Raw genomic sequence first — 72,089 nt, 5'->3', positions numbered from 1 at the left:
ATATCTTATGACAAAGATATAAAATTAACATTTTTTTTGAGACATGCTTTCATTATGTGTCCCTGGCTGGTCTTACATTCACTGTGCAGACCAGAGTGGTCTGAGACCCATAGAGATATTCTAGCCTCTGCTTCCTGAGTGCTAGGGATAAAGACATCCACTACCACAACTGGAAAATTAAAAAATAATATATTTAATATTCAAAATATTTGTGTAGCATAATAGTAAAAGGTAAGCAATCCCCATTAAAGCACTGTTTGTGGATATACATCAACGTTATTAAGAAAACCATGAGAATAATTAGATAAAAATGTATCATATCTAAGAGACAATTGGAGAAGCCATTGGTCAAGGGACACATAGAGGGCTCCAATATATTGGAAAGAAGCTTTTCCTTTAGTTGATTGACATAAATATGTATTGCACTGTCAGTGTTTCATAGGCAATTATATAATCTGAACTTTGTGTATTACATTGTACACATATGCACATATTTAGGATTAATCAGGTATGACAACAAACTGATAAAACTCAAGGTGACAAATTATTATAATGAAGTAGCCACGGGAAAAGAATAAGGCCAGAGCAATGTGTACAGTGAGAGGGTGGGCAGAAGTCAGACTTGCTGTGGATATTGCTCTGTGTAAATAAAGTTCTGATTGGCCAGTGGCTAGGCAGGAAGTATAGGCGGGACAAGAGAGAAGAGAATTCTGGGAAGTAGAACGCTGGAGAGAGACACTGCCAGCTGCCGCCATGAAAAGCAACATGTAAAGACACTGGTAAGCCACAAGCCATGTGGCAAAGTATAGACTAACAGAAATGTGTTAATTTAAGATAGAAAAGGTAGATAACAAGCAGCCTGCCACGGCCATGCAGTTTATAAGCTATATAAGTTTCTGTGTGCTTTCTTGGTTGGGTCTGAGCGACTGTGGGACTGGCAGGTGAGAGAGATTTGTCCTGACTGGCCCAGGCAGGAAAACTCTAACTACACAGACTGACAAGTACCTCATGTCCATTTGGATTTTGTCCTGGAGATAATGCCTCTTCTATGACTTCCTTTAATACCATCTCTATCTCAGTTGCCTCAACTTCTGTACCAGCAAAGGTCTCATGTAGTTAGAGTTTTCCTACCTGGCCCAGTCAGGACAAATCTCTCTTACCCGCCAGTCCCACAGTCGCTCAGACCCAACCAAGAAAGCACACAGAAACTTACATTGTTTACAAACTGTATGGCCACGGCAGGCTTCTTGTTATCTACCTCTTCTATCTTAAATTAACCAATTTCTGTTAGTCTATACTTTGCCACATGGCTTGTGGCTTACCAGTGTCTTTACATGTTGCTTTTCATGGCTGCGGTTGGCGGTGTCCCTCCCCAGCCTTCTACTTCCCAGAATTCTCTTCTCTCTTGTCCTGCCTATACTTCCTGCCTGGCCACTGGCCAATCAGAACTTTATTTACACAGAGCGATATCCACAGCAGTCTCAGATGAACAGCTAATAAAATGAAGGACCATAAAAGCATTATAACACTGGAGAATGAAGAGCTAAGTCATAGTTTACAAATGTAGTGAAAACATTACTCTTTCTGGCTGTGAGAACAAGCTATTGGTCTGGGGAGATGGACTTGGGTTACTAAGGCTGCTCTGGTTGGTAATGAGCCCTAGAGCTTTTAACCCTGCTGCAACCCTGAGGTCATACCAGGTTGGTAGCACCTCTATGGCTCTACCAGCTCTTCCAACCCCTGTTCATGGATGCAATGCTGTCACCTTTCAGGGCTGCACTCAGAAATCTGGTTTTTCTCTTCCTGATTGCCTATTAATTGCTAGTATTTCCCAGAAGCAGCTCCTTCACATTTGGAGACTGCAGGTTGTAAATTTTGTGAAAATACATTACAGAACCCAGAAGAATAAGATTTGAAGTCAAACCAAATAATACACAATTCTCAAAGCTTTTTAAAGCATAGTTATAGTCAGCTCTACACTACCACCCAAACCTTCCTCTCTTGCCATTAAGACACTATTTTTATGGTTCTCTCTCTGTCTGTCTGTCTGTCTGTCTCTCTCTCTCTTTGTGTGTGTGTGTGGGGGGTGGTGTGTGTGTGTGTGTGTGTGTGTGTGTGTGTGTGTGTGTGTCCTTAGCCTTCTTTTGGTGCATACATAGTTTGTTCTACCTTTCGAATCTCCATTTACTCTGAGGATATAGCTCAGTGGTACAGAGTTTGCCCAAAGTCTTCAGTCCAATCCATAGAGCCACAAAAACAAACAAAACAAAAATCTTGGTTTTGTTTTGTTTTCTTGAGACAGGGTTTCTCTGTGTAGCCCTAGCTGTTCTGGAACTCACTCTGTAGACCAGGCTGGCCTCAAACTCACAGAGATCCGCCTGCCTCTACCTTCCTAGTGCTGGGTTTAAAGCCGTGCACCACCACTGCCTAGCCAGACAGAACTCTTCATTTGGTTAATATTTTGGTCACAACAAGATCTTCCCAATCTAGAAGCTCATCTTTCCTGCCCCATTTACCACTCTTTTTTCATGGTACACTCCTGAACATGAGGATTTAATCTAGAAAGTGAAAAAGAAGACTATGTCTTATTACTTTAAGGGGATTAAGGTCTATATATATGGAGAATTAAAAAGTTGAGTAAGAAGTCACAACAAATGGGTTAACTTACCACTGAATAATTGGTCTTGAAACAGTTGGACTGCATTTATGAGAAAATCCATCATAGCTTTAGAAGATAAATTTATTTGTCTCATTTCAAATTCTGTAACAGTGATACAAAATTAAATCTGACGATCCATTTCTACTAAGTTTACAGTCTTCAAACTCATGTTACTGCTTTGCTATTGTTAACTCATTGCTCCCAATGTCAAAGTCATCAATCATGAGATCCAGGATAGTGCTTTGATAGCTCCCATCACATCTGCCCACTGAATTGTCTCATGGAGGGCTGTGCAAGGGTTAAAAAGAGAAGTAGAGTGGAGGGGGGGCTTATAGAGTAAAATCACTTACTTCATTTTGGTTACAAGTGAATCACGTTTTATGGTTTGAAACTAAAATGTTCCTACATCCTGATGTCTGGGGGTTTGTTCCCTGACTGTTGGCAATATTGTGGGACACGATGAACCCATAGGAAGTTAGGCCCAGCTGGCAGAGCTCTCTCCCTATTAGTGAGCATTTGAAAGCTGCTTTGGAAGACTTGGCCAGGCCCCTTTTACCCCCAATTATCTCCAATCCTTGGTAAACCTGTGTACAAGTGGCTTCCACTATCTATTCCTTCTCTCCTAAGTGAGCTGCTTACTGGGGTGGACTCTTTTACTATTTTTAAGGGGTAATCAGGTTGGCCTCCATCTTCTCATACTCTTGCCTGCCTCCACCCTCCTCAGCACATCCTACTGTTGTGTGCCACCAGAACTAGCCCACAGATAACTCTCCTAGTTGATTCCATCAGGCATTTTGTCACAGGCACAGTAAAGTAACGATACATATGGTAATACTTAGTTACAAAGGAGAATGTGTGGGAGGTATTATCATATTATGTGTAACTCTAGTGCATATCCAATTAGAATTTGGTTATTAGGAAAGGGAGACTGGAAATTAGTTAGTAATGGACATTCTTGGCTACATTAGCATGTTGTGGGTATCCAGATGAGGGATCATAAACACACCTTTGGGAAGCCACAGCAGGATGGCATGAGGAAATGATATCAGAGGCACATACATATATGTTTGTCTTCCCTACAAGACTATGAAGCCTCAGACAGTCTGTGCTCTTCATGATCTATAACTCTTCAAGGGGGAGTATCAAAGCAGAATTTTGACACATTTTCAGTGGTCTGAGATGAAAGTAATAGTTTTTTTTTAATTGGATGACAGGAAAATGTGTCATCTTTGTGAACATTTTCGCTGTCTTGGGACTTGGGAAAAAATTGCCTCAAGATTTTATCATAATGGCAGCCTACACAAATACCTCTTTGAGGCATCTGTCACCTTGTAACCTTTAAAATTCTTCTTGTTAATGGCTGATATACTTTTTACTCATCTCACCTAGTGGCACTTTCCCTGTGCCTATTCCTAGTCTAACCTCTATCCTAGACATCTTTGCACAGTCTAGAATCTTAAGCCAAACCATCTTCCAGTCATAGATCAGAGCTAGATCACAGGCATTATGTAGGTAAGAAACAATGACTCAGGGATGCAGAGACCATGACTTTCCATCCTTTCTTTTTAATTCTAAAATCAAGTGACTATAAAAACCAACATTTAGACATAGGTCATTGCAATAGCTGATTCTCAGATGAATCATATTAACCATTTCCGGATTTATGGGGTTAACTAAAGTTGAACATGTATATGGCTTCTTAAGTGAATGTAAAACCTGAGACAAATCCCCACAACCAGAGGAAACTTAAAAGCAGCTCTTACCATACCTCCTCTTGTTTCATCCTATTTGTTTGAGCTGCTATGAGATTACTTGTCTTACTCGGAAATGAAAGCCAAGCCTCCACGGTTATTTACCTTCCTGTTGGGTTTCATTTTAAATTACTTAGAAATGGCTCTCTATATACGTATTAATTGTGCCAAAGCTGATGGAAACTTACTTGGCTGTTCCAAGTAAATAGTGAGCATGAGCATGAATATTGCTGGGACTTGATCCAGTATGAACCTAGATTCTATCTCCCCCTCCCCCCCTGCCCCCCCCTCCCGCCAAGTGTCTCTTCCTGTATTCCAGCTTAGAGACAAAGAGACAAGCATACTATCAGTCACTTCACCTCAGTGTTTCTGAGTTGTCTGTTGAGTGTGGATGAGAGAAAACAGGCTTCAAGTTCTGCCTGGTCCAAATGGAGAGGCATGTTCATGAGTGTAGATTTCCGAGGAGCCCTACAGTGTGCTTTCAAGTGCTTCACAATGAATGAGACTCCTAGGACAGTTCCTTATCTCTTAAGAAAGAGATAAGTGTCTCTGTTCTGCTTCTGGGTTCCACATGTGATGATTTGTGAGGAAGTAACAGAGTCAGGAAGTCAATCTCACTATTTGGGACAGTGGAATTACCTAAAAGGGCATGTTGATAAACTCATGAAGCTAGGTTGCCTAGAGCTACTAGGAGTGCGGTGTTTCTTTCTATCAACAGGGACAACCTGAACACTGAAACTCAGGAAGGAGAAAGAAACAAGAGACGCTCATTTCTTGATAAAGACTTCCAGAAATTATCAATACAGAATGTAAAACCCAATACACTCTCTGATAGAGGGGTGTCAGCCCTGGGAGGCATAGAAACTGGCACCTAATACCCCATCTATAACAGAACTGAAAAGACTCCAGATTTTGAATCCAACAATATTGTTACAGATATGAGACCAAGACAGAAGGAAGTAAAGTCAGGGGTTTCAGACCAGCCCTAGATACACCATAACACATTTGTAATGTGTTCAAAAGTGGAGATATTGGGTAGAGATCTGACACCGACTTCACTATCTCCATAAAACTGGTAGTTTATTGCCAGACTTGGCAGAAACAAACCTATATGCTAACACAGACAAAAGTTTGGATTTTTTTCTTTACTTGGAATGACATCAGCACCGCAGGTCCCATTAGTTTCCCACGATAAAAAGTAACCAGTCAAAATATACAAATGATTTAGTAAACAGAATGAGTTTAAATCAGCTCTCTGAGCCCCAGCTTTATCATAAACAAAATAAAAGACAGGGGGCAGGGAGCAAGATCGCTCAGCAGATAAAGGTGCTTGCTACCAAGTCCATTGCTGACCTCAATCTGTAGTACATGTGGTAGAAGAAAAGTATGAACTATCTAGGGCTGTCTTCTGATTTCCACTCATGTCCTATGTCACACACACACACACACACACACACACACACACACACACACACACACACACACACATACACACACACACACACACACACCACACACACACACCCATACACACCACACACACACACAGCACACACACAAACACACACACACACACACACCACACACACACACACACCCCATACACACCACACACACACACACACACACACACACCACACACAAACACATACCACACACACACACCACACACACACATACACACACAAACACATACCACACACACACACCACACACACACCACACACACACCACACACACACCACACACACACACCACACACACACATACACACACACATACCACACACCACACACACACACACACACACACACCACAAAATTAATGAATAAATATATTAAAATATTTTTAAGCATCTTGCTGTCGATAAAACAATTCTAGATGATACATACTGAGAAACAATTGCTGTTTAGCTCTGTTTATATACAATAATAGTATTTATCAATGCTCTCAGTGAATATTACTAGCAAGACAAATTGATAGCTTTAAATTGAGAGCAAAACCCATTTCTGCCTGGACCACAGACTTCCCAGTAACACCTCTTTTCTGTTTTCAAATAAATCAGCATTTTGTCAAGCTATGGATTTACATTCAAGTCTCAATTTAGCTCTTGACTCCCGTAAGGAAATGTTTTCCCATACATTCTTGTCCTGAGTCACACGCTTTTCTTAGATATCCTTGCATCCCATATATATTTGTTATGTGCTGAGTGTTTCTAGGTTGCCATGGTTTCTAATACTTCTAATCTGTAGATGACCGCTTGAACTGAGAGGTTACCCATTAAAGGGAGGGAGGAGACATAGCCATGCCAGACTTCATCTAATATTACCACAAACTACTAGTCAAATTCATATTTCCCTTCCTCATAAAATGGGACCATTGCCGGGCAGTGGTGACGCATGCCTTTAATCCCAGCACTCGGGAGGCAGAGCCAGACAGATCTTTGTGAGTTCGAGGTCAGCCTGGTCTACAGAGCAAGATCCAGGAAAGGCGCAAAGCTACACAGAAAAACCCTGTCTTGGAAAAAAAAAATGGGACCATTATAGCTACTTGACTAGTTTGCTGTGAGAATTACATGGACCCATACATGCTAAAACAGGTAGTTCACAATGCATCAGATGTTTTAATACCTACCTTTTCTTATCTTCAATGTTTGTTCTTCCTCTAGCATCCCTTAAATAATGCAACCCCTCCAGTCTAGTTGGCGCTCTCTTTCTTTGACATTCGGACATCCTTATCACTTCTGCCCTTTCTAGGCTGTTCTCTTTTCTTTTCTGTTGGATCACTGAATTACACATAGTTGTAGCAAACCGTAAGAGACTGTGTTTTCCTCACCGGCTCTAGTACTTTCCCTGTTTCTCAACATAAACTGCTGAAATCTTGTGATGAGCAAGATTTTCCAAAGAGAATGGGCTGAGTCACTCTTAGTCATAATTGAAACCAAAGTGCTGAGCAGGATATAAAATCAATATGTATCAGGACTTAAGTATATGGCTTTTGAACCTCAATTCTCTCCTACCTTTGAATTTATGCTACTTAACCTTTTTTAAGCTCTGTTTTCTTACCTTGAAAAATGGAAGTGAATCCTCTATGTGTGTTGAACTTTGTTAAAAATAAACTTTATGGCTGGCTATAGTTGGAGACCTTCTCTCCTGGTCCCACTAAGCCCCAGTAGTTTAGTAGCCCATTTACAAAATAAACATACAGACATTTATATTATTTAAACTGTTTGGCCATTAGCTCAGGTCTATCATTGTCTAGCTATTACTCTTATATTTAGCCCATTTCTATTAATTTATATTTTGCCACGTGGCTTGTGGCTTACCAGTACCTTTATAAGTGAGTTTAAACTGGATGGTCATGTTGGTTGATGAACTATTACCTCCTCTAATTAAGAGGTCTCTCTTGTTCAAATCTAACCTTTGGACGTCATTTGTAGTGGAGAGCTTCTCTCCAGGTTCTACCAAGCCCCGCGGTCCCACAACCCATGTACAAAATAAACATACACACATTTATATTATTTAAACTGTTTGGCCATTAGCTCAGGCCTATCATTGTCTAGCTCTTACTCTTATATTTAGCCCATTTCTGTTAGTCTACATTTTGCCATGTGGCTCATGGCTTACCAGTACCTTACATCTTTCTTGTCATGGCGGCTGGCGGGGTCTCCTCCCAGCCTTCCTGTTCCCAGCCTTCTCCTCTTCCTTGTCCTTCCTACCCTATCCGTCCTGCCTGGCTACTGGCCAATCAATACTTTATTTATTTTAACCAATCAGAGCAACACATTTGACATACAGAACATCCCACAACAGCTGGCCATTGTTATGGACTGAGCTTTTACACTGGTCTCTAGCAGAATGGTGTAAAGCAAAATGGAGTCCTTGGTGCCAAGTTTGCACATCAGTAAGTAAAAGCAAAGTGGATAAACTAACTTGAGTAATGAGAAGAGAGATGTCATTGAATTCCCAAAGCAATACTATAGCTAGCATGAACAATGCAGCTCCCACCTTTCTAGCATGGGGAAGGTAAACTGAAGTAGACCAGTGGCAATCACTCTCCTCTCTATTGTGCAATTTCCTCTCTTCTGCTCATCTCCCTCAGAAGAATTGACTGCTCTATCATGCCCATCAGAAGACCTCATCTAAGTCCTAATGGGAAACTCTGTCCCACTCCTGAGTAATAATAACAAAAGAAAGTGATTATTAACTGTGGAAATTACATTTGTTGAAATTATGCTTTGCAGAATAAAATTCAAATGCTTAGCCTATCATAAAGGGTTAGTAACTTTTCATACTTATTGACAATTGCAACCAGAAAGTGCAGGAGAAATGATTGACAGAATGGGCACTGGAAATTAGATACCATTTATCTTGTAATGACATGAGCAGCTGTCTCAGGGCACTCCAGCCCAATGTCACTTGTCAGTCTCAAACATGTCATATCCTGAATGCTGATGTTGCTTTCTTTGTGTGCACACTTATTACAACCTTTAGAAACCCTACCCTCCTTTCAGACACAAAGTCATTACAGTACACGTGCTGCTGCCTACCTGGATGTTCCATCCACATGACGCCAACAACGTGCCTTCCCTGTTCCAAGCACAAGAGGTCAAGGGTCTCCTCTCTCACTACTCCACAAGGACCTGTTCACACTTTCCTGGCTTAATTGGCCTCCATGGCTTATCTCTGCTGGATTAGGAACATCCTGCCTCACAGCCACTTCCTTCTTTATCTCCTGTGTAGGGAAGACTGCAGGAGTCTGGCCTGGTCTTTGAATCCCATTGTGTAAATTCACTTGGAACTCAGGGTAGTTTATGAAATCATTTGACTTTTACCACCACTCCTTCACAATCCTTGCTGATACAGCTACTCACTCTCTTTACCTCTTATTGGAAGTGTATGTTCATTTTCATTTCTTGATGTGCACAATGACATGGCAAACAGGCTCCAGAGGGGTGAAGTTGCCTTCTGTGTGATTACAAGGAGTTTGGCAAAGCAGCATTATGGCCACATGTAAATCAGTAGCATGGATACTCAACACGAGAGTCTCAGAGTTCTCAAATATCTTTATTCTTTCTTTCCTAAGAACCATCCTGAAAAAGGGTCTCTCTCCAAAGTCCGGTCTGACCTTGAACTCAAGAGCCTCCTGCCTCAGGCTTCCAAGGGCTAGCACTGCAGGTGTTCTCAGGTTGAAATTACATTCTCTTGCTTTCTCTTTTTCTTTCTCTCTCTGTTTAGGTCTCCCTGCCTCTGTTTCTGTCTCTCTTCCTTTATTTTTTAGGAAAGTCTCACTAGGTAGCACAGGTTGGTCTCAAACTAAGGACCCTCATGTCTCAGCCTTCTGAGAGTTCCAATTACAGGCTTCTACCACCATATATTGGACTCAAACCTTTATTTTTATTGTTAAAATGGGGGGGTGCTGCACACATTTGCATGCATATGAATGCATGTGTAAACATTTCTCTGCTCTTGTTCTATTTTATTTTGTAACATACACATACATGTGTAGTATATTCTGACTTATTTTATGTAGAAGGAATGAAGGAAGTGGAAAGTGTTCAATGTATATTTTAAGTATTGACAGGATATTTGTGACCAAAAGAAAATATAGATTGTTTGACACTACATCTAAAGCCTACACTAATTTTGGCAGCTGAAGGCTAGAGAGTCTAACCTCCTAAGGCAATCCTTTACACTAATCCTGGGAAAGTCCAGAGTGAATTTCAAGTGTCTGCAATCTGTCACTAAGACATATGTCTGAGTCTGTTGGCCCGCATTAGTGTTTCAAGAAGTGTCTGTCGCTGATCCATTGACTCTATGCCTGAAAAGTAACTTCCATTTATCCTTGAGGAGACAGTTCAGATGAACTGCTGTGTGTTTTTTCTTTTCTATCTGAGGAAGTATCCTGTATATCCGTATATTCTGAGGAGTTAATCCTGTCCTCAGTATTTCCATTGTTGTCTGTTATATTGTTTTCTATCACCTTCTTCTATCTACTCTAAATTCTCCACAATGTACCTACTCCTATCTCTACCTACTCTTATATCACTTGTAGTTCAAACTACCACATCCTTTTGATCATTGTTTGTTTGTTTGTTTTTTGAAACAGAGTTTCTCTGCATAGCTTTGCAACTTTCCTGGAACTTGTTTTGGAGACCATGCTGGCCTGGAACTCACAGAGATCCACCTGCCTCTGCCTCCTGAGTGCTGGGATTAAAGGCGTGCACCATCACTGCCTGGCACTACCAAATCATTATAGGTATGGTGTGTCCCCATACTAACATGTGTGTCCTCATTAGATGATATTTTTGATATTTAAACAAGATTTTTTTGAGTATCCACCACTGTGCTCTCTCTCTCTCTCTCTCTCTCTCTCTCTCTCTCTCTCTCTCTCTCTCTCTCTCTGTGTGTGTGTGTGAAACTTCCACCGTACTTTTTTTTTGACAGAGTTGTTCACTGAATCTAGAACTCACAAATTAACTAGCCATTAGCCCCAGAGAGTCTCCTGTCTCTCCCTCCCCAGCACTGGAATTATAGCCACACACTGCCATGCCTAATCTTTGATGCTCCTTCCTTTTCATGTGTCTGCCATTTTATTATATGAGGTGCTGGAAATCTAGAAATCAGGTTTTCATGCTAGCTTGGTAAGCATCTTATCAGCAAGCTACATTCCTAGTCATCTAGTGCTTATCTGTGTGGTGTCACATGACTACACTGCAGCTTTGGTTCTGAACACGTGAGAATGCTGCACTGTACTTTGTTACCCTCTGAACTGTCAATGAATGCTGCTAAAACATTCTAACTTATATTCTGTGCTACTGTGGACTAGTAATTGATGTGTTTTTACTATATTTATTTACTATATTTACTATATTTACTATAATATATAATATTATAAAGGATCATCCTTCATGATATTCTTCCAAGGGACAGAAGAGAAGCTACAAATGGCGAGAATTATTTTGGGGAAAAGAATCTAGATACACCAAGCTCTTTTGTCCACTTACTTTATCCTTTGGGGATAAAATTCTATCTACATAGCTTCCAAACTGTTCTCATGCCTTGCTCCTCTCTTGCCTGATTTCTCTCTACATTTATCTGGTGTCCCCTCTAAGTTCTATCTTAATTCGCTCATCTTAGTTCTGCCCCATCTCATCTCATTCTTCCGTATCTGGCTCTTCCTCATCTTCCATCTCATCCTCAAGTACTCTAGTCAAAATCCTCCTCTAAGTCTCCTTACACTTCTCAGTTCTCTCCAAGTCTCTGAGGCATTCAGTTATAAACCCAAGCAATAGCAATTCTCTGGCAGAGCAAGGTCACCAGGCTTGAATTCTTCCAGGGTCATAAAGGCAGATAAGAGTTTTTCCACAGATATTGACCATCAGGCTTTCTTTTACAACCCAAAAGGGGAGTGGTAAAGGAGGAGGTCAACTCAGAGCTAATGATTGGTTGGTATACCAAAAAAGGGGAATTATGTGCTCAAACTACATTCCTAGAAGTGGTTAGGTAAAATGTTAGGAGTCTATAATGTTAGTATAAATACTACTAAGGCTGTGTAAGAAAGGAGGGTCTCAGCTTAAATTGCACAAGAAATAAAGCTATCTGCCTGACCTGGGAGACTGGCGTTGTTTCTATACCGGTGTTACCTTAGTTCAGGAGACCATTTGGCCTTGGATACTTGATAGATACTTTAGATAAATACACTGTTAGAAGTTCTTGGAAGCACACATAGCATACAAGAATATCATTGCAGGAACCAGCTAATATATCTACAAAAGCTAAAATACCACCAAGACTTCTTAAGCCATGGCTTGACCTTCGGAAAAGTCCTTGATCTTTCCAAGTCGTAGCTTTTGAGATAGTCACTGAATTCCATTCCATTTTCCTGTGGCCTGAAGCACATATACTAAGTTCTCTGATCTTATAAATACACTGGTTTTATCATGGAAAACAAAGAATTAATAGCTTCCTGCCATCATCCCTCATTTTGTACCTTAGTTTCATCTTTATAGCTGTCATTAAAAACAAAAACAAAATAATAAAACAAAACAAGACCTGACAAAGTAACTTTAAGGGAGAAAAAAGGGAACTTAATTGGCCACAATTCCATGATATAGTTCCTCATTTGGGGGAAGTCAAGGCTACAGCATTATGGGACAGTCAAGGCTACAGCATTGTGAGTATGGAGGGCCCCCAAACAGCTTGACCACACAGCAGCCATGACAGGCTTCAGGGCCTAGACACAGCTTCTGTGAAAGGTTTACTGGCAAGCAACACCCAGATCCAGAAAAATCCTTAAGCTGATACCACCCAGGGATCCATCCAGGGGTGAGGAAGTACCTGACATCCCAAACATTCCAACCATTAGATAAGATGGCCAGATGTCCCTAAGACACCTATTTTTGTTTTACAGATACCTCTACACAATTGTCAGCCAATCAGGGTCCTGGACCCAGGAAATCTCTTCACCCCAACCTCTGGTATGATAAAAACACTGCCACACCTGAGCTCAAGGTTCCCTGCTCTCACTGCTGCATTGGACAGAGAGAGGGACCAAGCCCCAGAGCTTGAAATAAAGGCTCTTTGCTTTAACATTTGGGATTTGGTCTCCCTGGTGGTGTTTTGGGAGTCCCCAGGATCTGGGCATAACCAGTGGGGAAGTCAAGCCTAAAGCACTGTGGGGGAGTCAAGGCTATAGCATTGTCGGGGAGTCAAGGCTATAGGAGCATGAAGCAGCCATTTACATCTATATCAAGAGAGGAGAAAGAAATGATGTGGGCATGTTTACAGAAAGCTTTCTGGCTTCTGCTCCGTGTACAGTTCTTCCTGGGACTAAAGTAGGGAATGGTACCACCCACTTTTAGGCCATAATATTTTCCCACATCAACTATGAAATCAAGATAATCCCCCCACAGACACGCTTTCTGACCAAACAAATCTAGATAGTCTCTCACATTTCAGAAGATTCCAGATTGTGCTAAATTGACAATTAAAACTAACCATCTCAATATATTATCATCAAATTTATATACCTTTGCCTTGTATTATGTTGATTTTTAAACTTTCTGATTTGAGTTATATTTTAAAATTTAAAATTTAAATTAGTTTTGGCTTGGGATTAGGAGGTAATTTCTAATAATTTCTGAAATAGTTCTGAACATCCTTCCATCATTTGTACAATATATTTATGTGCAACAACATTCCCAGTTGATCAACTCTGAAAAATGATTCCTAATGATACTCTGCTATACTCATAGACCAGAGTCTAGCATAATTGTCATTAGAGACTTCATTTAGCAACTGATGGGAGCAGATAAAGAGATCCACAGCCAAATGTTAGGCAGAGCTCAGGAAGTCTTGCTGAAAAAGAAGAGGAAGAATTTCAAGAGCCAGAGGGATTGAAGGACACCAGGAGAGCATAGCCCCACAGAATCAACTAAGCAGGGCTCATATGAACTCATAGAGACTGAAGTAGCAAGCACAGGGCCTGCATTGGTCTCTGTTAGGTCCTCCACATACATGCTATGGTTGTTTAGCATGGTTTTTTTGTGGGAGTAGGGGGTGTCTCTAACTCTTTTGCCTGCTTTTGGGCCCTTTTTCCTCCTACTGGGTTGCCTTGTCCAGTCTTGACATGAAGGTATGTGCCTAGTCTTATTTGTTATGCCTTTTTGGTTGATGTCCCTGGGAAGCCTGCTCTTTTATGAAGGGAAATGGAAGGAAAATGGAAGAGGAGTGGATCTGGTGAAGAGGAGAAGTGAGCAGAAGGGACTGTGAAGGGAGGCGAAACTGTGATTAGGATGTAATACATGTGAGAATAATAAATAAATATTAAAAAAGAGAAAAATATTGACAATTTCTACATATTGTTATATCAACTATTCAGCCAAGATTTAATCAATTATGTAAAAAAAGTGTACCATTACCTCATTATTATGCACATTTATTTTAGCCTTTAATAAATGATAATATATGTATACCAAAGAATTAGTTTAAAGAAATTTCTTTATGGCTTATCATCAGAAAAGGTTTGATTTATATACCTAGGGTTGAGAAGATTTTCATGGTTAAAAGGGACCATGATTAGAAAAAGCTTAAAAATCCCTGATCTATACAGTGGAAGTAATAATTCCCATCTGCATCATATGTTTGACACAAACGTTAAACTAATGAACATGAACAAAATGTTAGAAGCAGTGCTTGATACTCAGGTGTCTTAACTCTCAGCTCCTTTTCACAATATATCATGCCCGTTAACAGCCAGGGGGTCTGGAACCAAGTCTCCTTATTACATAGAGGGAGCTTTATAAACTCTACCACAAGCACTAAAATCTAGCACCCTACACACTCATGGACAGATTAAGTCTTTTTTTTTTTATTAAGGGATTTTTTAAATTCATTTTACATACTCCTCTCTTCCCTCCTCCTGCCCCCCCAGCCTCCCCCTCCAAACCCACCCCCATTCCCTCTTCCAACAATGTAAGGCCTCCCATGGGAGTCACCAGAGCCTAGTACACTCAGTAGAACAAGGTCCAAGCCCCACCCCGCTCCATCAAGGCTGTGCAAGGTGTCCCACCATAGGTAGTGGGTTCCAAAATGCCAGCTCATGCATCATGGATGGATCCTGACCCTACTGCCAGGGGCCCCTTAAGCAGATCAAGCTATACAACTGCAAGTGGATACTAGATGCAAAGCAAAGGATAACCAGACGACAACCCAGAGCCTCAGAGAAGCTGGCTACCAAGGATTCTAAGAGGGCTGCATGGACTGCCCTGGGAAGGGGAAATAGATGAGCTCTTCATGAGTAAACTGGGAATGAGCAGGGGCGATGGAGGATAGGGGTTAGGGGATGAGAACATAAGGGAACATATGGTTGAGCTGGAACAAGGGCAGAGCTGGAGAACAATGAAAGAGATACCACAGTAGAGGGAGACATCAAGGGAACAGGGTGATTGCTGACCCCAGTAATCAGATCAGTGAATACCCTGTCATCATAGAGCCTTCATCCAATAACTGATGGAAGCAGATGCAGAGATCCACAGCCAAGCACCAGGCTGAGCTCCAGGAGTCCAAAGAGAGTGGAGGGATTCTATGAGCAAGTGGCATCACGATCATGATGGGGAAACCTACAGAGACAACCAAACCAAACTAGGCCAACAGCTATGGAGCCTCCATAGGACTAGACTAGATTAAGTCTTCTTGTACCTATACTCTGGTAAGCACCTTCTTCTTGAACTTGACTATTTCAGATCAGCACTTTCTCTGCAATTTTAAAACTGAACCTGAAAGTATTTATTCAGTCAATGGGTGTATTGATATATAAGATTTTTCAGAGGTGAACTTTGGTTTGATTTGAAACAGTCAATTCATTTATAGACTTTATCTATTTAAAATTAACGTTTATCTGACTCACTATAGACATTGTAATAAGTTTCATATTGGAATTGTCTCAAATCCTCTAAAAATGTTAATATATTTCTTTGGATTATTAAATGACATTCAGTGTTTGTAATGCATTGCTTTCTAAGCATTTGGAACTCCTGATCCCTTTTCAGGATGATAGAAATTATTTATGTATGTCTGCCAATTTACAAAATATTAATGAGTTAGACACTAAACCTGGATGATCGCTGTGTTCTAAAAATCGTAACTTAATAAAGATAGTTTCAGATGACTTAAAAATATAGTCATAGTTCTTAGGAACATTAATTATAAGATACATTTGCAACCTTTCGAGTTTAACAGCACCAATTGATGTTCTGTTTGTTGATTAGTCTGAATCAGGGCTTAGCTGCTCTTTGAAGATCACTCACATGGGTTTAAATTTGTGATGATATACAGATAACACTCCTAAATTCTTCACTAAAGAGAGAGATGGCAATAGAGACATAGAAGAAACAAAATTAATAAAGACAATTTGTGAAAAATATTAACACCAAAGAACAAGTCCACATGTTATTTCCCTTATAAGTGTTTCCTGATTATAAGTGGTTTACTCACTCTAGCAGATGAATTTTTGCCTCTGAGTGTCTGCAGAATTTTATAATTCTACAATAATACTTAACTCACAATCGTCATCTGTATTGCACAGGTGTAATCTTCCTGATAATGAGGACAGCCAGTATCCTTTTTTGCACTATTTAGGGTACACGAAAATACTTAAATGGTTTAATACATATCCAAATTACATTAAGTAATTTCCTCAATAAAAGTTTATATGTAAAATGCTTCACTTTTCTATAATACAAAATGCATCTGCTCTCTGAAATTTTGATTAAAAAATTAGCAGTCCTTATCATAACATCATGTAGCAGAAATGAAAAGCATAAGTTGAAGAGCGACTGTTGAAAGTGAAAGAGCTGCCAGTGAAGAGGGCATTCCAATCCGTGTTTGGCAGACTTAGAACCCAAAGCTTTATGTTTTTCACTTGAAGACATAGCAGCTGCAGACCAGTACGAGCAAGTAGGTGGTCTTGTCTTAGAGAAAACATTTCTAACATACTTGGAAACACTATTTTTCTTTGTGTGTATGTTAAAATGTTAAACTCTGATTTGTTCTCTCCAGAAGTTCCCTGGAATACTCTAAACTATTGCTGCCTCATCCCTTTGCTTGATTATTCTCTTTCAATTATACAACATTAGTTAAACTCAATAGTAAGGATTAGCTGAGCTAGTGAAGACCAGAAAAAAAATCACAGATTACAGAAATGTGTATTGCCAATTAGTTTTCCATTCTTGCACAACTCTTTAACAAATGATGTACCCAAAACACATCTTCTTTTGCCACCTCATGAGCCCACGGGATGAATTATCAGATTTGAGAATCAATGTACACAGTTCAGTCTATTTTTCTGGGAAAAAAAATCAAAAGTTTTGAGTTTGACCTCCTCTTTATCCCTAAAGCCATCTCAGAAGGAAAAGACTGGTGAGATTCTCTTTGGTCTTTTTCCATAGATTATTTTGTTAGGATTCTTTTTACACCAGACTTTGAAAGGTTGTTATTCACCCTTGAAACTCAGAAAGTAGTAGGTGTCTTGTCTTTGATGTTTTAGACAGTATCTGTTCTGCTGTCTAAAGAGAACAGAGTGTCTCTATTACATGGTTTTCCCCGTCGAGCTTTTGCCACCCAAAAGTATATGTGCAAAGACATAACTGGCTTGGCTTTATGATGCATATTCACATGGTTTACAATGCATATTAAAGGTAATTTGAAAAAAAAAACAATATTAAACAAAAAATCAAAATTCAGGTAGAATGAATGTTCTTAGTTGTCTAACAAAACTGCTTAGAGTTCATTCAGTAATGATTTAGGTCTTACTGTGGGAAAATCAAAACTTCTGAAGCAACAGAAGAACTTTTCTGGATTAATTAATTCTAAGTGAAGAATAAAATTCTTGCAGCATGGGATACTGCCTTTCCTTCTTTCCTTCTAACCAATATTTAAAAGTATCATAAAAATGCAGAGAAACATCATGTTTTAACTTCACACACACACACACACACACACACACACACACACACACATCTGTTAGTGGATTGCTACACAACTAAGGCACTGGTAGGGAGAAGAACATGATCAAAAGTGTGCTGATTAGTGACATTTTTTTTTTCTTTTAAAAAGCCATGCCATTAGAAAACCACTTATTCTGTGCCTTGTTTGGGCTTCTTTAAAACATGAGAACCTAGAAAATCTTTAAATTCCATCCCAGTGTAGAAGCTTTCAAAATTGGATGAATGTTTCTTGTCCCAATTGCTCAGTCCCAAAAATACAACTCAGAGGATGAATATGAATTACAAATACTCAGCCAATTTAATATAATAAGCCAGTCTAAGCTCAGGTTTATTACTAACTAGCTCTGATAACTTAAATTAACCCATTACTACTAATCTACATATTGCCACATGGCTCATGGCTTTACCTTTCCTGTAGCACGTCTTGATTCCTGGGTGGCTGGCTGGCATCTCTCCAAGCTCCTCTCTTCTTCCCATCATTCTCAGTTTGGCTTTACCACCTAACTTCCTGTTCAGATACTGGCCTGTCAGCTTTTAATTAACCAATGAGAGTAATACATATTCATAGTGTAAAAAAGGATTATTCCACGGAAATCCCCCCTTTTTGTCTAATTAAAAAGGAAGGTTTTAAACTTAACATAGTAAAACTATGTACAACAGAAACAGTTATAAGTAAGAATTACAGTATCAATATCCAATCCATTTGCATTTGGCAAATTTAGAGAAAATACTTATCATATCTTGCTGAGTCTAAAGTTTTGTATCTAAATTACTTTCTATTATAACTATGGAAAACTGTAATTATAACTATTTAGTCTTCAAGTCCATCCAAGACCCCAGAAGGATAAAATATCACCTAATGACAGGGACATCAGACTGTCTGAAAAGTCACCCAAAGTTTCCCTGCAATGTTGGCGCATCCAATCCTGGCCTACTAGTCCAGCATATCTGACAGACTTTCCTATGAAGCAGGGAGTTTTGAAAGACTGTGTTACCTTGTCTTGGTAAAGTTTAGCAGTCATGTTTCTTGCGTCCTGCTGGTCCAGTTTGGACAGTATCTCTGAGCAACTGAGGCAAGGTTAGTTTCTTTGCCCAAATGGGTAGCTTTTGCCATAAAGAAAACAAACTTCATGTGGAGTTTCTTCAATGCCCATCATTCTCTTTGAAGTAATTGGTGCTGCCAGGAGCAGATGTGTTTCATTATTGAGAAAAGTCTACATTACTGAAATATTTTAAATGCCCTATTCTGTAGGTCTTTGAAGTGTTTGAAGATTACCTATCCATTTGAAATATTTCTCTGTATGACCTTGAAAATATACCTAACATGACTAAAAGTTTGCTAGTACAGATGATTATTAATCTGTATTTCTTAATTATATATTATATTTTAATGAGCTGTAAAAACAAGAATTGAAATATACATACAGTATAAGAAAATTAACTTTAAATTTGTATCACTAAACCAAAATTCATACCAATGAAAAACATGCAAGATTAATAGTTTTTTTTTGTTAAAGTAGATTAAATAATTTACCCTTTAATGCTGTGGATATCGCTCTGTGTAAATAAAGTTCTGATTGGCCAGTGGCCAGGCAGGAAGTATAGGTGGGACAAGAGAGAAAAGAATTCTGGGAAGTAGAAGACTGGAGAGAGACACCGCCAGCCGCCGCCATGAAAAGCAACATGTAAAGACACTGGTAAGCCACAAGCCATGTGGCAAAGTATAGACTAACAGAAATGGGTTAATTTAAGATAGAAAAGGTAGATAACAAGCAGCCTGCCATGGCCATACAGTTTGTAAACAATGTAAGTTTCTGTGTGCTTTCTTGGTTGGGTCTGAGCGACTATGGGACTGGAGGGTAAGAGAGATTTGTCCTGACTGGGCCAGGCAGGAAAACTCTAACTACACTTTAATTCTATCATTTCTATATCCCATTTTTTTTCTTTTCAGAATAAGATCCCTGAATCTAATCTTCTTTGTTGAATAGTTTTCTGACCATTACCAAGAACAACTTGTGACCAACCACCCTAAATGATGACAGACATTCATAATTCATATTTGGAAATGTGAGCATAGTTCTCAAGACTACTCCCTATTGATTGAGAGTGCTGGTAATTTTGGGGGGACCCTGAGAAAATTTATGGTTATCATCAAGTCCTGACTGGAGTATTCTGTGAGGCTGAATCATCTCAGCCAGCAGCCTTGAAGCTGTTCTGGATGTAGAACTCAAAGGAGGCTGCAACAGAGTGCTATTCGAAGTTGGATTATCTGGGCTATCCATTCCCTGCAGAGATGTTTCAGGGGTCTTCCTCAATCAAACCTGATGTTTCTTAACCTGGAATGTATCACAGCCTCTCATTCCTGTGAAAATAAAAGCAGAAATTCTTTCCCAAAGTAACATATCATTTGACTTAAATTTTGAAGTTATGATATTTTTAAAATATATAGGTTGGTTTAATCTGGTAGTTTTCATAATCAAATGTTTCCTAGAAGTCATCATTTGTTTATTAGTAGTCAAAATTTTAAAGACAACACAATAACATACAGTATCTAGACTCTCTGTGTATTTTCCATCTTTTTGTGGCTTTTCATATATCTTTATTACTCTATTCCTTTTTTAAGGACTTCATTTTAGAACTATATTTTTTGTTTGTTTGTTTGTTTTTCAAGTCAAGGTTTCTCTGTGTAGCTTTGCGCCCTTTTCCTGTATTTTTTAATTTAAGACTATTCTTTTTCTTCTCTCTCCCAAGCCTATGCATATTTCTAAAATACACTGTGACCCATTTAGAGGCTCTTTTTCTGTCTGAATCTTTTGTTTACTGCATATCTCTATCTTTTTCTGACCACCTGGGCCTTTAAACTGCAGTGTGGCTAGGACCAAAGATGTGGCTTTGGTGACTGACTATGCCCCACTTGGTTCACTATGAGGCTAGTCTCCTGGCAGAAGTGCATTTAGCACCAGCTCTGGGAGTCATGTTATCACCCCAACTTTAGGAAGTTTCTAGGGTCATGGTGCCACTGAGTAGCATGCCATTGGCTGCTCATAGACACCATTTAAGTGTTTGTCAGTAGAGACTATTAAAAGAGCCACCTGTTTTTGCCGCTAGCACCAAGCCAGGAAGCCATCTCTTTTTTAAAGGTTCTGTGTCTCTGCTCACCACCAGCAAACATAGCCCACCTGAGAAAAGACGGTACCAACAAACTGTTCTTGACTCTGTTTTTGTATGTTTAGAATCTTTTTTAAGCTTTGTCAGGTTTTATGTGGAAATTTTGGCCATAGTACATGTTGGAATGCTATATGTAAACAGACATTTCTTGTCCCACAGTTACTCTCAAACAGACATACTGAGGTTTATATTAATTACAAATGCTTGGCCTATAGTTCAGACTTATTACTAGCTATCTCTTACAACTTAAATTAACCCATTTCTATTACATAGGTATTGCCAAGTGGTTCATGGCTTTACCTGTCCTCTAGCATGTCTTGTGTCCTGGGTGGCTGGCTGGCATCTTGCTGACTCTGCCTTGCCTCTTCCCATCATTCTCAGTTTGGTTTTCTTGCTTAACTTCCTGCCCAGCTACCAGCCTGTCAGTTTTTTTTATTAACCAATAAGAGTAATACATATTAATAGTGTAGAAAAGGATTGCTCCACAGCACAAAATGTTGTTTCTCATTCTAATTGTATAGTAATTATTTCAAGAACCTTAGTTTGTATCCATTTATTCCCCTTCACATCAATTTTGTTGATTTATGTAAAATTTTATAAATGTGTTAATTATAATATCTCAAAAGTGGAACAAACCAGAACTGGAGAGATGGCTCAGTAATCAAGAGCACTGCCAGTCTTCCAGAAGACCCAGTTTCAATTCTTAGTATCCCCACGGTGACTCATAATCATCTATCAATCTAGTTCCAGAGGACTTGATGACCACTTCTGACCTCTGAGGGTACCAGGCAAGACATACTGGCAAGCAAAACATTCACACACAAGATAGTAAATAAATCTCAAAAAAATTTTAGAACATAGAACAAACCTCTGCTTCTGGAGAAAGTAAAATGTATATTACATTTGTCTTTATAGTTTTCCCTGTGCTCAGCTAGAAACCTTGAGAATTGTATAAGGCAAATGTCAGAAAAGCTTGAGAAGTGGAGAAAAGAAGGATGACTAACTAGGCATCCTGGGTTCTAAAGAATGACACATGAGTGACTTTCTGTGAGTTTCCTAGGAATAAACACACACACATACACACACACACACACACACACACACACACACACACACATCATATCATATACACACATGTAAATGATATCATATACATGCACATATGTGTATGTTATCATACATATACCCATATATATGTACACACAAGTACATGATATCACACACATATATATGCACATATGTATATATCTATATACGTACCTATATATAATGTGCATACAGGCACATATACACACATATATACATGTGATATCATACACACACACATATATATACATATATGATATTATACATACACATATATTTTGCAAATCACACTGTAGCAAAGTTGGCCACTTAGAAAGATCAATTTAGAAAACAGCATCAAAACCCTACCAAAGCTTCCTCTCTTTAGCCAGTATATCAAGAAAAGAGCAGCTAGCAAGACAGAAATCATTCAATAGAACTTCCAGACATACTGAGATAACTGTGGCATCTCTCCATTTGTGTAGGTAAAAGCCCAGTGGGAAGCCAGGTTTACCCCTTCAACAGGCTAGTCCAGAAGATGTCGCAACTCCAACATCCTCTGCCAGTTTGCTGCCAAAGACTTAGCAGGGAACCAGTAGTGCCTGCCTTGTGGTAATGAACCCTCATTGTCTGAGCTACCACAGGAGGTGGATTAGGGACCTGGAAGCCTCACCTCTACCTGGCAGTAACAATACCCTACCCCAGCTCTGTGTTGGGACAATATCTGTGAGAATGAACATAGTGCAGGACTTTGCCATTGTCTCTGAGTCAGAGGCTATACCATTCTCCTGTCCACTGTGTCAGTGAGGACATACCACGAGCCATAGCACACTACCCCTTCCCAGATAGGATCCCATGGCTGGGGGCCTGCTCCAAATCCCAGGTGTATCAAGTAATAATAAAGAAAGCCTTCCTAAAATGTCAAGTGGAAAACCCAAACTCCTACCCTGCCTAAGATGGACTGATAAACCTCTTTCCCCACAGTGATGTTAAAAAAAAAAAAAAAAAAATGACTGTAACAGGATTTAAATGAAATCCATAATCTCTTGACATAATACCCCAAATACCCAAGTTTCTATTTAAAATAACTCATCAGACCACAAACTAGGAAGATCTCAAACTAAATGAAAATTAAAACATGGCTATTGACACCAAGAGGGCGAATACGTTAAATTCTCTGAAAAGTGATTTTAAAGTAGCATTATAAAGTTGTTTCTAGTATTTTAAGATGATATACAAATGAGTAATTATGAACATGCACAAGGGAAAAACTAGAAAGCATAAGCAAAGAGATGGAACATTTGTATTACTACTAAGAAATTAAAATACTCTACACTCAATAATAATTTCCACTGAAGGTCAGTTAAAAATATCAGAGCATGGAGAGTGTTGGCCTACACCTATAAGTCCAGCACTAGAGAGGCTTAGGGAGGAAGGTCATGTGGTCTATGCCAGGGTAGCCTACTTAGTGAGATGCTCCCAAAAGTGGACAAGAGGGAGGGAGAGAAGGAGAAAACAAGGAGGGGATGTAAGACTAGATGATTTGAATAAAATTGTAGACCAAAGACCTAACACAGATACACACCGAACATTCCACCTAGTTTCTCACATTCTCATAAATCTTTTTCCAGGACATAGTATGTGGTATATTATGTGTTAAGTCATACAATGAATATCACTAAATATAAGACAAGAATAATGCCGGATTTTGTGTGTGATCACAGTGGAATGAACCTGAAAAGTTCATATGTATATGTATGAATTACAGCACATGTTTGAACAATGATTGTGTTAAAGTAGGCTACTTCCATGGGAACTTCCATCTTTTTAAATTTATAAAACCTAACTACACCTCAAGGAAATAATCCATACAATTAATTCCTCTGATTAGCAGAAAGACTTTACAAGGATCACTAGAACAGAAAATGCAAAATACAAAAATTTAGAAATCACTGAAACTAAGAGATGGCTTTCTGAAAAGATAACAAAGCTGGCCTTTAGTTAGACTAAGAAAATCAAACTCAGAAATGAAAAAAGATAATTTATTACTACTGCTATGGAAATAAAAAAAGTTATCAGTAAACAATCTAAAAGTGGATTCATTATCAGAAACATACAAACTACCTAGTGAACCCTGAAGAAATGCAAAATCTTAATAAAATTATAATTAGCATGCAGTTGAATCAATAAATTCAACTTTAAGAAAAGCAACCATCTAGATGTGAAACAAGTGAATTTCAACAAGAGGTAAGAGGCAATGCCAGCCCTTCTCAAATTCTCCCAATACACAGAAAAAAAGGGAGTAATTTCAGATGCATTTCTCTGATATTACAGCTAGTCAAAATGAAGGAAAACTATAGAGCAGGGTCCCTGGTGAAAGTAAACAAAAATCCTTCGCCAAATCAATAAACTAAAAGTAACTACAAGTTAAATGAAACATATACCATCACCAAATAAATTTCATCCTTGAAATTTGAAGATAGCTTAATACATAAAAATCAAAAAATATGGTGTATTACCTCAGCAAATTAAGAGTTAAAGGTCACATGATCATCTCACTAGAAGGACAGACTATGCTTAATGAAACTAAACACTCATTCACAACAATTTTTTTTTTTTTTTATCAATTGAGGGTAGAAGAAGTATAGTAAACAATATGGCCAAAGACCATGATCAGGCACGCACCCACACATACACACACACACACACACACACACACACACACACACACACATACCTCTACTCTCTCGACTTCCATCCAGCAGAATCATCCAGAGTATTCAGGGATAAGTAACTGGACAATCAGAAAGGAAAAAGTAAAATTAGCTATGCACAACGAACATAATGGACAGAAAGCCCCAGATTCCCTAAAATAACTAAAGTTAATTTGGTAAAGTTATAAAGTTACTAATCCAAGCAAAAACAGGAGTAAATCCATAGACTCAAAGGGACTTAGGGAAATAACTGTGTTTGAAATAGCACCCAAAAGAATAAACTACCTAGCAATCAACTTGAAAAGCTGAAAGATGGAAAGTTACAAAACACTAAAGAAAGTAATTGAATGTGACAACCATCAAGGACATAACCTGGTTCTTGAACTGAAGAGTTAATGCATAGTGTGAATTCTAATTGGTCTTAGTAATAAAAACCTGTAGTCAGAAATCAGGGTAAATGCTGAAAGATCAGAGAAGTAAAGGAGCCAGCCACTAGAGACTTCTTACCTCTATGGAATCCCCAAACAAAGGAGGGGTTGAGCTCCTGTTTCCTCCCACCTTGTATTATTGTCTCCATCTCCCCAGTGCTCAGATTAAAGGTGTGAGCCTCTACAGCCTGGCTCTGTTTCTCTTTTAGACTGGATCAATCTCCATAGCCCACGGTGCCCTTGAATTCCTGATCTTCCTACTTCCTTCTCCCAAATTCTGGGATTAAAAGTATGTGCCACCATTGCCTGGCCTCTAAGGTTAACTAGTGGTTAGCTCCACACTCTGACTTCCATGCAAGCTTTATTTGTTAGAGCACAAACAAATATCACCACATCACTACATGTAAGGTGTCTATACTACCTGAAGTGATCCACAGACCAAATATGTTCCCCATCAAAATCTAAATGACATTATTTTCAGGAAAAAAGAATTCTCTAACACACCTTTTCCCCCTCTGTTGCCTCTGATTGAATGCAGAGTTTTGGGCATGCTACAAATGTACTCTACCACAATGCTGCACCCCTACCTACTCACTCCCCGTATTTCCTGTTAAGGAATATTAATACTCACATGGAATGAAAACAGCAAGTTTTCAAGTTTTGATTGGTAGCATCAATATCTGATTGCAAAATGTATTATGAAGCTGCACTGACCCTCCCATTAAGACAGGCGTATAGTCAACAAAACAAGAATATACGGCCCAGGAATAAATCTTCATGTATATGCGTGACTGACTTTTGACAAGGCTACCAAGAATTCACAATGAGGAGAAGACAGTATTTCCAACAAACATTCTTGGGAAAACTTGATATTTGTACGCAATGAATGAAATTAGACTCACATGATACATAAAAATCAAGTGAAAAATTGATTAAAGATTTAAATGTAAGACATGACACAGTGCAATTAAAAGAAAATATGACAGAAAATCTTCATAGTGATGGCTCTTTTACACTGATTTCATCGATCCTACTACAGATGCAAGCCATAACAACCCAAAATAAACATGTAAGATTATCTCCAATTAAAAAGTTTCCTGCCAGGCGGTGGTGGCGCACACCTTTAATCCCAGCACTCGGGAGCCAGAGCCAGGAGGATCTCTGTGAATTTGAGGCCTGCCTGGTCTACCAAGTGAGTTTGAGGAAAAGGCGCAAAGCTACACAGAGAAACCCTGTCTCGAAAGACCAAAAAAAAAAAAGTTTCTTGACAGCAAAGGAAACACTTCTCAAATGGAAAGTACGTTTGCAGAGTGAGAAAAATGTTGGAAAAATTTATACATAAGGGATGAATCATCAAAATATATAAAGAACTACAACCCAATAGCTAAAAATAAAATTTTCATTGTAAAAATTAGCCAAAGATGTTTCTCCAATGACAATACACACTATGTTGACAATATATGAAAAATGCTTATATCACAAATCATGAGATAAATATAAAGCAATATGATAAAATACTGAATTGTATATGTATTACTATACATGTATACTACAGAATCCCATTTCTATGATCTGCCTGGAAGAATAAAATCTCCCTCAAGAGTGGAATGGAGAGGCAAGTTTCATTTCTAGAATCTATGTAAAGGAGGAAAGAGAGAACTAACTCCTTAAAGCAGTCCTCTGATCTCCACATGCACCATATACACAAACATATTAATCACTTAAACACATAACAACCAAAAGAAGCATGTAATAATAAACTTTCCATTTAAAAAAGTGGTTATTTTAGTATCACCTCCTGCAGAAAAATGAATATTATTAAATACTGAGAAGTAAATCTTGTAGTGATGATGTAATTATCTATCTAGCACATTCCATAGCCCAAAATATATTTGCAGTAAAAATTCACAGAACTGTAGTCTTTGAAGACAATTCTTAAACTGGAAAACAGAGAAAGGACAATTTAAAGCTGCAACTACAAGCTCTAAGACTAATTTTTAAACCACACTGAGGGCAACTTGAAAGTCAACAAAATAATAGGACAGAATCATTAGCAATAAAATTGAATATTACTCTCCTAGGACTCATATAACACACTGTAGAGAGTATCATGGACCATAAAGTAAAACCCTCCAAATTTAATGAATTAAAATGACATAGACTTTATTCTCTGGCCATACTACTACCTACCTAGAAATCTATATCAGAAAAGTGGAGACAAGAATAAAACATGTCTAAATAAATTATGGTCAGTAAGAAACACACACACACACACACACACACACACACACACACACACACACACACATATATATACACACCTTAAACTGAATGAAAAAAAACACAGGATTTAAAATGTGTGGATGGTTTCTATAACAGTGTTGTAGGGAGTTCACAGTGCTATGTGTTTTTATTAGAATTGAGGAAACATCTAAAGAAGAAAACAACAATTTTAAATACCTACATATTTTCAAATTATTTATTTGTCTCTCATACTTTACATCCTGACCACAGTCTCCCCTGCCTCCCTCCACCCCTCCTAATCTCACCACTACCTTCCCTCTCCCCCAGATCTACTCCTCCTCTGTTGCTCTTCAGAAAAGAGCATGCCTCTCATGGATATCAACCAAACATGGCATAAGAAGTTACAATAAAACTAGACATATGCCCTCCTATCAAAACTGGACAAAGCGACCCAGTAGAAAGAAAATGATCCCAAAAGATTAATTCAGATTTACTGAAATATTCTTACTATGCTATTGCAATTTGAAGGACTCCTTAGCTCAAAGTCAAGACTCAGTTGAGTCTACAGCTACCTCCTGTGCCGTCTTAAACTCTGGGTCAAATATCTGCTTAACTACTCACATCTTACTCATTCATCTCAGGACTGGCTCTCTGACATCTGGGAATACTGGTTAGTGTGCCTGAAATCCTCTGTGCTGTCTCACTTCCCCAGGCTGAAGACAAGCATGATATGTTTTGTTTTGTCTTTTCAAGTCTTCCAAAACAGCCCATCTTTGAGGCCTATGAAACTGTGATGAGAAGTCAGGATGTCCTTGCCCCAGCAGGAGTCATTACAACATGGCAAGTCCCCACAAGGCAGCAATCATCTTGTGATGAGTAGCAAATTGCCCCCTTAAGCAATCAAACTTTCTCTGGAGTCAGCTAGTCCTCCTACTGACTGATCTGAGACAATGATAGGAAACCACAACTCCATCAAGACTGTTGCAGGATGAAGTTATGCAAACCCCTTGCCTTCATCCTTAATTCTTCCGTACACGTTCCTAAAGGTCACCTTGGTGTTCAAAGGACAGGGTTTAGGATGCTCGTCCCTTGTTTCTTCCCTGATGATCACACTGAATAAATAAATCCCTCCTTAGGGAAATGGAGGAGCAGTGGATCTAGGGAAGAGGGGAGGTGGGGGTGGCTGGGAGGAGAGGAGTGAGAGGGGGCTGTGGTCTGGATGTTTGTATGAGAAAAGAATACAGACAAAAATTCTTCCTTGCTTCATAATCACTCCATGTTTCTAATTGGCACAGACTGGCCTACTAACATTCCTGAAAGGTCAGATCCCTGCACCACGACTCTGGTGACACTATAAATTGTTAACAACTTTCACATGTATATTGACTATGAGAAGGAAAAGATTATGGCTCACTTGAAAACTGTGAAACAAATGAAAATATATACCACACAAATAAGTTCCTCCAATGCCACAGTAGCAGAACTGGGGCAAGGGGAACAGCCCAGTTTAAATTGTTTGCTAACTTTCATCCCCAGCCTGCAATGGCGTCCCAGCCTAAAAATTGGGCATGCCCTCTGTGTGCCCTCTCTTTCCGCACTCTTTTCTTCTGTGTTCTCCCCACTCCGTGCAGTCTCTCTCTCTCTCTCTCTCTCTCTCTCTCTCTCTCTCTCTCTCTCTCTCTCTCTCCCTTTCTCTCCCAATAAATCTCTAGAAAGGCAACCATGGCTCATGACTCCTCCAGCACTCTCATCTGTCAGCATGGCCACCACAGGCGGCAGCCAGCCACAAGTGCCACTGCTTAACCAACATTGGTGACGTGACTCGGATATACCACCAAGGACCTTCTGTGACCACTGCTGCCTGCTGCCTCCTCCACCATCCAGCGAGACCGCATCCCTCGCCTCTGCTGAACCCCTAGACAGCTACCATTACTGCTCCTGCCATGATTCTTCACCACAGTGAGTCCAATGTTCTTGCAGTTGTAGTCTGGGTTGTATTATTTGCGACGGACACCGCAGGGGTTGTCCTCGGGCTGCACTGACAATGGCAGACACATTTTCGCTCCTGACGAGGGGGGTCAATGCTGTCTCGGGTCCAAAGGTGGACCAACTGTAGTACAGGCGCTGCCCTTCCCATCCCTTGACGAAGAGGACAGGTAACTTGAGCTGATTCATAGATCTCTCTTCACTCTTGGGACACCCCCCAGAGTGGAGTCTGATCCCTTTTTGTTATTTTGATTTTTTATTTTTCTCTCAGCTACAGCCATGGGACAAAGGGGCAGATACATTTATCACTTACATTGGAAGATAAGTGCGGGTATGGATAAATCTGGCCACATAAAAGAGTTGTGGGAACTTCTGCCAGTGAACGGGCAAATAAAATAGTTACTTTATCTCCAAGCTTTCTGCTAAAGGTCTAAACCTTTCTCCCTCCCCACTTCTGCATCTGCTACCTTTTCTGTCTGACTTCTGCCAGCAGTGGGCAGGCTCAAATGGGCGGGCTTGGGAGGCTTCCATGACTCTCACCCTAACTCACCTTAACTCCACCCACTCGTTCTCAAACTGCCTTGAGAGATACAGACAGGTCTGAAAGTGGCTAAGATCCATACAAATAAGTGTACAGTAGTCAGGATGGCTCCTAAGCCAAAAAAAATCAGCTTATAGCCTCAGATAAGTCTTCTGAAAGGATTGGTTTATAGTCTGCCTCCTGGCAGATCTTCCAAAAGCTGTTCTTAAGCCGTCAATCATTGGGGGGAAAAAACAGACAAGGAATAAATTCTGTCTCTTGTTCCCCAGACCTCCCCAACTAAAACTTAAGCATCTGGAGAGCAAGGTTCCTGACCCCACAAGCAAAAGAGTCATCTGTGGCATTTAAGGTGTGCCAGGGAAGAGATAAAAGCACCAAAACAAAATTGCCAAGTGCTGGCACTTGCTGACTCCAAAAAGCTGTTGGGTCCCTGTTTTAAGTGAGGAAAAAGGCCACGGGCTAGTGAATGCCCTGCCAGGCCATCAACAGCCTTGTTAAAAGTGCCGCCTATAAAGACAACCAGTCAGCTCACTGCCCCCAGGCGCCAAGACGCATGGGTACATCAAGCTAAGACCTCCAGCAGACCTAGGCTTGGCTATAGACACGGCAGGGAACCAGAAGGCAGCAGGGAAGTGATCTGTTTCTTTCCTTCTGGACACAAGAACCACTGACTCAGTCCTGAGAGTTTTGGGATGTCACCTCTCTTTTTTATTGTCAGGTACCTTATGTACCTAACCAGATTTAATTGTACTTTCAGAGTTACCTAATGAAAAAAAGATTTCCAGCTAAGATAAGAGCTCATTGTCTCACTTCAGAGATACTGCCTATTTCTATCTACTGTTTCTCATATGCATACACACAGGGCCCTGATTTCTGCCTTGTCCCTAATTCAAAGAATATAAGTTCTCATACACCACAAGCTTTTCTCTTCCCAGTTCCCTGTTCTAACTCACTGTTCAGCTAATGGTACAGGACCACCACAGAACCAGAGTCCAGAGATCATCAAGTAAGAAACCGTAACAGCTAAAAGATATTTGCACCACTAGACCAAAAAGTGTCTGGGTGCTACAAAAAGACTTTAATGTAAACATCTATTACTATGAGATGCTTTTAACAATTGATCACCTATCTCCTGGATGCCACACTAATAAAGAAAACAGGTACTTTAAAATAATATGTCTCTGATAAAGCTTAACATGTTCCAAAATCCATAGGGACAGGCCAGATCTACCTCAGATAAATAATAATGATTCTTTTCTCTCTAAGCTTTTTTCTGTGTCACCACCATCTTGTCAAACAGAAAGTTCCCAGCCACAGCCAAGAGGAATACATGTCTCCAGAGCAAATGGATGACAGACAGCATCCTACAATGCCTGTCTACCTCGGAAGACTCCCCTTCTCCATTCCCCCAAGAGCTAACTGATGTCCAAAAATCAGCTGGAAGCGTCCAAAAATCAGCTGGAAGCAGTTTTTGAGAGAAACAATGCCCCTATTCTTCTCTACCTGTTTTGTTTGTTTGTTTGTTTGTTTGTTTGTTTATTGAGACAGGGTTTCTCTGTGTAGCTTTGCACCTTTCCTGGAACTTGCTTTGTAGACCAGGCTGGCCTCAAACTCACAGATATCCACCTGGCTCTGCCTCCCAAGTGCTGGGATTAAAGGCATGTGCCACCACCGCCCGGCTTACCTGGTTTTTTGTTGTCGTTTTTGATTTTTTTTTTTTTATAATAAGCGAAAGTCTTGGGATGTAAGGATTATGCCCTTAATTACATCACCAGCCTGCAATGGTGTCCCAGCCTAAAAAGCGGCCATGCCCTCTGTGCATTCTCTCTTTCTGCTCTTTATCCTTCAGTATTCTCCCCCTCCACGCAGTCTGTCTCTGTCTCTCTGTCTCTCTCTCTCTCCCTCCCTCTCTCTCAATAAAGCTCTAGAAAGGTAACCATGGCTTGTGACTTCCAGCACTCTCCTCCAGCACTCTCATCTATTGGCATGTCTGCCACGGGTGGTGGCCAGCCGTGAGTGCCACCACTTAACCAACACATCTGGTACAGATTCTTATCATTATCAAGCTTTCATTTTTCCTTAGCACATATATTTTCTTATTTAGACTTTGTGTCTGCTTTTCCCTTTGAAAACAGGAAGAGCAATCAAAACTTAATGGGGTTAGTCATTGTGGGATATGGAATTTGCTAAGTTCATCTATCAAAATGAGAATAAGCCAATGATACTGATTGTTGAATGTTTTGTAGTATACTATTAAAATATCTATGTGTCCTCTCTCTCTCTCTCTCTCTCTCTCTCTCTCTATATATATATATATATATATATATATATATATATATATATATGTGTGTGTGTGTGTGTGTGTGTGTGTGTGTGTGTGTGTTCTGTTTATCTATCTATCTATAGATATTTCTCAGTTGTAGAGCACGTACCTAGTACAAAGCAAGGTCTGAGTTTAGTGTCATGTACTGCAAATAAAAAGGAAACCATGAGGGGTTTATTCTCCAAACTGTACTCTGGTAAAAGTTGGGGTCTCCTACTTATATAGTTACTCTAAAAAGCCATTTTTTACAATAGAGTTATTCAAATTTTTTACATTTATTTATTTATTCTCTCTCTCTCTCTCTCTCTCTCTTTGTGTGTGTGTGTGTGTGTGTGTGTGTGTGTGTGTGTGTATACAGCAACTTTGTGAGGGTCAGAACAACCTGCTGGAGTTGGTTCTCTTCTATCATGTGGGTTCTGTGGATTGAACCTTGTCAGCAACTACCGCTTCCCATGGACTCGTCTCCCTGCCTCTTGCAGTGGGATTGCGTATCGCAATGCAGTGGCAGAAAGACCATCATTTAAGTGAAAGGTCTTCTGTAACTTGATAGACTTGGCAAGTTTTACTATGGCAACTGTTTCAACCCACATAATTGTTACGTCAAGTGTCGTCTTCTTGAACATGCTCTTCTGCCTTTTCAACAGAGTAAGTTCTCGACACAAGGATTTCCTCGACACCAAGGAAAGTTATGCTGTTTGCCTTTGTATCTCTTAGGATACCTGAGTCAAAGCTTTTGAACTATTACGTATTTAATAAATATTGGCCAAAGAAACTAATGAGTATGTAAGTGATCACTTACTATCTTTTAATATAATCAACCAAAAGCCATGCTGTGGTGGAACATTCCAGGAGGCACTGTGTAACAACTGCAGTAAGTTGAATTTTAAAGGAGGAAATAATAACAGAGGAAACACCATTTCCTGTAAACAATGGGCGTGTTTCTTTGATCCTCCTAGCCATGCTATGATAAAGTACAGCTGATGCCACATACTCCATCTCGTAGCTGAATACTCCAGCACTCAGAGAGAAAAATTACTCTGGAGGCTAGGAACTCATAATTCCTCCATTTGTCAAGGTAAATGTTTCCTTGTTCTGTTATCTCCTGGTGGAAGAACAACCGAGCACCCATGGAGAGACAACCCAGACTTTGTATCAGAAACTCTCCCTTGATCACTATCCCCTGGTGTAACAAGGTACTAATCCTGCCTGCAAGCAGAAACTCCTGACCGGATCACCTCCTAAGGAGATGTCTCTCTAACATATCTCAATCCTGGTTAATTTTCTTGTGCATCTCAGAGGAGACTGCCAAGCTACAAGCTCTCTCAATTGAGTATTTTAAATTTTAAACAAGGACTTTACTATTCTTTCAGTGAGATTTGACAATTGTTAATCTAGCCAGCTCCTTAGGTACCAGCATACTTGCTGCTGCTGCTGCTGCTGCTGCTGCTTAGGAGGTGCTTTCAGAGGAACTGTCTGCAGGTGTTGAAAGTCAGATCCGCAGCTCTTAAGTCTTCGGGAAGAACTGACCAGTGTTTTATGCTTTAGAATGCTAAACATTCTCACTGTAATGAAAAGAACAAATTCTTAGGGACACTGCCATTTTTAAACTTCTAGTGTTTTCAAAAGCCCTAGTAATTATGGCTAGCTCTTATTCCATACCTATCAGAATATTAAAAGGACATTATTGTTTATGTCCCACAATGTACTTCAAAGATAAACTTTCACTTCCATATTCATTTTATTAAAGAGAAACTAAGGCTTAGGCAGACTAAGCAATTTCCCAAGACCATGCAGAAAACAAGAGCAGAGATGCCAAAGGGGGCAGTTGAGTTTCAAGCCCTCACTTTCCACTGGCTCCCAGCTTCCCTGAATGTACTCAGTGGATTAAAGTACTATTTGGGAAGCTATTGATTACATGGACCTCATGGTGTAAAAGACAATATGAAGTCATCAAGAGGGAATGCTGGAAACTCCACAGCAGCAGCATGCAAAAGAGGCAGCGTTACTCTTTCAATGGCCAAATAGTGTTAAAGACAAAAGTTGTAATTACAAATAACCATGTGTAAAAGGCACAGGGAGTCTCATTTGCACCTCCAACCTTACTGAAGCTTGAGGTCCCCAGCTTCAGGAGTGCATAAGAACTACCAGGAGGCTTTCCAAATTTCCCAAGCATATTTCCTGGAGCCACTAAAGGTTCTGATGAACTAGGCTGGCCAGAGGCTTTAACATAATCTGCATTTTTTAAAAGCAGCCTAGAGCATGTACCGAAGACCATCCTCTGACCGGTTTGAAAAACACGGGTTTATATTTCTTTTCACTTTTGACTCTCAATGCTCCTTGTCTTTAACATTAAAACCGCTCCCTAAACTGCTTAATTAAAAGTCTGGCAATTTTGTGTTGAACAAACTGCTATTTGCAAGAGATGAGCCAAGAGCAAAACCCAACACCTAAGTATATATCCATGCTCAGATCTCACACACCCACATCGATACGAAGGAACTAAGAACTGTCAAGTTGTTGGAAGGAAAATCCACCAGAGAGACCATTTCTGAAACACAGGAAAATAGAATTTCTTGGGAAAGTACCACCATGTCTTGCTGTCATTCTCAAGTCACCCTGACTGTTAGGATGTGACTAAGCTTGGAGTGGCACATCTTAGAGGTGCTTGGGTTGACAGCGGTAATGTTTGCCCTCAGGTGCAGTTCCCATAACTGGGCCTGCACTTGGCACCTTCCTTCCTTAAAGGGAGGAAACCCCACTGTGCACTCTAAGTCCAGACACATCTCCCCCCAATTTTTGCCCCTTGAATTTGTTTGTTGTATTTCTTTTCTTTCTTTCTAATCTATTCTTTCTTTCTTTCTTTCTTTCTTTCTTTCTTTCTTTCTTTCTTTCTTTCTTTCTTTCTTTCTTTCCTTCTTCCTCTCTCTCTCCCTCCCTCCCTTCCTCCCTCCCTTCCTTCCTTTCTCTCTCTCTATCTTTCATTTGTTTTTTAATTTTTGTATTTTTGTTGTTTCTTTTTTTGAGACAGGGTTTCTCTGAATAGCCCTGGCTGTCCTGGAACTCATTTTCCAGACCAGGCTGGCCTTGAAACTCAGAGCTCCACCTGCCTCTGTCTGTGCCTCCTGAGTGCTGGCTTGGAGTTTTCTTAACCTGAATACTTTCTTAACCTGAAAACATTTTCATTAGTTTAAAGCTGTGAAATCAGGTGTCAATACCTGAGTAAAGGAAATGTAATGAATTCTTAAAGAATCTAACATCCCCGGAAGTCTCCCAGAGAACTAAGCATTCCCTAAACTTTCTTCCAAATTGCTTTCTAAACACTAAACATTGTCTTCCAAATTGATTTCTGAACAGTAAAAGAAACTGAGTATGCATAATTAGAGGAAATATCAGCATGTTAGTATTTTTCTCTCTCTCTCTTTTTTTAAGTAAGCACATATTATAGTTTCTAAATTATTAGGAAGTATTGGGATGTCATAGTCTTTTCAAAGATACTGCAATGTTTCTCTTAGCATGGGATTTTTAGATTTGTGGGAACAGGTTTGGAAGGCAGTAGAGGGCTTCTGAAATCACATCATAATGTCTAAATGTATGTGAATTATTTTGGGAACACAGTCAAAAATTATCAAATGTCTATCATATTCTCTGGGTTTTTTTTGCCATAAGAAGCATTAAGTATTTCCGACAGCTATGCTTCATGTAACATACTGACATTTGTGTTCCTAGTTCTACATCTCATCTCTATCAGTGACAGTTTTTGTAAAATTTTAAAATAAAATTAATAAGAAAAGCCCTGCGTCATATACCACTGCATTTAGTGTATCTAACATAAAATAGTATTGTTTCAACCCTTGCAGGGACCCAAGACTCTTCAAGGTTGTCTAAGCTAGTTATAATAAAAGTAATGTATTGTTGTCTTGATGCAAAAAGAGGTGGCTAACCTGCCAGGCTTTCAGGGAGAAACAAATCATTGCACTGAAGTGACGATGACTCCCCCACCCCTGTGCACCCCCCCCACCCCATCCCAGCACACTCACAAGGAAAGAGCAGTATCATTTGAGATGCCCTAGATGAAGCAATGTAGATTCCTGATCAAATTTCAACCCTCAGCTTCATGGGTTCTTAAGACTCTGTGTGAAGATATGGGAAGCACATGGAAAAGCCTTCTGCTGTGCACTTAATCACTGTGGTTGTTGGCTGGATATGTTTCCTTGTGTTGTGTTCTGTATTGGACACTTAGATCCTAGAAAATCATTTTTCTTGAATGAACAAGCTACAATTATTTTGTTGTTTTCATTTATTTTTTTAAGTATTAAGATAGTATCTTAATCTATAGGTCAGGTTGGACTTGAATTCAAATCCTCCTGTCCCATCCTTCCAAGTGCTGGGATTATGGTTCTAAACTAATAATGTTCAGCTTTAAGGATTTCTTCTAATTCAATGAAGCGAACCTGCCACCACAGTGTCAAGGACTGATGGTGTCTGCTGTTGCTGGAAACCCTGAGCATCCAGAAGAAAATTTCTATGTGGGAAATGTCCATTTCTGAGATTTAGTGGATGAGCTAAGAGACTGTGCTAAGGACTGAGTGTGCTTTTTAATAGTATGATATTAATAATTTGAACATCTGAATAACTTAGTAAAGGTTTCAGTATCAACATGTGATATTACAAATATATGAATGTTTTAAAAGATGGTTTATTTATTTATAGGATAGATTTTGCCAAGGCTGGCCTGAACTCATGATCTTCCTGCTTCAGACACTCGGTGTCTAGGACAATAATCACAATACACAGCACCAACCAAGAGACACATTAACAATGTTAGATGGACAAGTTTTTAAGTGGCAGAATACCCAAAGTTCACTCCTGTTTCTGTAGGTGGGGCGGTGGAACCTCACACGCTGTCTAGGGAGACTATTAAAATCTTGGTCTATTTCAATGACATGGATGTGGAAAGAGCAGCTTTATTTTCCTGGAGCTCCATCAAAGCAACAGATAAATACCAAACAAATGCAAGAATATAGTTTTCTTGTGTAATACCAGTCAGTAAATGCACACACACACACACACACACACACACACACACACACGCCAAACACGAGAGAGAGAGAGAGAGAGAGAGAGAGAGAGAGAGAGAGAGAAATGCATAAATGCTCCTATTTCCTGCTTTTTCCCTCCCTTCCAAATACAAAATTAAAGACCCAGAAAAGTAAAGTACCTTTCTAACCCCACAGACAATACATACCAAAGGTGTGATTTGCACATAAGGTCTATTATTGCGAATCCCTTTTGCTTATAGGGAACTTTATCTTATAGCTTTAAAATGTGCTAGCATTTTCTCTCTTGCCTCAGCAGGGTAAGGGAGAGAAGAAGTTCACACATGTAGTTTATATCTGCCCACAACAGGAGGACATGCAACATTGCTTTGTGCATGATGAACTACAAGGTAGAAACAACAAACGTATTTTTCTTTAATAAAGAAACTCAGTTTTATAGGTGCTCTGTTGCTTGAATTGTTAGCATAGGGATGGTTAACATTACTCACCAACAGGTAGAGCACCCTAATTTTGGGTAGTTAGGTGGTTAGAGATGTAGGGATGGAGGCTATGAGGCCCTTTGCAGGAGAGGCTTACAGGTAGAGACTTGGCATCCCACAATGTCGATTCTACTTCTAACTCAGTTTAATTTACATTACAGGTCATGGAATAGAAGTTGGGTCATACTTTATAATAATAATTTACCATTCCCCAAACCCTGAAAAATCAGGAGATTCAAGGCTAATTGAGTGAGATGAAATTGTGCTCTGAAATTGAAGCCAGTCTTTGCAACAGTTGAATCACCTCAGACAGAATTCAAAGACTGAATGAAGTCAAGAGGATGATGGCTGGGGAAATGAGGAAGTGGGTGTCACCAGAGTGGACTGAAATCCTCCACCACAGCAATGCTTCCCAGAGGTGACATGACTTGTGTCTTTTGAGGGTGGGGGCTGGGGACAGGCTTTGCTGACCCAGCTCTGGGGGATGGGTCTAGCTGAACTACCTGGCACTGTAGCCAAACTGCAACCCTCGTCAGAAACTCCACACCTGTCTGATGTGCAATGTGCAGAAACCGCTCTCTCAGTTTATTCTACCCTTCTGTTTACGTTTGAACTTGGACTATGACCCAAATTTATAGTAGGATCTTATCAAAAACAATAACCCAGTCATCAAGACACAGTAGAATTAAAAAGAATTCCACATCAACGGCACGAAGAAGGGAGAGAAAAGAAAAGAGAGAGGAAGGAATAAAAGAATTGGAAGTAAAAGGCAAGCGAGGCTTTACCAAATTACGTTAGCCACTTTTCAAAGACCAAGTTACTGCGAAATCCGATCTCATTTTTTCCTAAACAGCTCCACCTACTGTCCATTTTTACTCATTGAACTTTTTTTTTTTTTTTACCTTTTACTTTGGGTGGGGGGGGGGGCTGGGGTGGCGAGGGATCAAGGAAAAAGAATAGTGGGGCGCAGACGCCTGCATGTTGAGGAAATAACCGGGAAAATGAACTGTCCCGTCTTGGTGGCATTGGATTTTTTTTTTTAGTATTTTGAAATCATTAAATTAAAGGCTCTCAAGAAGTAAAAGTCACTTCAGCGGACTTCAGAGATGACAGCTTCCCTTCCTTGAGTGTTCTCAGATTTATTTGTATCATCATCATCATCATCATCATCATCATCAGATAAGTTTCTTTCCTGTGTGTCTTTTGTACGTTTTCATATCTGGGAATCCTAATACAAAGAAATTTTAAAATATTTTCTCTTTTCAGTTCTCAGCCCACCCACAGCGAAAACTTCTGCAGCAGCGGAGAGGTGTTGACGCTTGCCTTCAGCCTAGAAAGTTGGCAGAAAGAAAGGGTTAACAAATGCCAGACTGGTCGCCCTCTTTTTTTCCGGCTTCCTAGGCGGTTTGGGGAGGCTCCAGGTAGCAGGGGCGTACACACACACACACACACACACACACACACACACACACACACACCGCTATCTTGCCCAGGGCAGTGATTTAGCTTAAGAGAAACATTGGGACTTAATCACTTATATGTAAGAGGGAGTTTATCCGATCCAGGGAATCCTTTTAACCAAGAAGGACTTCAGCAGTGTTTGCAAAGCAGGGCTCCCGCTCTGCCGCCAGAGGAAGGAGAGTCAGGAGGTGGGCAGCATCTGTGCGCTGCGTTTCTCTGCACACGCTAACAATCAAGTTAATTGAATTCATTGGACTTTAGAAGCGGCCTCTAGCTCTAAGAGGGCTTTGAATGGCCAATTTCTCTTTCTTCCCCCACCCCACTCCTCCCCGCCTCCCATCCCGCCTAGTCCCTCCCCTCTGGGTTCCCCAGTCCACACCTCCCTCCTCCACTCCCCTCTCCCCTACTCTCTCTGTCCTATTAAAACACCCACCGGCTCACTTGTTAGGACCCCCTTAAGTTGGAGGAGGCAGAAAGGCAGCGACAGCAAGGCAGGAGAAGTCAAGGCGTCTGGAAAGAATTACCCAGTCCTGGCTTCGAGCAGCCCATTGAACCGGGGACTTGAACCAGCCAAAGACTTCTCTCTCCATTCTGCGCTTCTTCACCGGGCTTTTAGGTTGATGTGAAAAAGAGACTTTGCCTTATCGGAGGGAGGGGGATTGGAGCAAATAGCAAAACGGGGGGGAAAAGTTAATTTATTTTTAAAGCACGTTTAACAAAAAGAATTAGAAGATTTAAGTACAACGGAAATAATAAAAGAGAATATTAGTATAATTTCTTCTCAAAGAGGGGAGAACCAAGCACTGAAGTCTCCCCCATCTTTTTTTTTAAATGTTGTTTTTAAATTTTTTATTTTTTTTGGCCGGTCGTCTCAAATTCATCTGATTTCTTATTACCTCAATTTTGGAAACTGCCTTCCACGACCCTCCGGGACCACACAGACAGGCTGAGGAAGAGTTTATGAGCAGGAGCTGAACAAGGTACGTTACACAGGCGCGTTTGGGTGAACTGTGCATGCCCTAGATGGACCCTGGGCAAGGAAGAAATTATCCATAGAGCTTGGGGGGGAAAAAAAACAAAAAACACCCAGTTTCTATAGAAACACGTGAGGTCTAAAGTTTTCTTTTTCCAACAAACTGCATATTAGGGAATATTGCCAATCACTATCAAATCTGGCAGCAGCTTTTATCATCCCTGTGCTTTAGCCAGAAATCCCGTGCCTCTTAGGACGCACAGGTAACTGTGTAGCCCAGGGAAGCTGATTGTCCGGAGATGTACTTTTCCACTAGGCATCTTCCGGATCTTCCGGAGCGTCAAATGGGCTCCGGGGCTAGAAAACAAGGATTTCCACTGTGTAAGGAAAATTGCATTCCATAAATGTCCTTACCTTCCCACCATTCCCTTCTTCCTACCCACCCATCCCAGTTGCTATGTGGGCAGGAACACCCTGACACAGTTCTGTGTGCTTTAAAGTGAGTGGGTGGGTGGGTGGGTGGGGAGCTGAATTTTGGCTTGCATTGAAAGGGTTAAGCGATCCAAGCTTCTAGCTCTGTTGGGCTGAGACCCCACGGAAGGAAAGTCCTGCGCCACCTCCTCGCTACCATCCTGGTTCAGCCACTCCCCCCTTTTCCAGGGCCTCCACTCTTTTGCAGTTTCCAAACTCCATTAAAGTGTCAGGCGGGGTGCATCCGGGCTCAGCCACCCTGTGGAAGCCTTTCTGGGGCGAGGGGTCCCAAACGAAGGCGGTGGCACTCGCCACTGGGGGCGAGTGGAGGGCGCGCATCCCTCCTTGCTCCAGGCTGTCGCCTGAAGCCCAGAGGCAGGGCGTGCGCCGGGACAGCTTTGCGCTCCGGCAGCTGCACCCTTTCCTGAGCCAAATACGACGTGGCACGGAGCACGCTGGCGCTTCTTTCCTCTGCTGCAGATGAAGACACCGCTGTGTGGGGGGGACTTAGGGGTTCTCTTCCTAGACCCTTGCCCAGGGTGGGGTTGAGAGGCCCTGGGAGCCGGAGTGGAGGTGGGAGGGGAGCCAGAGGCTGGGTTGAGACGGGATAATCAACACCTTGGGCGGAATTCGTCACGGTGGTTCCCGCCCAGAGTGAGCCAGGGCTTAGAAAGCGGTCCCGGTGAACCAGAGGGCGGGTCTGAAAGGAGGGTCTGTGTGAGGGTGAGAACTTCGCGGCGACAGAGGCGGCTTCCTCTGGCCTAAGAAAGACAGCCCAGGGGAAACAGCTCTGAAAAGGACCATTAAAGCTGGGAAGAAGGGTTGGGAGCAGGGTGGTGTCTGAGGACCAGGGCTTACAAGACCCGGGTCTTATTACACAGTCTTCGGTTCCAGTTTCCACCAGCACTTCTCTGGACATCCCCCAAACGCCAGGGCACACTATCCTGACTCAGGTACCCTGAGCCACTAGGGAAACCAGCTGCAGAAACCCCGTCCGGGCTTGGAACATGTAGAAGCCCAGCCGGCCCCTCCCCGCCCTTCACTTCTACCTCCTGGGACAACTTTACTGCCAAATGAGTCTCTGCGGCAGCTGCACAGAAACGTTACACTACTTCAACCCACGTGGCTGGGCTGGGATTGCATTTGATGTCACACCCTGGGAGGGGTGTGTGTGATGCAATGGGTTTGGAGGCTCTGATTGGCCAGGAAAGGTTCCCCCGCCTCCCGCACCCCACCCTAACCCCCACCCCCCACCCCGCGCTAGAGGCCAGAGTATATATATATAGACACTCAAGGTCTGCTTAGTGTAAAGAGAAGGAAAGCAGACTGGCTTCCTTGAAGTGGTGTGGTACTTGGTGGAGCAGCCTTCCTGCCCGTTGTAGATGTCAAGGCTTAGCCTGGGATTTCCCTTTACAGAGAGACATATGGCAGTGTACCTTTGGAGGTGTTAAATCTGGTTGTGATTTGTTTTTAATAGGTTATTTTAAAAATAAATATTTGAATAGTAGACACATATTTGATCTTAGGATCTGAGGCTTTTAAATTGAAAGACGCCTTTCTGTGGAACGAATATCCATGCCCATCAACCTATTTACTTACGGGATAACGTTTACATTTTGCAAAAACAATCAGGTTGAAAATAACTCAAATTTAAATCTTTCTCTTTGCCTTCTAGCCTATGCAAAAATGAGTCATTCATAAGTTTAATGTTTACAATTTCCTAGATAAGATTAGTTACTCACATGAGATCGTGTTTCTGAATATTAATCATCTCTCAAAGGTTTTCCTAGTAGAGTAGTGGTTCTTTCACATTTTCAGTGAAAATTTAGAGACATAAAGCACAGATGTGGTACATATGTTATGCTTTGCGTGTTCACAATTCTCAACAAACCCAAATCCTATGTGGAGGTTCTAGATTAAAGCCTTTTACCTGGAATATGATCTTTCTTAGTCTCCTTCCTTTACCCCTTACCAGAGTTAGATGACTAGACACCTGCATTGTAAATGTGTTGATTAGATACATTTTACCTAGTTTGGTTCTATTATATCTAACACCAGATCCAAACTTTACCAAATACAATCATCAGCATATACAAATCCAAATATATAACACATTAGTGATTAGCATCAAATTTGCATATCACTCTTCAGAAAGTAAATACTATATACAGGCAGCTGTTGTCCAGGAAAACAGGACGTGTGCAATGGGTGACTAAGCAATAGTTGCTAGAAAGTACGGAGGTAGCACACACTGCTCCTTTTTTTTTAGCTCTATAGGGTGTAACTTCACAGCATTGCATTTCATAATTACTTTTCCGTTTGGGCTAACCTTGCCAAGTAAGATTTCTTGATGTTCTGATTTCTCGTTCAACCTCCTTCTTCTTTCCCTCCCTTCCTCTCTTCCTTCTTCCCTTCCTTCTTCACTCCCTCCCTTTATTTTTTTTGACATGGTCTCACTATGGAACCCAGATTCATTTCCAAATCAAAAATTCTCAGCATCACCACACCTCACTACAAGACTTTACAAAGCATTTTCCTCTTTGATTTTTTTAAAAACACATTAAAAATGATATCTTTTTCTAGATATTTCCTAATTTTGGCTCTGTGGGGAAAGCCTTTGTCTTGGGATCCAAGTGGAGATCCCCTTTGGGGAATTTTCATTGCACAATATCATTTTAAATCTGAGAATGAATAACAAGGAGTTGTGTGTTATTGACTACCTGCATCATGCATGATGTGCAGTCCACAGATTTATGTAATGAGGGACTAACCCATAAGCTCTGTGTCTTTCTGAGTTCTTTTCATCCATGAATAACCAGGCTTTGTTCTTCTAGAAGCTGCAAGGATAGGGACAGAGCTCTTGGGAAACTGTTGTGTTGACTGAAAAAGGGTTATCTCCTTGTATAGAAAATTTATGGCCATAAGTTACCACAGCTTGAGTTTCATCACTTTCCCTGTCACAAAAACGTCCATAAGAATGAGTATCAACTTGCTACATAAGGCTTTACATTATTTCACAGGGACTGAACATTTGTGCTGTACTTTACTGCATAACGTGACCTAAACAGTAAGTTTCTAAGTCCAAGTATTGGTAGTCAGGAAGGTTGCATGTCAACCCCTTGTAATTTCCTCCTTCACTATGAACACCGTGCAGGATGGTGACATTCAGGAGCCACTTGCAGTTTGGGAAGAAGGATATCCTAGAGGAACATGATTAAAATTGATGGTGTAAGGAGGAGAAATTTGAAGCCTGAAGTTCCATTAGAGTGACAGGCAGTTAAAAGGCTTTGTATTCTGATCCTGCCTAGTTGGCTCCAGGGTCTTTGCTAGGAAAACTGAGGTGAGACTAGAAACAGACAGACAACTTCAAAGAAAACGCAGGTCAGAGGGGTAAGAGAAGGGCATTGATGTGCTCCATTATGAAGACTTGGGAGAACTTCAGTTGGGTATTTCTAGCTCTGGTTTCTAACAGGTAAGAGAAGGAAATTACAGGATAAACATCAAGGTGAAGGAGGATTGAACTCTGTAACTCAGCCTCTGCTGGCCCAGACTTTGTTGCACTTTAGAATCTTGTGATACTCTAGTTGCAGCTTACATCAAGGAACTCTGAATACTGTCCCAACAACACACCAGTTGATTTTATATGTCTTTAGGTCAGTGGGATATATATCAACATTTGGGAACCACTGAATTTTAAGCTTTCATTCGCTATCAAATTTTTTTTTTTTGTCCATGGCTAGCTGCCAGAAAACTATCATGTGAATATCTTTTATTATGGAGAAGCAAGTTTCCATTATCCTTGCTGATGTCACCTGTCTGCACCAATACTCCCAGTTCTAAAGACTGTTCATAGCATATAAGGTCTAGAGGGGAAAAAATGAGGCCCTTACAAAATATTTAATGAATTTATGGTAAAGAAAGTTTATGTTCCAGTACTGATCTATATATTGGTAGAGTCTGGAGCAGTACTTTCAATAAAGAAACATCCTTTATATGCCTTCTGTCATCTCTGTGTCATTAATGTGATGACATGTTGGTCGCAAGTTACCGTCTTCAATGGATTTGAAAATATAATTAGGAGAGGAAGCAGGTGTGGACTTCATAAAGTATTATTCTCTATTTGCATTAAACTATTGGCTGTATCAACAATAATGGCTAAAAGAACCATTTTTAAATACACACCGTGTTTCAATTAAAGCATTTCATATATGCACCATTCCTCAAAATGGTATTATTCACAAGTCCTTCAGAGACCAGGAAATGAAGTCCAAGGAGTGGATACCAAGAAGGATTTCCTGTCTATTCTCATCAGGTAAATGTGGTGAAGACCAACGGAAATGGAGGGTTTAGTGTAACCCATGTTTATCTGTGACACCAATGGCAACAATACTAAAATTCATGAGTCTTAATGCTTCTCTCAAAATTTGAAGTTCCATGATATCAGTTGAATTGTCACATAGCTTCTTCACAGAAACCTTCAAAAGTTCATGTAAAGTCAGCTAGCTGGTCTAAGGCAAAGTTTGGATTGAATCAAATTGTTCTAACCCCTAATTCTTCTGTACTGTTGTTCATCATGCCATAATTGATTAACTATTAACTAACAGGTAGTAGTGGCTACAAGGAAGGCAAATGAAGATAATTAAGTCATTATAAGTAGGAAAATAGCATTACAAAGATTGAATTGATAGCTATTTCTGTTTAAGCTTCTTTTTAAGCATCTCCTATCTGTCAATCTCATTATCTCCTTTGCAACTCTACATGACAGCTCCACTGCAAAGCTTAAGAACCTGAAGTCAGATTATCTTATGTACCTTGTTCAAGGTTGCCCAATGATTAAAAGGAGGAGCTGTGATTATATCTCAACTCAATCTGTTGCTTTAGGCCAAATTCTATGGGGTGAATGACAAACTGAGATTTGAACATAAGTATATCTGATTTCAAAACTTTTGCTAGTCAGAGCCTCATAATCTCTCCAGTTGAAGAGACAACACAGGTGTATATGTGTGTGTGTGTGTGTGTGTGTGTGTGTGTGTGTGTGTGTGTGTGTGTGCATGTGTGAGCACACACACACACATACTCACAGACACTCACAGGCACAATCATAATCACAATTACAAGTCATTAGAGCCAAAATATAAAGCTGTGTGAGGATTATTGTACAGAACAGTACTACAGAGGATAGCCTTTTGGTGTATGAAAGATATTCTCCTTATTCCTTGTAGCCCAAATGTGACTCCCTTACTCATAAAGTTGCGCAGATTACAAGTCATAATTGCTCTGGATGCTCTCAGAGACCATGCATATCTTCTGTCTTTATTATCTTTATTGCCCCAAAGTCTTCTAGAGTTGGTCTGGGACTCCTCACAGTCATTAAACTGTATACACTGGGAGGGACCACCTGACCTACTATCTGCTCATGCAACAAATCTGAGTGAGCTTCAGTTCCCCAGATCAAATATATAAGGATGCTGTATGAAATCTATGGGAACTCAGTTGTCAACATGTCACTAAGACTTTTCCTCATGGTCAAGAGTGAGGAAAAGGCCCTGATGCTTACTGACCCAGGGTCTCATGTTGGGGAGATGAGCTACCAGTAAGGCTGTATGTCTCCTCACAGGTGGTAGTACTGAAAACAGTACTCCCTTTCTTATGGCAAGACAGGATTTCTGTTGCTGGTATTAAAATCACACTTTCTTAGATGGACCACTAGCTTATTTGGAAGCAACACTATTCTTTATCTCTTTAAGCTACATGCATATGGAAAAGTACACAAGTCCAGGAGTTCTTGAATATTGCCTGGTCATATATCAGAACCCACGTGATTGTTCATTCTCTACACACCCCAATGACAGGACGAATTTTGAAGTTGTCCCCTAATTTTCCCTTGTACCATGCAGTTTTTTAGCTAGAAACAAAAGACTTCTGTGTAATTTCTCATAAGGATTCAAAATTTTCTCAGCAAATGCTATCAGGATTTAGGGCACTGTGAGTCCCAATCCTGATTTGTAACTTGGGGTGGGCAATTTCAATACTCAGTATCTTGGTTTCTTTGTCATATACATGAATTATGATGTGTGATTATTAATAAGTTTGCCACATAAAGACATTAAGATGAAATAAGATCATATGACTTAAAATAAAGCAAAAGCCTTTCTTTTCTACTTAAAGCCAAATAAATGACAAATAACTATTGGCTGCCACTGCATAGGGGATAATGATGATGACAATTTTGATGAATGCATTCTCTCAGCTGAGTGAATATTAACTGTAAATTAGGCAGTGTTTTATGTCATGGCATACATTAGTAAAAACAGCAGATAGATAAATATATAGATAGATAGATGGAGATAGATAGATAGATGAGAGAGAGAGAGGTACAGATGCATGGATTTATGGATGGATTTATGAGCTTATACTGTATTAGAGTAATCCATTCTCTTACATTTTGTTTTGACCTAAATTTTGGGGGAGAAAAGAAATTATTAAATAGTTGCTATCAAGTCCAAGTACAGCAGCAATCCAAAAGCCAATGGGCTAAAATCTAATCTAGCCACTCCCCAAATTCAAGTTCTACATTTGAAATATTTACAGTATGTAAATTTCTAAATCATCTTTCTTCGGATATAGGACTAAAATAACCCAGCTTCTCTAATTCAAGAGAAAAGCCTTACGGACATATTCTTCTTTTAGTTGGAAAGTAGGTTTGTGTAACAGAGTGTTTGAATTAAGGATTGTCTGAGAAATTTTACACATATGGTGCCCACATCTATGAAATTGCTCAGAGCAATTAAATAAACCACACACACAACCCCACACACATCCCTGTGTGTCACTCTCTGAGATCCATGCATCCACTCGGCAAAGCAGGCTTTACAATGTACCTTTTGCCCTTTGGCCCACTCTGAGATGCTCTACGTGTCTCACCCGACAGTACTGAGCTGTAGCAGGAATACAAAGGTTCAATTCTAACCACATTATTACAGTTTGTTAGCAACTTTCCCAGGCTTCAAAAGGACATTCTGTAGACGCCTATGATGTCAGAGGGTGTTCCCACCTCAGCTGTGGCCAGCAGATGCTCTGTGACTGCTCTCTACATCCATGTGTGCTGATAAAAGCAAGGAAAATGTGAATAAGGGAAGAATGGCAGGCTGTTCTTTTGCTAGTGATGGTGATTTTAAACGCAAGCTGAACACACACGTAAGCTTCTCCCTGGCAAATGCTTTGGTCCCTTTGAAATTTTTCACTCTTGTGAGAATGACTCATGTCTTGGAAATGACAAGTTCCAAGTCTGGTGCTTGTAGCACCTTTAGGCATCAGTTAACGTGGGCTCTGAGAGTGTTCAGCATCCTGTTTGCTCTGTTAATTAACAAGGGATGCAGTCCTTGCTCACTATTCACTGAAGACTCTGCAGCTCACTTTTTTTTTTTTCCAGCAGACTCAACTTTCCATTTGTGTTAAGGTTGCTGTCATCAGCCACTGATACTGCACAGCAGGGTGTCCTGTATATCTGCTAAATGTGTAACTCACATCTCTATTTTGTTTTGAATGTTTTTCGGCTTCCTAGCCAACTGACCCTTCAAAGGAGGCAGTGATTCTGGCTTTTAGACACACTTTCTACTCTGTTTCGCTTTGCTCTTCAGCACAGTGTTTTGAAGAGTCTGATAAGCATGATCATTTCCATTTAACAGAAGGAACTGGTAGAAAGATAGCCAGCATCTTGGTCTCTAACCTACATTGTATTGTCTGGGTTATAGCAATTAGGGTTAATGAGATGCAAAAATGTATCATGGCCAATTTAAACAAAACAAAATCCTGTAAGTTAGTTATTGCTGACGTGAGTCCACACAGCTGCCTTGATAGATGAATGACTACATTCCATATTTAATGCAATGACCAACCTCTATTTTTATCTTGGGGTGATATATACCCCCAGAACCTTGCTGATATATATTTAGACCAGAGGAAGATACAAAAGATTGGAGGGAGATAATGTTCTTTTTAAAAATCTTTCTCTCCTCTACTAGAAGAAACACATCTTAAATTTCCACAGGCCACGATATTTTAGCTCCATCATATTGTCTTTGGACAAGGAAAGGCAACATTTTTGGTAGACAGACTCATCCAAATTTCTGAGAAGTCCAGTGTATACCAAGTCAAGCATGATTAGATGCAATAAAATGTGAATATAGCTTCACAGTTGTTAATAACCAAGATGTTACTACTTTCTAAGGGATATTCGTCTTTACAGTTTGATAAGGATTAGGAGACTATAAATAACATACAATGGACTCTCAAATTTTTCATTTAAAATAAATTCATTCAGTTTCAAACATTAGTTGGACTACAAAACTATTATATATTAATGATATGCAAATATAACCCATACCCAAAGTGGGTATGGAAATGTGAACAAAGGAACACACTGCATTTGCAATAATTATACATCTTATAGTAGTTCATTCCTAGAAGAGGGGGCTTAAAATAAAATAAAAAGGGTTTGTGGCGAAAATTCCAATGCTTAGTATCAGAAATGGTTTAGGAAACACAGAAAAAATGGCTCTCCACTCCTTAAATTATTTAAAACCTTGTTTAGGCAGAGGTACACAGATTCTTAAGTTTCACTGTCCAGGTGACTTGGAAAATTCCAGGCCAATGGTAGATCTTGTCTCAAAAAGAAAAGAGTGTGATGGAAAGTGGACAGCACTGGAGGCATGACCCTGGAGGTTGTCATCTGGTTTCTACATACATGCACACACAGATGTATATGTGCTTGTACACACAGAAATATGCACACACACACACACACACACACACACACACACACACACACACACACACATATATCCCCACCACATAACCTTATTTAGGATACATGCAGAATTGAGGGATGAATTGAGAACTGAGACAGGCCTAAGGTCTGATCTGCTGGATCTTTTGATAGGATAGACTTGCAGTTGTTGGAATCCAGCAAGATGTTTTTCCTTACTCAATGTAGCCATTATTCTAATAATATGCATTTTTGTTCTATAATGATGCTGTTGTTTTCCTGACCTTCAGGCCTGTACCACCTGACACTGGTGGATGGAAGAGGCAGACATCTGAATGCAGGAGCTTGTAAAGATCTTTATACAAGACATCTAGGGGTAATAGACTTGAACATCAAAAGGGGATTTGTAAAATGTGAGCATTTGAACAGGTCTTAAACAGCAAACATATGCACAAACAAATACACTGAGATCCAAGGAAGAGAGATGACACTTGCCAGATCACAGCACTAACTGATAAGCTAGTTCCAGAACCCAGTCTTCCTAATCTCTAACTTCATCCAGCTTCATGGAGATGTAAGCCTAGCTATGTGTGTTAGAGATGAGATGAAGTCATACTTTCATGGGAAGGTCAGCAGAATCTTCTGTGGATTTCTTACTCATCAGTAATTATGGACTGAAGAAAGTCTTGAGCAGGCAAAAATATGGCTTTAGGAAATTTATTTTGATGCCTAGCGGTGGCTACATCCAAAGGGAGCTAGCTGCCTTAGATATCGAACCTAAGACACTGAGAACAATGCATCCAGGTTTGTATTCAGTGCAGTGTGACATTGACTAGTTTACTAGCACTACCCACTGTCTTGATTCTTGAAACAGCCCTGTGAGTTGTGCTATCTGGGCATCCTGACTTGAAGATGAGCTCTGGTGTCAACATAACAAGTGAAGTGAGAAACTCGGTGTTATAATTCCTGAATGGTGTGTGTGTGTGTGTGTGTGTGTGTGTGTGTGTGTGTGTGTGTCACACCAAGTCCCATTCCTAGCTAAGGAGCCATTGGCCATTGATGGCTGCTGGAGAATGAAGACTCAATTTGCATCAGTAATGCAGCTTCTGATAGGTTGTCATGCATAGCATACAGCTCTAATGGCACTGTATCTATGCACAGGTTGGCAGCACTAAGTAGACTAAGCAGATTAAAAAAAAAAAGAGTGCATGAATTTGGGAGAGTGGCATGGTGGTGGTGGTATGAGAAGAGTTGGAAAGGACGGAGTAGCAGTAGTATTGAATCAAATCTATTGAATACAAGTTTCAAATTATCAAACAATAAATATAAAATGAATAAAAATAAAAGGTGTGGGGGGTCCTCAAATGCTCCTTGTACAGTGCTCCCTGATGCCCATAAAAGCTGTATATGATAAGCATGGGATAAGACTGGTTAACAGGTGTCTCTGATTACATTACAGATGCATTGTGAGAGGTTTCTATGTGTCCTGCGAATAATTGGAACTACACTTTTTGGAGTCTCTCTCCTCCTTGGAATCACAGCTGCTTATATTGTTGGCTACCAGTTTATCCAAACGGATAATTACTATTTTTCCTTTGGACTCTATGGTGCATTTTTAGCATCACACCTCATCATCCAAAGCCTCTTTGCCTTTTTGGAACACCGAAAAATGAAAAAGTCCCTCGAAACCCCCATTAAATTGAACAAAACCGTTGCTCTTTGCATCGCTGCATATCAAGAAGATCCTGACTACTTACGGAAATGTTTGCAGTCTGTGAAAAGGCTGACCTACCCTGGGATTAAAGTCGTGATGGTCATAGATGGGAACTCAGATGATGACCTTTACATGATGGACATCTTCAGTGAAGTCATGGGCAGGGACAAATCAGCCACCTACATCTGGAAGAACAACTTCCATGAAAAGGGACCTGGTGAGACAGAAGAGTCCCATAAAGAAAGTTCACAACATGTAACACAATTGGTCTTGTCTAACAAAAGCATTTGCATCATGCAAAAATGGGGCGGGAAGCGAGAAGTCATGTACACAGCCTTCAGAGCACTAGGACGAAGTGTGGATTATGTACAGGTAGGTTGGAAAATGCCTGCCAGGGCAAACATACGTTGAAATAAAGCAGCTTTTGTATCTCCCCAGTCCTATGCTGTAGCCCATCCTCATCCCTTCTGAACACAGGGCTCCTTTCAGTCCATTGGAAAACAGCATGACTGTTAAAAGCACATTTTGAAAGACAGAAGAAAAAAAAAACATTCTTGTAAAACTGTTAAAAGCATCTATGAAAGTGCTTCCTTGTCCATGCAATTGCTTAGAAATTGGGATTATTTGGAGACCTCTCCTTTCATTCTCTCTCTTTTCCTTAGTTCTTCTCTGTCCCTCTGGATTCTGCCAAGTCAAACCCAAAGTCCTTGTCCTCACTGTTTAAACACACAGACACAGACACAGACACACACACACACACACACACACACACACACACACACACACACACACACACCAGCTGTAAGAAAATAACCTCTGCCTGAGTGGAAAGCTTTTCTTGAGAAAAGCTGCAGGGCTGAAGGAAAGACTTGAAATGAAAATGATTGGTGTGTAGACTTGGTAAAAAGGGAGTGGTGGATGGAAATGGCCTTGGTTTTAAAAAGAGCAAAGATTGTAAAATTGAGAGAGAGAGAGAGAGAGAGAGAGAAAGGGAAAGGAGAAGCAAATCATTGGAGAGGGAACAAAACCAACGTGCTGTTTATTTCCCTCCCCAAGCAGCATTACCTCACTGCAGCTTGACCTTTGAGAGAGTTGGGGATGATGTGTACTTGCTGGAAAAGGAGGCAGGCTGTGTCTCCTTAATTCCCTTCTAGCTCCCTGTAAGGCTTCTCCCTTGGTTCACACTGAGTATTCGGCAGTTTTCTCATTTTCAGTTGCTTTCAGCTTCTTTAGTGAGATTTCGACAATGATGAGACCAAGAAAAGAGTAGTAAGTCTGGTGTAAGAAAGTCACTGTAACCCTTTGTCCATCCTCACACAAGTGAAACCCTGTTCTTAGAAGTGGGATCCCATTGCTTAGGGGTCTTCGTTGACACATATCATGCTCTCAGATCCCATAATGAGATGAGACTGAGTAATGATCTTACAGTCATTGCCTGAGTATCTAATCACAATGATTGTTAGCTATTGACTGAGAAATTTCACCCCTTTGAGCCTCAGTTTACCAGAGAGAGTAAACCAATCTCAAAAGCACTTTAAAATAATTAGATCAATCAACACATCTCTAGGGCTTAGCAAAAGTTACATGGTTATTGCCCACATAACTAGAGGTCTTACTATAAACAGGTTGTTTATTATTCCTCCAATTTATACTAAAATATATAGTTTGCTCCACCTGTTGTCGTCGTGAGGTTAACTTCAGACAGTGTGGGAAGAGTAGGAGGTATTTCACTGGTTTCAATGTGGGTATTAATATAATTTCTGTGGAGTCATCATAGGTCTTCTCTTGTTTGTCTCCTAATTTCTCAGTGGTACAATTTTTGCTATTAAGGCAGATTCAGTTATTTCTGGACATTTGATGTTTAAATGCTATACCTCTGGGTCTAGATAGGAAGATGATAGGATGTTTCCCAAAGAAACGGATAACTTAGAACACAAAGAACAAAGCTTTGTGCCTTAAATAAGAAAACATCTGCTTTGATATTTTGCTTTTAATTCTAGTTACACTCGTCAGTTCCAAGGAAGACCTCACTGTGTTAATTCTTCCTTTTCCTTAACCTGCTCCTCCCCAACCCCCTCCTCCCATCATTCTTGTTTTGAGCTTTGTTTGTTTCCTTGACAACTATGCACTGTGCTTGTCCAGGAAAAAGCAATAAGGAATATGAAAGGCTAGAGTAGGCTTTCTATTGGAGTCTTCTTCCAGACTAAACTTTCTAGAAGTCTGACCACAGCAACTGCTGGCATCCAGGCTCTGAGGCCTTCTGAGACTCTCTTGCAGTTGCAAGTGCACAAATAGGAGTAAAAATCATTTAATATCCCAACACTGGCCCTTTTTGCCCATGCCATCCCCCAACAAACCTCCTGAAAGATAACCTTGCTTGATTACAAAATGGCAGCTACTTAAGGTTCAAACTAAACTCTGAATGCTCTAATTTTCTCTTGTGGCTGATCCAAAGTGTGGAAATTGTAAAGGAGGGGTCACATTAAGACAAAAAGGAGAGAAGTGTGAAGACAGTGGTGACAAAGCCAGGTTGGTGATTGAACTAGATGGGTAAGTGCCTTAAGGAGAGTAGGACACAATGACCCATGGGTATGACACAGGGAATGGAAGTCTAAGGAAGAAGCTGTGACCATCTGTGTACTTGCTAGAGAATACTGACTCACTATGGAGAGGTGTGGCCAAGACATTTGGTTTCTAATCACAGCTGGTCTTCAGTGCTCCTCAGCACTCTGTGCTCTTGATTTGGGGTTTCTGGCTTATTGTTCTCATGACCTATTATTTCATATCTTCACCACGCTCCCAGTTCTCAATCCAAACTCCTCCCGGCATAACTACTAACAGATGATCTCACCTCCCACAAAGGACAAACCCAACAAATGCTAACATTTTTAAAGCCATCCTTACCCTCTGTTATGTTTCCGATTTCAATAGCACCCAAGCCAACTTGACTTTCTGCATGAGTGCTATCCTTTATAGATAATCTCAGGGGACTCTATATTTCCTCTGGTCTACTCAGGAATAAGGCCTCAGAAATTGTGGACTCTTCCTTTATCTGTCTTCTGGGCTGACCACTGTCCTCTCTTGCAGCCTTTCAAACTAGAATACTGAGGAAGTCCTAGTCAGGGAAAGGTAGTGTAGTAGCAGTTTACCTGCTATGAGGGTGGTTGCTCTCAGAAATAGAGCAAGTAGAAAAACAGAAGAACTTACAGCAAGAAAACACAACGAAAGGAAAGTAGCCCTTATGAATGGGGGAGGAAGGGAGAGGAAGAGGAAAGTTTAAACATCGGAAGGGATGTATTGTGTAATGAAACCAGTTTCCAAGAAGGAGCTACTCTGACCTAATTGCCTATACCTCTCCAAAGGGGAAAAGTCTTGTTTACCTCCTCAAAAGCATGCTCATGTTAGTTATCTCCTTTATTAAAGCAGTGCACATTTATAATAGTATGTTTTATGTATTTACAAATCACAATGCACAAAATTAAATTGCCTGCAAGAAATCAGTCACCAGTGATGGATCAATGCTTTCTAAATATATACCTTTGGTGTTTTTCCTGAATTTTCAAAAGTTTAAGATTATATTTCATTTTTCATTAAATTTTGACATAATGTTATCAGACTATAAAACATATTTTGATATCCATCTTTGAACATGCATAATATATATAACAAAGTGGCTATCAGGCTATAAGACAGAGAAAAAGCCAAAATCCCCTAATGTGTGCATTAAGGATTTCTCAGACAGAAAGAATTCTATAAATATGAATATTTTCTTTTTTTAATTTAAAATATTTTTTATTCATTGTTATATACCAACTACAGATCCCCCTCTCATCCCTCCTCCTGCTCCCCCCAAAGCCTACCCCACTGCCCAGCCCCTACCCACTCCTCCAAAAGGTTAAGGCCTCCCACAGGGAGTCAGCAAAGCTTGATACATTCAATTGAGGCAGGACCAACCCCCCGCCCCCCAGCTGCATCAAGGCTGAGCAAGGTGTTCCACCACAGGTAATGGGCTCCAGAAAGCCAGTTCATGCACCAGGGATAGATCCTGATCCCAATGCCAGGGGCCCCTCAAACAGACCCACCTACACAACTGTCTCCCATTTGCAGAGGTCCTAGTCTGGTCCCATGCACGTTTCACAGCTGTTGGTCTAAAGTTTGTGAATTCCTAGGAGCTTGGTTCAGTTTTCTCTGTAGATTTCCCCACCATAATCTTGACACCCCTTGATTATACAATCCTTCTTCTCTCTCTTCAACTGGACTCCCAGAGCTCAGAAGAATTACAAGTGGCAATTTTATCATTAATATAACCTGACAGCATCATAGGTACAGATTTCTTTTGTTTGTTTTGTTGTTTTGTTTTGATTTGAAACAGGGTTTCTCTGTGTTGCCTTGGCTCTCCTGGAACTCTTTTTTTGTTTGTTTGTTTGTTTTTTGTTTTTGTTTTGTTTTGTTTTGTTTTGTTTTGTTTTTCCAGACAGGGTTTCTCTGTGTAGATTTGCACCTTTCCTGGAACTCGCTTTGGAGACCAGGCTGGCCTCGAACTCACAGAGGTCTGCCTGTCAATGCCTCCTGAGTGCTGGTGGAACTCACATTTAGATGAGGCTGGCCTTGAACTTATAGAGCCTACCTGCCATTGCCTCTGGAGTGCTGGTATTAAAGATTTATGCCACTACCCCACTGCCTGGCATATGTATGTGATATGTACGTGTGTGTATGTGTGTGTGTGTGTGTGTGTGTGTGTGTGTGTGTGTGTGTGTGTATTCCAGACTTCTTTGTATGGGGAAAAAATAGAAATACATAATTCATAAAAAGTATCTTTGGTCATCATACTCATTGATTACATATGTACATGTCTCTGTGTGTGTACATGTATCTGTGTGAGTGTAGGAACACATACACCATGGAGTACATGTGGTGGTCCTCCGGTCTCGCTGTTTGTGGCCCATTGCTATCGACATCAGGCTAGCTGTTCCACAAGCTTCTCCAGCCAGATGTGTATGCTGCTGCACCCAGTATTCTATGGGTTCAAGGGACTCTAACTAAGGTCCTCCACTTACTAAAGTTCTCTGCATCCACTGAGACATGTCCCAAGCCTCATGGATTCTACATTCTATAATTTTCAAATTGTCCTGCTCATTAAAATTTACCTCTTACCCCCAAATCAATATGCAAAGTGTTTTAGGAGTCCTATGCACATATAGAGTGAGGAAAAAATTATGAGTGAGCCAATGTACATGATTTAACTGGGGTCAAATAAGGTAACACTTTGCTTTCTCATCTTAATAATTATCTTTATATCTATTTAATATAATAATATCTACACTTTTGTGCTTTTTTTGATAGTGTAGTTTTTCAAATTGACCCAGGTGTAGAGATTCTTATAATTTAAAATACAAGAAAGCCATTATATGCCTCATGGAGTGGAGTTTTTCTCTAGGCATGTATTACTGGCTATAAATTCAGTGTTAGTACTCAGTAATGTTCATTTATTAAAAGACATTTGAACAGAAACATAAGCACAACAAGGTTGTGTATTGATCAGGTATATGCATATAAACCGTTCTCAAACAACTACCAATATAATGTTACATATATCACAAATATTGATAAGTGCTGCGTGACATTTGCCTATTTTTGATTCTGTATAGAAAGCCCAAGAAACTGAAATATTCCCATGGCAGTGTTGAGAATATTATTATATTAAGAGATATAAGGTTGAGTGCACCTTGAAAGAGGAATAGTGAGATCCAGTTCTGTTGTTAGTTTGTTGTGAACTTGGACTCTGCTGAATCCATGTTTGCTGGTAGAATTTATGACTGACAAGGCCTTTTCAGATAAACGCTGAATTTAGTATCATTATTACTCCTTCCAACTGTTGATACTTTCTGGCAAAATACTGAAGAACTACTAGTGTGAGGTAAAAGAGAAAGGACGAATCGAATCGTATTAGAATGTTCTCTTCATGTATCTGTTACTGTCTTGGTTCTCATTTTCTCTTTGTTTCTTGAGGCAAACGATATGATTAATTAGGTTCAGGCATTATAAGATACATACCTCTTAAAGTATCACATAGTACCCTCATAACGATGTGCAATCTTTGTTTTTCAAAATTGTTTATTCTTTGGCCCCTATCCCCCAATGTCCCTTACCTCCTACCAAGTAAAAAGCCTGCACACAGTTAGTGCCTGTAACTTTAGGTGGGGCAGAAAGAAGTAAATGCCTGAAACTCATTGGACAGCCAATCTAGCTCAATCCATGAGCTTTGGGGTTGGCAAGAGACCTTATCTCCAAAAATAAAGGTAGACATCTCTGAAGAAAGATATAGTCATAGTCCTCAGGCCTCCACATCCAATCACACACACATTCACATGCACCCAAACACACATGTACACTTCTGCACTAACAAGTACATGCAACACAAATACACACACACACACACACACACACACACACACACACATACACTTACACACATACATCACATAACACACCAACACAAATCAAACATAAGGAAGGGAATAAGAGCCGAGTCTGGTGACACACATCTATAATAGCACAGGGAAGAATGAAGGAGGATCATGAATATGAGGCTAGCCTGGGCTGTAGGGTGAGCTCTTGTCTCAAAACAAACAAAAATACATGAAGGGAATGTGGAAAGCTCATTGTAGGGTTCTTCAGGGTTGTGTTCAAGGACTCAACTTAAGAGAAGAAAGCAGATTGACAAGTGAAAGTGATTTGGTTTGTGTCCCAATCACGTCATAAATTAATTAGTGTCAGATACATACTACTTTTTACATTTTACATTTCTTTCCACCGAACTATAACTCAATCTAAGATTTTTTTTTTCAACTTTGGCTTTAGATCACTTGGGTCATCTAAATTTGTCAGGTATTAGAGAAACTCTGGTTCCTCCTGCTTCAGGGGTGGGTCATAGTTTAGTTAAACTAACTTCACCAACAGCTCTTTCTTGGAACTAGAAACAAGAGTTTATGTCTTTGTTTTTTTGTTTGATAAATGTCTTTGTGAGTATATGTCTATTCATTATTTACTATGTATTATCCATTTTATATATATTATCTTATCATGAAACCATTCTGACAAGGTTTGATAAGGACAATAGTAATCTATATGTTTGTCTTGAGGGATAGAGGCTTAGAGAATTGAGCTGAGAGGTTAAAGTTAAAGGACCTGGTAAAAGGTTACTTAAGTGGCAGACTGTGGATTGGGAATGGTTCTGTTTTCATTCTAAAATCTCTCATGGTGCTTTTGTTTTATTCCCTCCCCCTCTCAGCCTCTACCTGTCTTTCTTCCATTTTTCTTTTCTTTCTTTCTTTCTTTTTTTTTTTTTTTTTTTGGTTCTGAAGACAAAACCCAGGGCCTAGCGCTTTCTAAGTGAGTGTTCTACCACTAAATAAAATTTCAGCTCCCTTCCCCATTCCCTTTTCTTCCCTTTAAGTTCTCAATGTTTACAGTGGGGCACCCTTGGAGGAGTTTAGGGAAAGTGGCACCATCCTCTGTTTCCTAATTGGTAACTATTTGTGAGGGGCTTGTGTTGTTGTTTCTGTTTATTTTTTTTCCTCTTTTTTCTCACTCTTTCCCTCTTTTGTTGAGAGACACTCTTTAGAATAGAGGAGTAGAATTTCTATTTACTTTATAATTAAGTTGTAACCGGAACCAAAACCAAATTTCACATACTCTAGAAATAGTCCCATTGTCTCCAGGTTAAAATGAAGGGCCAAGGTAAAGATGGAGAGTCAAGGTTAAGATGAAGGGTCAAGATCAAGAGAGAGTTGAACTGGGAAAGGAAACACTAGAAGAGTGTAGCACAAATTGTTAGAAGGTCTTATTAATAAAAACAAACTTGAAGCCAGTTATTGGGGTGAATGCTGGAAGATCAGAGAAGCAGAATAAGCCACAGCCACCTCACCTTGCCAATTCCTCAGCTGATCCTGTTTCCTCAGACTCTCTGAGTCCTTATCTGAATGGAACTCAGCTGAGCAGCTTCTCAAAAGCCTGAAAGCTTAACCAGCTTAAGTTCTTGGTCTTCACACCTTATATACCTTCCTGCTTTGTGCCATCACTTCCTAGGATTAAAGGCTCTGGTTACCACACCTGGCTGTTTCCAGTGTGACCTTGAACTCACAGAGATCCAGATGGATCTCTGCCTCTGGAATGATAGATTAAAGGCGTGTGTGCCACCATTTTGTGGCTTCTGTATCTAGTGGCTGTTCTGTTCACTGACCCCAGATAAATTTATTAGGGTGCACAATATTTTGGGGAACACAATACCATCACAGAAGAGGTCTTAATTTCTTTTCACCTTGTTTCCTCATAGAAGTCAACGACAGCAATTTCAGATTTCCTCTTGTTGTGCTGTCTTTACACTGCTTGTTAAGATGGAATGTGAACTACAGAGGTGATCTGTTAGTAAAACTGAAAGGGAGGACATTTTTCAAAAGTTTGAGGGAAATATCTAGCCTTTGCCTTTTGGACTTGGGTCTTGGGATATGAAAGGCAAGCAGGGAGAAATACCCTTGAGGGGAGCTCTAATTAGATTGTTGTGAGATTCCTGACTATTGCAGATGGTTCTAGGTAAACTACAGTCTGTTTTCATAAGAGATATTCTACATGTAATGGAGTCTTGTGTCCCTTTTAGTACTTCTATCAATTGAGCACTCTCCATAGAGCAAAGATCTTTGAGGTTTGGGCTCCCTTAAGAAATAAATCATTTAAGGATTACTTACTACTTTGTACTAATGGCATACAGTGCTTTGTAACACATGCAGTATTTATGTATTCAGGGTCTCACTAATGTACTGTGATTATGATAAGTTCAAAGCCATGCACTAGTAAGATACAAGACTCAAGAATTTAGGTTTCTTGATTCTGTGAACATTTGTTCTTAAGGTAGGCAGTCTTGACTATAGAAAATCTATACACTAGTTAACATTCTCTGCTATATGAGTCACCACTCTGTACCATATGGAGAAGAAGGGAACCTTTGAAAAGCCTGCATAATTAAAACTTGGATTTAAAACATTTAATCTCAGTGTTGCTGCTCCTTTTTTGAAAGCAGATCCTTTTCCTGAAACCAATTACTTTAAACCTAAGGTTGGCAAACTTTGCTTGTAAAACACTAGGAGAATAAATATTATGCTTTGGAACTGTTTGACTTTGTTGTAGTGTGAACACAGTGGAAGATAACAGGTACGTGAACAAGCATGGCTAGATGCCATGGACAGTGAAATGTGAATTTCATATAATTTACATACATGACAAAAATATCCTTATTTTCTTCCTTTTCAAATTCAAACACAGACATCATTGTAACCCCTAGGTTATATCCAAATAGGTGGCAGGCTGGTCTTTACCTAAAGCCCCTCGTTTGCCAGTCCCTGCTTAATATAAGGAGATATATAGAAGGTGTTTTTAACTCTTGGCTAAAATGGTGGGAGTGAGAAACAGAAAGAGGACTGGTCTTTCTGTGGTTTTTCAACAGTGGGCTGGACATTGGACTACTTTTTCTTTACTTTATTCAGAACTTGTTATTTTTCTTCATTTCTGTTATTGGCTACTGAGAAATCTTATAACTAATTATTATGTGCTTCAGCTATTCACAATCATACCCTAATATGGACAAAGCCTTTTGATCTATGCCCTGTCTTCTGTATGCAAATCACACCCTATAGCTTTTCTTGACATGAGCTTCAGTTACTCATGAACTAATGTATGTCTGTCTTAGCTTCTAACCCTGAGCTGAGCAGCCAACATTCATTTTGTACATGTTATTAACTAGTGAGGAGAAAACTAGGAACAATGTCCTATTAGATGAGTTTTAAGGACTAAAGTTGTGTTCTTCACATCTTATTAAGTAGAAGTTCTTGTGCCCCTGAGTGCTCACACTTTTTCCAACTGGCAAAGACAGGGTTTCTACTTGGCATTCACTCACTAAACAACATCCAGAAACTGAAATTCTTTAAAGCTCTTAAATCCTATGATAACAAACCCCTTCCCGGGAGATTTCTGAGAACTTTTCCTCCCAATATAGCTAAGCTCACCATACTAACAGCCCCTTTCAGAGACTGCCTGGAGTTTCTTTTGCAAAATGGGAGGGGCCAATTTAAATATGAACTTCAGAGATTTAGTTCAAGTTTAGTCCATTCAAAGTGGCAGTTCCTCTTGCTCACTTATGCTCAGAAGCAGGCGGGGTTATTTGAATGTTACTTCTGGATTGCTCCCTTCCTGTTGTGTTAAGCTTATTTTAGCCTCTGGTTTGCCATTCCTGACTTAAGTCAATAGAGGTAGATGTGTCCTTAACTTTGGGTGCTGGAGTCTAAAGCAGGCCTGGACTTGTGCCTTTACCTCTCTCTTCTCTTAGCGCAGGCCTCCTGCCTGCCCAGCATGCCGGCTTATGCAAACTTGTAATAAACAAGTCATGGAAGAGACAACATCACTTTTTGATTGACTTTGTGTAGCTTACTCAGGCTTGGAACGCTTGCACTTAAAACAGAGTATTAGTGAAGTCTTGTGTTCTAGAACGGAAAAAAACCGAAGACTTCCCTCTGTCTGTTTTGTCCTCCTCAAAATAAATGACTACAGTGATCCTAAAGGTAATTTTCAAAAATCAATAAGGCAGAAAAAACAACCACAACAAGAACAATGGACAGACTTTTTTTTTAACTTGTAAAGGAGTGCTTCTACTTAGTAAAACAACATCAAAAAATTTAAACCCATAAGTTAAACTCAAATTCACTATGACAATTAAAATCTGAAGTGATAAGATTACTTCTTCTAATTATATGTGCATACATTATTTAAATCCATATATCCCAATACTGCATTTAAATAACTGTTTCCAGCAGTCTTCACTAGCAAGGAATCTTTCAGAAAAAATAGCCATTAACAAAGTTGAAAGAGACAGATTTTTAAAATGTTGGGATTCCTGAGATAATAAGGTGAATGGTTCATACTACATTTAATAAATGTAGTTAGCCCCTAAGGCTCCATGCATCAATAATTTATTTATTTTCTTCAAATTATTTTTAAGGAAATTTGGGTCTTGGTTAAAATTGCCCATTTTGATTATAAATGTAGTTGTGTGTTGGTTGATAATGGTAATATACTCTGAAAATGCTTTTTAGATGACTTTTGTACTTGGACAAACATCATAGAGTATGCTCATATACACTAAAATGGCTACAAAGCCACTAGATGGTCTAATCTTATGAGGCCACCAGAAAACATGTCACTCATCTTTGACCAAAATATGATTGTGTTGCATATGACTGTAAATAGGATAAATCTTGAGTTCATACTATGAGGATAGCCAGGACTGATGGTAGAAAACAGAATTCGGGAGAAGTGGGATTTATTTTGCCTCAGGATTCAAAGGAATACATATCCATCATAGCTGGGAAGTCATGGCTGTGGGTGACTCTATGATCATGGGAGCTTGCTGCAACTACTGGCTCACCTCTCTGTGGATCAGGAAGCAGAGAGGGCAGAGACCAGTCTAAAATTTGCAAACACCATCTCCCAGGATTCCAGCATAGCTCCATCTCCTAAAGGTTCCACAAACTTCCAAACCAGTGTTACTCACTAGAGACCAAGTTCACACAGACAAAGTCATAAGCAACATTTCATATAAAAACCACAATAGCCTGTCCAGAGTGTCATCACAAAGCAACTCTGATCACATTACATTTGTTAGGACTTTACTTCATTTAGTAGAAAAGAGTTCTGTGTCCTATTAATGAGTGACATGGAACTCTTATCTGAGATGATTTCTGCTGCTGTAACAAAATACCTAAGACTGGATAACTTATAATGAAGTTTATTTGGCTCACACTTCTAGATACTAGAAAGCTCAAAGGCACCTCATAGAAGCTTGCATGTACAGCATGATGAAGAAGCAGAAATCCAGTTACAGACTGTGAAAGGTCAAGTGAGATTAACCAGCAAACTGGGACAGGCTGATTATCCACACTCAACTATTGTTTAAGCTGGCCTGTCCAGCAGTGTATTGTGCTTGATGGAAACCTGTCTATATTGGGCATGATATACAGAATCCTCTGTCACACTTTCTGACAAAAGTTTTGGGACAATATGGCTGAGAGTACAGTCCATAAGCTCCACTGTGATTGAGGTCCAGTTGTATTTCTCTTTAAATCATTCCCTGCTTTCTCTTTTGCAGGTGTGTGACTCGGACACCATGCTTGACCCTGCCTCATCTGTGGAGATGGTGAAAGTTTTAGAAGAAGACCCTATGGTTGGAGGTGTTGGGGGAGATGTCCAGGTACATGTGGTTTCATTGTTTTTGTATGAGATAGTTTTAATAACACTCATGTATTGATTCATTCGATGTCTATGTGTTTAATGTTCCATGGTCTTGGTGAGAACATGCATCAGATAAACTTCAATCCTGGTTTTCTTATCTAACTTTAAATAATTTGGGATGTCTACGCTTAGCCCTGGTGTAGAACATGTATTCATAGTGACTGATAAGTTACATATAACACAAATGTATGAATAATGATTTCCACCAAGCACCCTCAGGCCACAACTTAATATTTGAAACCCCACTAAAATCTGATAATGCAGTCATTTATTAACAGAAGCAGTAAAATGGAAGTATATTTAGGAATGGATGGTATATTGTATACCTCTGCATTTAGAAATCTGGCCACTGTGGTAGGTTAAAATTACGGAATGAAAGATATGAAGAAATGATGAAATTGTTAAGAGCACTTGTTGCTTTTACAGAGAACCTGGCTTCAGTGTCCAGCACTCACTTGAAGGCTCACAACCATCCATAGCTCCAATTCCAAGAACTCTCTTGCCATTTTCTGGTCTCTGTGGGCACTGCATACATATAACATACATGCATATAGATAGGAAAAGCACTCATACACATTGAAATTTTACAACATATAAATTGAAAAGCAAAGGCGAAAGAGAGAAATAGCAACTCAAATTTACACCAAGACAAAAATCAACAAGTGTCCCATCATGTATTAGTAATGGAGAAACAATTATTAATGACACAATACTGAAGCACCTTGGATAGAAATATAAGTATATGAAAATATGGAAAAAGGTTAAATTAGAGTCCCTTGAAAGTGTGGTATCTGATTTTAACAACAGAGGGGAAGTACAAAGAAAATGAACGTCAAAACAGGGATTGGTTTGTGACCCATGTATGCATGCATGCTATTAAAGACAATAATGAGACATCATATTAGGAAGAACAAAGAAATAGCCCAGTGATTTAAAAAAAGGAAAGAGGCATATAAAATTCAAATAGAAATAATTATTTGGGGGAGTCTTTTATCCCAGGCATTACTAAATGGAGAAGGAATATGAATAGATAAGGTTTGGAAACTGGGAAGTTAACCACAGCAGAAGAATCCTAGAGTGATCCTGTTTCTTCCAGGGGCCAGTGTAAACTGAATACCCATCACAACACACCTAGGACCTTAAAAACTTCCAATCTTGGATGGTAATTTACAAAAACACATCTGGAAAAATTTAAGGATTGATGATTGATGCTTAAAAATATAACTCAATATTAGTGCCCAACAGCACAAAAGAATATGGCAAGAAGATGAGAATAATGACGTAGGAAAAAAATCCATTAATATACAGACACATACACCCAATCAATCAAGCCTATTTCATAATACAGAACCGGAGAAGACAAGGAATGGCAGAAAGGGAAGAGTAGCCAAAATGGAGTCACAGAAGAACTGATCTTATGCCAGGCAGTGATCTCAAGACACTTTGGGGCTTGTTGGTATTATTAAGCTAAAGCTAACTAATATTTATTTATTTTTCTGCTTGCAGATTTTAAACAAGTATGATTCCTGGATCTCCTTCCTCAGCAGTGTGAGATACTGGATGGCTTTTAATATAGAAAGGGCCTGCCAGTCTTACTTTGGATGTGTCCAGTGTATAAGCGGTCCTCTGGGGATGTACAGAAACTCCTTACTGCATGAGTTTGTAGAAGACTGGTATAATCAGGAATTCATGGGCAACCAATGCAGTTTTGGTGATGATAGGCATCTCACCAACCGGGTGCTGAGTCTGGGCTATGCAACAAAATACACAGCTCGGTCCAAGTGTCTTACTGAAACACCTATAGAGTATCTCAGATGGCTGAACCAGCAGACCCGTTGGAGCAAGTCCTACTTCCGAGAGTGGCTCTACAATGCCATGTGGTTCCACAAGCATCACTTGTGGATGACCTACGAAGCTGTTATCACTGGATTCTTTCCTTTCTTTCTCATTGCCACAGTCATCCAGCTCTTCTACAGGGGTAAAATCTGGAACATCCTCCTCTTCCTGTTAACTGTCCAGCTAGTGGGTCTCATAAAGTCATCTTTTGCCAGCTGCCTTAGAGGAAATATTGTCATGGTCTTCATGTCTCTCTATTCAGTGTTATACATGTCAAGCCTACTTCCTGCCAAGATGTTTGCGATTGCAACCATAAACAAAGCTGGGTGGGGTACATCTGGAAGGAAGACCATTGTTGTTAATTTCATAGGACTTATTCCAGTGTCCGTGTGGTTTACAATCCTTTTAGGCGGTGTGATTTTCACCATTTATAAGGAATCAAAAAAGCCATTTTCCGAATCCAAACAGACTGTTCTCATTGTGGGAACCTTGATCTATGCATGCTACTGGGTCCTGCTCTTGACTCTGTATGTGGTTCTCATCAATAAGTGTGGCAGGCGGAAGAAGGGACAACAGTATGACATGGTGCTTGATGTATGATCTCACTAGGATGTTTGCAGTCACACATGGGGACAACACACACACCTTAGCTCCTCCAGGGGTTGTACAGTATTGTGGCATCTCACCCTGCCACCACAGGAGACATATCACTGCTGCTGGGACTTGAACAAAGACGTTTGGTGGCTTGATTTTTGATTCTGCCAAAGTAAATTGATACATCGGTAAGAAGAAACTCTGATTTAACCCGACATTTCGAGGAACGTGAGATGACTTCTTTGTTTATGCACTTTTCCCCTTACTGTACGTCCACCTGACAGTATTTGTTCTATATACCTCACTAGCCATGCTTTATGTGGGTGATCATGGAAGAAAAGGATTCTGAAAACTCAAGGGAACATTTTTCAACCTATACAACCTAACTTATGGACTTTTTTGATAGGTGATTTTTTTCTTTCTTTTTTAAGGAAAAATATTTGTCTTTAATGCTACCAAATCAAATGCCAAAGGAAAATTTAAAGGCCACTGGCTATGCTGTATTTTGATATAATTGTACTGTGTTTTTACATTTTGTATACCAATTTTTAAAAACAAATCTCACATCATAGTCTATATTTTACTTTTCTGCCAAAATACACTTTTCTTTTCCTTTTTTATAATAAAATAGGTTCTAAAAAATTCATACTATAAAAATTAACCTGCCCAAAATGTGAAACTTGGTTGACTGATGTTCATGAAAGAATAAAATGATTCTCTCTTTCTCTACCTTTTACAATTGAATAGTTTATTTCTGTGAAAAAAAATATGTAAACTTTCAATATTCTAACTTTTTATTTCTTCTAGAAAGGGCCAAGATACATTTCAATTTTTAGGTAAAAATACATTACTCTCATGTGTACAAGAGCAAATCATTAAAGTTGAGGCCAAAGGGGTAGAAAAGTGCAATTTTTGAATGTGATTTTGTTTTTCAAAAGGGAATGCTAGTCTTTGAAAGAGAACACTGGGCACCTTGTACTGAATAAATATGAACATCAAAAATGGGACATCTCTAGAGATGATGGCAGTATTTGTGTAGGCCTAGGAAAATGGAAAGCTGGTGAAAATTTATCTGTGTGATTGGGACAAAAACAATGCAATTCATCAAAAGTTTTATTCTGTGGCCTGTATGTGGTAGACCTTAACATATACACATTAGGTGCATTTCCCCTGTTTAGTGTCTGAGTTTGCCAATTCACACTGCATGTTGGTGATGTTTACTTGAGTGAATTTAAACTAATATAAAACACAATTCAGAACTGGCACATTTATGTTCCAAGTGTCTTCTTTACTTCTCAGGAAGGGTATTTTTCTGAATTGTACAGGTAATCTTTTCATCTCTTCCATACTTGGCCTTCCTAAAAATGTCCACAAGCAGAAATGATGTTAAGATTTAATTAGCATTATTAAGAGTGGGTACATACAAAAAGTGATGAACCAGCTCTTCTGAACTTGACTAATTCAGTTATTCCAAGGCCTCAATTATTCAATTTGACTTTTCACACCATATATCTTGCCTTGTGGCTGGTGCTGTGTAGACCTGCACCAAACATGCACTAACACAAGAGTAGCTGGATAAAAGCATTGTGGTTAAGCAGATACAGAGTCAATGTTCTGCTTACTTAGTGTGCAGACTTCCATGGTCCATCTTGACTAATGAAAGCTGCACATTCTACCTTATGAGTACAAAGAGGTTTGTTCAAGTTCTGAAAAACTCAGACTCTCACTGCATGCACAGCAAGTGAAAAACAAACACACCACGACAATAAATGAGACTAAAACTTGAGTTTGCCTTTTTAACTATTTATGTTCTAAGTTAAGCTTTGATAACGTTCAAATGTCAAATTTTCTCATTCTTATAAAAAGTTGAATTAATTGCCTTGTATTTATTTTAGCAATTATTCAATGTATTTCCATTATAGGATGTATAGTATAATTGATTTTTTTGTAAATAAAATATTTTTGATAAGATTACTGTCTCTTTTTTCTAAGGGAAGGGGGGTTTGTTTTCCTGAATGTAATGATATAAGTCTAAAACTGAGGTGTGTAGAAAAAGTATCATGGCTGGTCAAAGATAATATGTCTGTTAATGATTCATATACTCAGTAGACATCTTCTAATTTTATGTTGGAATTCCCCGGAGAGCCCATATCAACTAACATTACCTTTGTCTCTAAATTCTTCCTCTATGCTTCCTTTATAGCTAAATTAGAGAGAAATTTTATTATATTAATTTGTCATAGCTGGAAAGAAATCCCAGAAGTGAAGAAAAGCAATAAACAAATTTGTATATCATTGCATTCCTCACACAAAATAACAAAAACATAAAGTAATTAAAATGGAATAACATGGGCAACAGTTCAGTGGTTTATTAACATTATTTAACAGTTATATGGAACGTTGTCAGCCACCACTAAACAGGCTATCAGAAAGTATATGAGAATGTTGGAGAATGTCACACTTGAAGTATTCATGACCATTTTGTACAGTAGCATCTGAATTTTGTAATGACCAGTGTTTAAATGTGGTTATATCTAATTATGGCAATATGGCTAATTTATATTCTGTATATACTTTTGTATTCTTCTAGTACCATAACATGTATTGTCTTTACACAAAGTAAAAGGATAATAAATATAATTTTTTAAAAAGTAGGTTGAGGCATCGAATAGCATTTTCTGGCTTGAGGAATTTTTATGGTTAATTGCTCCATTTTCCCAGTTATCATTAAAATTCATCTATTTTTCTAAGTTATTTTATTCTTATTGTTTTGGTTTTGAAGAATTCTTCATTTCTTTGGCAATGTTACCATGTAGCTAGATGTACCAGATTTTATGGTTTTAGCAGGGACAAGTGGTATTATTGATTCTAGTTCCAGGAGTTCCCACTAAAGTCTCTTGGTGCTATAGTAAGGGTTGGTTATCTTGTAATGTAGAAAGATAGTCTACATTTCCAGTGGTGGTGATATGTCATGAAAATTCTCACCTCTGCCAACTTAGTACAAAAGAAACCAAGCACAGGTGATATGTAAATATCACATGTAAATATCACATGAGTACGTGGTCCAGAGTACTTTGCTCATGAACATTGCAATTTTGCGGTTTTGGAATCATGTTCATATTACAGATCCTCTTTGTGATATTTTTCAAACAAATGTTACAAACAATAACAAATGAAAGACTATTCTTAGTTCATTAGCATTACCAAAGCAGGTATTACTGAGACAGATTGTACTGCTGTCCACTGCAAGTCGCTGGCCAATGTTTGCCAACTTGCTTGCAGTCCCTTTACGTCAAGCTTTGTGTCCTTTAGATATTCTCTCCTTTCTCATGTGAGATGTGAATAAGAGAACAGAACAGGACAATTTCTTTAGACGTTTCCTCTGCCAGTTATCCATTGTTTTTCAATTCAGCTTCAATCCAGTTCACAGGCCATGAGCAGAATGGATCCACATTCTTCACCAGAATATAACGTAAGTGTCTCTTGTCCCAGTTCTCTACAGAGTCCTTGCTACCCCGTGAAACTTCATGAACCAGGCATCTGCTGTGCACATTTATGAATATCTTAGCATTTTAGTTCTTCAGACTCCCACGAGAACAGCCCATTAAGCTCTGATTACAATATCCCAGGGATACTTAAGCACAGATCTCCAAACTCCTCCATCCACTGCCACTTGCAAAGCCATTCTAAAAGACTATGAATCACACAATCAAGTTCATCACAGAAGCAGCCCACTCTTTGGAACCAATTTGCCTTCACTGCTATTAAAAAAAAAAAAAAAAAGCTTGTAAATGTGTGTGTGTGTGTGTGTGTGTGTGTGTGTGTGTGTGTGTGTGTGTAAAATTGAGAAAGGAAGGGTTTATTTTGTCTCACAGTCCATCACAGGCAGGAGTATGAGACAACTGGTCACACAGTATCTTCAGTTAGGAAGCACAGAGATGGATTCCAGAGATGAGCTTGATTTGCCCTTTTATCCCATTCAGAACCCCATCCTACAGGATGGCACCACCCACATCAGGGTCAGTGTTCATTTCTGAGTTAAACTTTTCCAGAAACACACTTGTAAACACACTCAGAAATATAGTACCACGGTGATTCAAGGTCCAATTATATTGACATCATTATCTATTATCACACCATCTCTTGGTTATTTCTTCCTTGGAGATTTTGAACTCTTCTCTAGATCTTCATTAAATGTCTAATACTTCTTATGAACTGTGTAAGTATCCAGTGTGTGATGATAGCCAGAATAAAATTCAGTACTGACCACTTGGCATCTGACAAAATAAGGGTTTCAGAATATTCAAAACACTAGGACAGTGGGAGGAAGGATGTGACATTGGTACCCAGTGGATTTTAGTTCTTACTACACTTCAGTGGATCCAGTGTCTTATTTGATACCCTCGTTGTTAGATAGCAGAGTATATCCCTGCTGCAACCTCTGTAAGGATGTTACTGAGATTTAAAAATAATAACTGAAAGGGAAAGCCATTCGACATTCAGAGAAACTTTTCAGATTTGTGTTGCTATTGTATTTATGAATGTTGGGCGACACTCAAGAGTTTTTTCATGACAGAGAAATTTAGGGCCCTCAATCTTCTTGTACACTTCTCTTCATCCTTATCATGACTGTTGTTGGCCAATCTTTTAGCACCTTGTGTTTATCATCAAAGACATTTTATCCATTCTTGCTGTTCTTTCTTTCTTTCTTTCTTTTTTTTTTTAAGATTTATTTATTTATTATATACACAGAAGAGGGTGCCAGATCTCATTACAGATGGTTGTGAGCCACCATGTGGTTGCTGGGAATTGAACTCAGGACCTCTGGAAGAGTAGTCAGTGCTCTTAACCTCTAAGCCATCTCTCAAGCCCTCTTTATTTCTTTATAAAACAGTCAATGGGAGAGCTTGTCACTCACCTGCTTAGATGCCTTTATGTGCCATTTTTCTCAGGATACCATGTTCCATAAGGCCCAATAGATTCACCACTGTTTCTTTTCATGACTGCTTGCTAAACATACCTCTGCCTTATTTATTATACCCTTGTACTTCTTTTTTCTGTTCCCTGGCCAAGATAAGCTTGTTCTTTCTCAGGGCCATGAAAAGTTAGTATTTATTTTTCCCAAAGCACTCTTCTCCAATAAGTACTATGGTTAACTTCTTCTTGTCATACAGATCACCTCTTCAAGACTCCTTTTTTGACCATGCTATGGAATGTGATGCTCTAATCCCCTCCAATGTATATTGTCACTTTCTTTTACTTTATTCGAAGCACCCATCATTATCAGAAAGCAGAATATTTATTTATTTACTTGATTGGTAACTCCCTTGCTACATAGGGTGTAACAATCAGAGGACAGAGGTACACTCTGAATCTCAGTGCCAAGAATAGTGCTTTGCAAACAGAAAATGCTAGTGAATGTGGTTCAGCTCACATTCATAAAGAGTCATGCCAAATATCATCAACTTTCCATACATCTAGTAGGAAAATAACCTATAGTATCATTGGATTTTTCCTTCGCCAGACAATGTTATTTCCATAGAGACCCTTAGAAAATTTTCAAAACATTTTTCAAAAATATGATTACATCATTTCCCTATATTCCCTTTCCTTCCTCTGACTCCTCCCACCCTCACCACTACATTTTCTATCCCCACACCTCCTGTTGCCTCATTCTTTCCCAAATTCCTCCTCTCCCATCCTTTGCTATTGTCATATATGTGCATATATGCCTGTATGCATGGATACAACCTACAGAGTCTCCTCGGTGTTGCATGTGCATAATTTCGTGGCTGATCACTTGGTAATATATATTCAATTAGAGGGTCTCACTGTGGGGAAAGCCTACTCCTACCATCCATAGCATTCCTTAGTTACCTCTAATTCTTTGTCTAGGGCTGGGACCCCATGAGTTTTCATTTTTCCTCTTTTCATGTTAGCATGTCTACTGGTCTTGTCCTTGATTGGGTCTTGCTTAGGCATTTTTACTGTTGAAATATTATGATTGAAGCTTCC

General features: G+C 39.7%; 1 protein-coding gene across 1 annotated transcript; it reads left to right on the top strand.

The window, feature by feature from the left end:
- Window positions 1-39,812: 39,812 nt before the first annotated feature.
- Window positions 39,813-68,043, top strand: Has2 (hyaluronan synthase 2). Its single transcript, XM_036208671.1, has 4 exons — window positions 39,813-40,363; window positions 51,054-51,680; window positions 63,502-63,603; window positions 65,151-68,043. The coding sequence occupies exons 2-4, from the start codon at window positions 51,054-51,056 to the stop codon at window positions 66,078-66,080; spliced, it is 1,659 nt and encodes a 552-aa protein (XP_036064564.1). The 5' UTR covers window positions 39,813-40,363; the 3' UTR covers window positions 66,081-68,043.
- The last annotated feature ends 4,046 nt before the right edge of the window (window positions 68,044-72,089 follow it).

The sequence above is a fragment of the Onychomys torridus genome, chromosome 16 (assembly GCF_903995425.1).
Source record: "Onychomys torridus chromosome 16, mOncTor1.1, whole genome shotgun sequence".
Lineage (NCBI taxonomy): Eukaryota > Metazoa > Chordata > Mammalia > Rodentia > Cricetidae > Onychomys > Onychomys torridus.
This window is presented reverse-complemented; position numbering and strand designations above follow the sequence as displayed.

Excerpts from the sequence above, each read along its gene's own strand:
- Has2 (XM_036208671.1), top strand. The coding sequence starts at position 51,054 with ATGCATTGTGAGAGGTTTCTATGTGTCCTGCGAATAATTGGAACTACA. Across the intron at positions 51,681-63,501 it reads GAAGTGTGGATTATGTACAG|GTGTGTGACTCGGACACCAT; the intron begins GTAGGTTGGAAA and ends TCTCTTTTGCAG. Across the intron at positions 63,604-65,150 it reads GTGTTGGGGGAGATGTCCAG|ATTTTAAACAAGTATGATTC; the intron begins GTACATGTGGTT and ends TTCTGCTTGCAG.